This window comes from Durio zibethinus, chromosome 24, assembly GCF_047325235.1.
Source record: "Durio zibethinus cultivar Kanyao isolate XHJ-2024 chromosome 24, ASM4732523v1, whole genome shotgun sequence".
Lineage (NCBI taxonomy): Eukaryota > Viridiplantae > Streptophyta > Magnoliopsida > Malvales > Malvaceae > Durio > Durio zibethinus.
The window spans coordinates 17173363-17245451 of NC_143185.1; the positions used below are offsets into that span (position 1 = coordinate 17173363).

General features: G+C 31.0%; 4 protein-coding genes across 15 annotated transcripts; 1 reads left to right on the forward strand and 3 right to left on the reverse strand.

The window, feature by feature from the left end:
* Positions 1-16397: 16397 nt before the first annotated feature.
* LOC111316975 (F-box protein FBW2-like) lies at positions 16398-19268 on the forward strand. Of its 5 annotated transcripts, XM_089753670.1 has the most exons (5): positions 16451-16600; positions 16695-16770; positions 17108-17146; positions 17566-17891; positions 18397-19268. In XM_089753670.1, the coding sequence occupies exons 4-5, from the start codon at positions 17584-17586 to the stop codon at positions 19049-19051; spliced, it is 963 nt and encodes a 320-aa protein (XP_089609796.1). In that variant the 5' UTR covers positions 16451-16600; positions 16695-16770; positions 17108-17146; positions 17566-17583; the 3' UTR covers positions 19052-19268. The 5 variants fall into 5 exon arrangements, with proteins under 5 accessions (XP_022774988.2, XP_089609796.1, XP_089609797.1 ...); XM_022919253.2 differs by lacking the exon at positions 17108-17146 and having other exon boundaries at positions 16398-16600; XM_089753671.1 differs by lacking the exon at positions 17108-17146 and having other exon boundaries at positions 16460-16600; positions 17563-17891.
* A 519-nt stretch (positions 19269-19787) lies between these two features.
* Positions 19788-27640, reverse strand: LOC111316976 (uncharacterized). 7 transcript variants are annotated; one of them, XM_089753678.1, is made up of 14 exons: positions 27066-27623; positions 26337-26449; positions 25021-25124; positions 24009-24477; positions 23438-23639; positions 23160-23195; positions 22934-23034; positions 22597-22698; positions 22097-22168; positions 21921-22006; positions 21747-21828; positions 20521-21651; positions 20178-20426; positions 19788-20093 (listed from the first exon to the last, which is right to left on the reverse strand). In XM_089753678.1, the coding sequence occupies exons 2-4, from the start codon at positions 26419-26421 to the stop codon at positions 24175-24177; spliced, it is 492 nt and encodes a 163-aa protein (XP_089609804.1). In that variant the 5' UTR covers positions 26422-26449; positions 27066-27623; the 3' UTR covers positions 19788-20093; positions 20178-20426; positions 20521-21651; positions 21747-21828; positions 21921-22006; positions 22097-22168; positions 22597-22698; positions 22934-23034; positions 23160-23195; positions 23438-23639; positions 24009-24174. The 7 variants fall into 7 exon arrangements, with proteins under 7 accessions (XP_089609804.1, XP_089609802.1, XP_089609801.1 ...); XM_089753676.1 differs by having other exon boundaries at positions 20243-20426; positions 20521-21648; positions 22597-22693; positions 27066-27599; XM_089753675.1 differs by lacking the exon at positions 23160-23195 and having other exon boundaries at positions 20243-20426; positions 20521-21663; positions 22934-22981; positions 23438-23644; positions 27066-27640.
* A 3364-nt stretch (positions 27641-31004) lies between these two features.
* On the reverse strand, positions 31005-35666 carry LOC111316979 (polyadenylate-binding protein 2). The gene is made up of 6 exons (XM_022919258.2): positions 35455-35666; positions 35281-35383; positions 34796-34866; positions 31651-31842; positions 31379-31506; positions 31005-31263 (listed from the first exon to the last, which is right to left on the reverse strand). Exons 1-6 carry the CDS (start codon positions 35575-35577, stop codon positions 31215-31217), a joined length of 666 nt encoding a protein of 221 aa, XP_022774993.1. The 5' UTR covers positions 35578-35666; the 3' UTR covers positions 31005-31214.
* Positions 35667-37802: 2136 nt separating this feature from the next.
* Positions 37803-42593, reverse strand: LOC111316978 (ABC transporter G family member 1-like). Of its 2 annotated transcripts, XM_089753680.1 has the most exons (8): positions 42387-42593; positions 42064-42309; positions 40248-40327; positions 39479-39943; positions 39294-39380; positions 39091-39213; positions 38706-38987; positions 37803-38607 (listed from the first exon to the last, which is right to left on the reverse strand). In XM_089753680.1, the coding sequence occupies exons 1-8, from the start codon at positions 42397-42399 to the stop codon at positions 37957-37959; spliced, it is 1947 nt and encodes a 648-aa protein (XP_089609806.1). In that variant the 5' UTR covers positions 42400-42593; the 3' UTR covers positions 37803-37956. The 2 variants fall into 2 exon arrangements, with proteins under 2 accessions (XP_089609806.1, XP_022774991.2); XM_022919256.2 differs by having other exon boundaries at positions 42064-42593.
* Positions 42594-72089: the final 29496 nt, after the last annotated feature.

The following is a 72089-nucleotide window of genomic DNA, read 5'->3' on the forward strand; positions in this document are numbered from 1 at the left end:
AGGCCATTTATAATGTACTGTACATAAGTTTACGGTTCATGAAAATTTGGGTTAAAATTTTTTAGGGTTGATTTGGGAGCCACCAAGCCCAATTGGTGGCTCCCATCGAATGGGAAGATGCATTTTATGATTGGATTCATCCAGCTATAAACATTCAATAATAAAACATGCTTTTTATGGAAACCATCCAATCAAACTGCAGTTAATCAAAGGTTGTTTTGAGTGTATTTTAAGTCCTAGTAACTATAACAATAAAGAGTTTCCTTTTGATGTTGAAAGAAAACTAAAAATTATCCATAAAAAAAAAAAAAAAACTATAATAGGAGTAGTATTTTGAGGATGAAAAGGAAAAGCTGATGATCAATGTGCAACTGCTGGTTGCTGGGCTGTCCGCAGCTGCAGAAGACTTGTCATACGGAGGTACGTATAAAAGTCGATGGTACAAAGTGGTTCACATGTATTCAGATGATCAGATAGATTCAACCGCCTTGATTTCCCCGATGCCAAGCCATTTTTTATTTTCGTGTGTGTGTGCCTGGCGTGTTGGGCTTTAATTCTTTGAACAAAATTTGCCTTTATTCATTTTCACTCTAATTGTTACTTTTTTCCGAATTATTTAGTACTTTTCTATGAGGGATATTTACTGATTAAAAGAGTATAGTGATCTTTTTTTTTTTTATTAGAAGCTTTCAACAAACAATCAAAAATAATTTTAACTTTTGTATCGACTTGATATATCAAGTCGGTCTAACACACTCAGTACCATATTAGTTCGGTACTGTTTTTATTGTCCCCTAATGATTCTCTATCGCTCATCTATATATATAAAGGTCTAGGCACCTTTAAGAGAGGTTCATCTTACCCTTAATCCTATTTATTACTTTACTTTCGACCTCACTTGTTTTGACTTACACGTCTGTGTGCAAACGCAAGAAACTCTCCCTACATTTACCTCTAACCGTCATTCTCTTTTATTTTTTCAAGAATACCCTTGAGATCGAAGCTCAACACAAATATTTGGTAAACCAAGTAAGAGCCTTCCCATTCCTTAGCCGAGTATGAAACAATGCCACTAAGGAAGAGAACCTTAGAGGAAGGAGAGACAACCATCCTAGCTAGAACAGAAACACATAATAGTCAACACTTAGAATGACTTGTTCCACTGCAGACAGGCTTGACCATGGAATAATTTCCAACCTTAATCGAGCAAATACAGGCCTTTAAACAGATATTGCAGACCATAATCCTACCACAAGTTTTGAAAGTGCCTGACGTAATCACCCATGGTCGAAAGGCTGTGATAAGACAATCAAGCTGTGAAGAGATGGAAGCCTTTTTAGCCTCTAGAGAAGAGAAGCATAACACTCTAATTCGCCATTACCTAAGCCACAACTTGACACATGCCACAACCCAAAAATCCAAATAAACAAAGCCTGAACCCTAACCAAATAAAGACCTAAAAGTTCGAATGTAGGCCATAAAGAAAGAACTAAAAACAAAAGCAGTGGCATTCGATGATGAGCTTAAGTTCCTAGAAATCTCATCCTTTACTAAAGAAATCAATAGAACCATGCATCCTAAAGGATTTAAAATGCCAACCATGAAAACCTACATGGTACTTCTGATCCCTTTGATCATTTAGAGCTTTATAGGACTAATATGATGATATAGAGTGCAGATGAAGCTCTAATGTGCAAAAGCCTAGCTACCACTTTAAAGGGAGCAGCTCAATCCTAGTACAGTAATCTAGAATCGAAGTCAATTACAACGTTCAAAAAGTTTAGGTATTTTTTTTTGTCTTGATTTATGAGTAGTTAAAGAGCGAAAAAAATAACTCTAAGTCTGATGTCGATCCATCAAGGTCGTAATGAACCATTGAAGAGCTATGTCACGTATTTTAATGTAAAAACTCTACTAGTTAAAGACTTGGAGCAAATGGTCATTATAACCGTCATGACAAGTGGACTCAATGACAAAGAGTACCACTTGAAGTTAACCTTATCTTTAGAACCACTTAAAACTTTGATCGACGTCCTATTGATAGCTGAAAAATATATAACTGTTGAAGTTACAATGAGAAACAACCAAGGTGAGAAAGGCTCATCCCTCTTCTTCGGTCTTAAAAAAGGTAAAGATTTTTTAGATTCTCTTTCAATAAAAAGATGACATAGGGCTAAAAGCCCCAATGAAGAAAGGAACTATATTGTACTAAATACCTCTCGAGAGAGGATTCTGATACAAATTGAAAGAAATTCTCACCTTAAATGGTTGAAACTATTAAGACAGAACACAAAGAGGGATTCGACCAAAAGATATGCCTTTCATAGATACATAGGCCACAATATCAAAGATTGGGTTGACCTAAAAAATAAGATCAAAGCTCTGATAAAAAGAGGTCAGTTGAGGAGATTTATAGAACAGTAAAGAAAAGGCTAACCTAGAACAAACTACAGATAAAACTGAAGAGAGCTCACTTAAGGTGAAGAAGAAATACCAAAAAATGAAAGAAAAAAAGTTTGAAGAGATGAGTTGAGATAAGAAAATGTTTGAATAGAAAACAACAGGTTGATCATAGTGGTGATTAATATGATCACCAGAGATAGCTTAACCTTGACCAAGAGAAAGTTCAATCTAGGCATGATCATGACTGTAGGCACCTCGATAATGAGAAAAAAAGACTTAAAAGATGAACCGATCTCATTAACTCAGAAGACTTGAAAAGATCCAACATGCACATAATGATGCTCTAGTTATCATAGTCATAGTGTACAACTATATAATAAAAAAAATTTGTTTGATAATGGAAGCTTAATCTACGTCATGTATTATAGCACTATGAAAAAAATGAGAATCGGTGAATATTAGTTATAGTCGATTACCACAACACTAGTGGGATTTAAAAATGAATAGGTACCAATAAAAGAACCATAAAGCTATTGATTTCATTGGGGATAGAACCAAAGACTATCACCTCGATCATAGAATTTATGGTTAGCGATGTCTCATCATTTACAACATGATTTTGAATCGACCTAACCAATCTGTTATATAGCTTCTAGGCTCAGCTCATTATCTGAAAGTAAAATTTTTAACACCTAACGAGGTTGGAGATATCAAGGAAGATCAATTCGTGGTATGATTGTGTTATGTCGTAACAATAAAAAAAAAGACTAAGAAGCAAACTAGCAGTTCAATCAAGACCAAACACATTGAGAAAGGGCAAACAATAAAGCCAATAAGAAGCAGAAAACCACAAACAAAAACATAAAATGTAAGATTGACCTGATAGAAGTGTGCCTTTAAGTTACACCGAGCTCTTAAGCTCCAACAAAAAAAATTTTTTGTTTTATTTTTTGAATTTTTGAAAATAACTCTAAAGATGACCAAGCTCTTAAGCTAGCATAAACAATTACATGTCATTTGGATTGAGCTAATACATCGATCAAAATACACTATAAAATGAAAAATACATACCAATTTCACTACATATATATTCAGTAAGTTATCAATAACATACTAATCATCACGTTGGGATCTATTTTTGTAGAAAATGATCCTGACCTAATCAAACAAAAAAAGATAATTGATCAAATACCAGACTCAGATGAAAATTGACCTGAGTTGATCAAAGATCTTGTAGCAATTTTGTTTTAGGACAGCTTCTCTGGAAAACATATGCAAATTGGAATCAAACTTCAACAAAAATGTTAGTAATTCAACTTCTAAGAGATAATGTTGACCTGCTTTCCTAGACATCATCTAATATACTTAGAATTGATACCAAAATAATGGTCTATGGGCTACATACTAACCCTGAGATAAAACCAATTTGGCAAAAAAAGAAAATCTTTACCCCAAAAAGATAAAAAACCATTGAGAATGAGGTTTATAGATTACTGTAAGTAGGCTTTATTAAGAAGGTCTATTTTTCTGAATAGATAGGCAGCGTGGTCATTATTAAAAAACAAAGTGAAAAATGAAAGATGTGTGTCGACTTTACTGATGTGAATAAGGCATGCCCAAAAGATAGCTTTCTTCTTCTTAGCATAGATCGATTGATGAATAATAGTGTCAAGCATGGCCTATTCCGCTTTATGGATACTTATTCTAGTTACAACCAAATCAAAATGCTAAAGGATGATGAGAAAAAATAACCTTTATTATCAAAAAAGGCTTTTACTATTCTAAGGTGATGCCCTTCAGATTAAAAAATGCAAGGATGACTTATCAAAGGCTAGTAAACAAGGTGTTTAAAAACCATATCGTCGCCAACATGAAAGTATATATGGATGACATGATAGTCAAAGACAAGAGCTTAACTAAGCACTTAGAAGACCTTAAAAAGACCTTCAACACTTTGAAAAAGTATAATACAAGGCTTGACCCAAGCAAATGTGCTTTTAGGGTCATGTTGAGTAAGTTCTTTGGTTACATGATCAATTAAAAGAGATAGAGACAAACCCAGAAAAGGTTTAGTCTATTTTAAATATGAAGGCACTAACATCGATAAAAAAATACAAAGGTTAATTAGAAGAATAGCTATCATGAGTCGATTTATGTCTAGGTCAACAAAATGATGTATACCATTTTTTAAAATTTTTAAAAATACTTTTGACTTCAGATGGATCTTTTAGTGTCAAAAAGCTTTGAAGAGCTTAAGAAGTTATTATCCTCTCCACCTATCCTGTCTAAACTAAGACTTGGTGAAATCTTGTACATAGACATGGCTATCATAGATCGGGTCATCAATTCGATCTTGGTCTAAAAAGAAAAAGAAAAGTAAAGACTGGTCTATTTTATGAGTAAAATATTGATAGGGCCATAAATTAACTACAGTGGTATAGAACAATTAGCTTATACGGTTGTCATTTCGGTCAGAAAACTCAAGCCATATTTCTAAGCCCATGTGATCCATTTATTGACTAATCAACCACTGAGAAAATTCTTACATAAGCTAGAAATGTCATGAAAGTTAATCAAATAAGTAGTAAAGCTTAGTGAATTTGACTTGCACATCCTACTTAGGTAGGCTTTGAAATCTCAAGAGTTAGCAGACTTTGTTGTAAAGCTCACTTGATATATATTGAAAAATAACCTAAAAAAAAAAAATCTCCGATAAAAAAAATTGAAAGCTTTATATTAGCGGATTGGTTATTAACCATAATGGAAAAACAGCCTTATTCTAATCAACCTGAAAGTTTTGCAATATCCATATGGCTTGATATTTAAGTTCAAGGTATCTAATAGTGAGGCGGAATATAAGATATTAATAACTGGTGTAAGGTTGACAGTCGAGCTAAATATTCAACATATAATTACGTATAACGAGTCTTAACTAGTGGTCAACCAAATAAATGAGGAGTTTAGAGCTCGTAAAAAAGAAATTTAAAAATATCTAGATAAAGAGCTAGCCCTGATGGCTTGTTTCTAAAAGGCTAACATAAAGAAAATGCTGAGGTCAAAAAATTCACTAGTAGACTCTTTATTTAAGTTGGTTTCCAAAATATAACAGAAAGTTCAAACCAAGTCTTGGTAGAAGAGCTAGCACATAAAAACACCAAAGATAAACTCAAAAGATAGATCATAAAAAAAACCCAGATGACATTGATTAAGGTATATCTGACCATGGAAACACTATTCAAAAATAGAATTTGAGCTAAAGTATTGATAAAGAAAGCTCTTCGATACACGATGATTAAGGAAAAGTTATACGAAAGATCTTTTAGCCTATTTTATCTAAAATGTGTTGATGAAAAAAAAACAGACTACGTCTTATGAGAAATCCATTGGAACCACCTCAGACTTTGGGCATTAGACTACAAAATGCTTAGGCAAGGCTATTATTGGCCCACCATTAGAAAGGATGCGATTGAGCTAGTTAAGAGATGTAATAAGTGTAAAAAATTTACTCATGTGCAACATCTCCCCTCGATTGAGCTCACTCTATCATCAACCCATGACCATTTATTCAGTGGAGAATGGATGTTCTTGAATCGTTTATCCTGCTCATAGGTTAAAAGAGATTTATCTTAGTAGCAGTAGACTATTTCATTAAATGAGTTAAAATCAAGGCCTTAACTACTACCATAAAGAACTAAGTGGAGAAAATTTGTGTGAAAAAATATAGTCTATAAATTTAGCTTACCTCAATCCATAATAACAGACAATGACAAAAAATTTGAAAACCTGAACTTCAAGGAATAGTGTTTGAACCTTCACATTGACTAAAGATTCACATTGACTAAAGATTCACATTGGTTGCCCACCATCAGTCCAATGGATAGGTCGAAGCAATGAACAAGATAATATTGAAAACCTTGAAGAAAAGATTAGATGTAGTAAAAGGGAAATGGGTCGATGAACTATCAAGAGTGTTATGAGCTCTAAAGATGATCACCAAAGTACCAACAAGCGAAATTTCATTCCATCTAGCATTTGAAACAAAGGTTATGGTACCCGTTGAGATTGGCCTTTTGAGCTTAAGAATCGAATTAGGTTTAGAAAAAAGAAATGAAAAAATATTAAATGCCGATTTAGACGTTATTGAAGAGCGAAAAAATATAGTCTTGACATAGATAGCAGCTTACCAGTAAAAGGTATTAGTTATTATAACAAAAAGGCTTAACATAAACATATTGGGAAAGATAACCTGGTGTTAGAAAAATTGAAGCTTTAAGAATAAATGATCAAGGTGATAAATTAGCCTCAACCTGAGAAAAACCATTTATAGTTAAAAAGATCATCCATGATGTGACTTACAAACTATAAGATATAAATAGTAATGTCATCCCAAGGACATAAAATGTGGATAACTTAAAGGTCTATTATCAATAGCTTGGACTAAATTGAGCCCACACTTGTATTTTGTACTTGAATAAAGAAATCAAATTATGCTCACACTAAAGTCATACTCTAATTGATATAACAAAATCCGACGTAAAACTTGGATGGATTTTAAAGTTAATTTAATTCGAGTGACCAAGTAAATCGAGCTCCACTTAATCAACCTCAGCCAAATCAAACACTGAGCTCAAACTTATGCAAATAAAGAAAAAAATTATTGTGATTAACCAAGCTTAAACTTATGGATAAGAAAAAATTATAATAGAAAAATCGAGTTAAAACTTAAGTTAAACTGAACAAAAATTTATATCTAATTTTCTATTGCCAAAGTTGTTGAAGTTGTTAACAAATAATTTGTCAGCAGATCATTACTATCTAAGGTTATCACAAAAACCAACCTTATACATTAGTAATTTTAAACAAAAAATTTTACAAAAGTTACAAAAGTTAAAAAGGAAAAAAAATCTTGTATCAGTAGCATTAGCAGTAGTGGCACCCTCATAACATGAGCAATAGTAACGACCTCAGTCTCTTCAGTTTTCCCCACCTTAAGCTTGAAACCTAGAGTTGCATCGAGTTGGGCATCCATGGCTTCTTCATCATTTTTTTTTTCCTTTTATTTTTCTTTTTTTTCTCAATTCAATTTGGAAAAGGCCTTGATATGATATTATTGATATCAATATCATAAAAGTCAAGGTTGAGGTCAAAAATTTTAAAATGTACATTATCCTCGGCCAATTGAAAGGTATCGAGTACTTTTTTTTTGAAGAATTTCACCTTTAGCTGGAGGAATTCACTAGAAGCTTTAAACTTTTTAATATTTTTTTCTTTAGATCTTTTCATTCTCTCACATTGGCTTCTAAATCAAACCTCAATCTCATTATCTTGGCTTGAACATCATTGAGCTTGAGCTCGACTTGCTTCTTAATAAAATAAATCGAGGTTTTCTCAATCAGGATAGCCTTTAACTTTGTTGTTAACTCGTCATTTTTATTCTTCTACTTGACCTCCTTGTTATAGGATGCATTGAGGCTGGACTTGACATTGCCCAAAGTGTTCGAGCTCTTTTTATACTCTTCAATTAGGATAGCTACATCTTTTTTGGCCTTGAAGAGGTAGACCATAGCGAGGTAGGCATAGTGGAAGGCATGGTTGGTGTTGTCTAGGGGTTGAGGTGGAAGCTTTTGTTAGACTGCATGAAATGAACTTAGACTTTAAGTACAATGAAGAACAAAAAAAAATTAAGCTGAAGTTAGATAGCACTTACCAAGGGAAGGACCATGACTTTGCAAAACCTTCTTGCAACGTCGAGGTTCTTGATGAGGTCATCGATAAAAACAAACTCTAACCTTGTAGAGATTTTCTTTGAGTTAGACCTTAACACCTTGGCTTCTGAATTTTCTAAGATGAAGGATAAGACTTCAGCCTTTGGTTTTTTGGCAAGAAAAGGTACTTTTGCTGAAAAGAGGTCTCGGCTAGCTATAAACTTCATTTTTCAGGCTACTGGAGAGCACTGAGCTAAAGGGTTGATGACTTTGTCCCTTTTACGGGATAGGGCCCTAAGCTGAATCTTTATGTGCCCTTTTTGGGCCTAGGTACATGCTAGTATAGGCGAAGTCAAAGTCTTTGTTAGCAAATATCTCTGCAAGATTGGGCTTAAAGTTATATAAAAATCAAGTTAAAATAAAATCCTATGAGGTTACCTCATACCTATCTCAGTATTTCATCCTATTTATTACTTCTAGGGAGGTCAGCTCATGGATATCAATGACAAGCACTCCCTTATAGGTATATTCTAGTATTTTATTTTGATATGATAGATCCAAAATGAAAAGAGCTATTAGTGCATCCACAAAGACATCGAGCCCATTTATTATCTCTCACATCTTAACCTTGATGGTGGGCCAAAGGAATGGCGGTCTTGACCTTTGGCTCACCATCTTTATTTAATTTTTGTTTCTTGAGACAATCAAATAATAGCTTTTAATTTTTTATTGAACTCAAAAAATCGGTAAATAATTTTTTATTGGATCGAGTTATTATGTGGTACTACCTATTATCATTAGGATACTTTTTGAGAAAAAAATTTTTAAATAAAAAGAGAGTGAAAAGAATGTTTAGATGTTGACAAAGAATAATGAAATGTACTATGTACCATATAGAGTTAGGAGTGAGCTGAATGATAGCTAAATTGTAAGAATTAAAAATTGAAACAAATATAAAATAAGGTGGGAAGCTCAGACCAACCATGAATAAATCCCAATATATATACAATTGATGTGACTACAATCTATCAGTGATCTGATCTGAGAAATTTGACATTAATATGTTATACCCTTTTTTGGGAAAAAAAAGTTATCACCAAAGCGCGAATGTGATGAGCTGAATACATATTAGGATAGTCTTCAAGATTAGTCTTGCCTTTTAGTTCTTTTATCACATCCTTGAAGATCATACTGATGGCATAAAAAGTATATACAAGAACACTGGCCAATTTATCCTACTCCATAGGATCCCCTTCTTCACCATCATTTTATCCAACTGTGGTGTTCCCTTCCTCTTGTTCTTTCTCAAAACCCTCCTCATTGTCAGAATCTTCACCGTTAGAAAACTTTGACTCTTGAGTAAGAACAGGATTATGAGGTTGAACTATGGTCGAAAGTAATGCAATTTTATGACCTTTAGGAGAAGAAGTAATCTTAACAAGAATTGACCGAGGTAGAATAAAAGTAACAATGGGAGCATCAATTGGTGAAAAAGCAAAAGTAAAAAAAAATTGATGAGACTGAACCCTATAAGGGGGAATAGCAAAAGATGAAAAAAAGTTGACCATAGAAGATGGATCGACCTAAGAGATGGGAAAAAATAGATTCTATAAGTTAAAATCTATCTGAACATATAGTTCCTCTTTATTCAAGACCCATTCTTCTCTTACCTGAACATTGTCCTTGTTTTGCTACTACCTTTCTTTAGACATCAGAGTGAACCAAAAGGCCATCCTCTGACAATCACGACCTTCGATGACTGGTGACATCAGGTCATCGTCATCTTGCTCGAGCTGGCTCTCTTATGTTCTACCTTGAAACTCCTAACCTCTCAAAATTTAAACTAGAAGACATAGTTGAAATTACATACAAAAAAAAAATAGAGAAAAGAACAACTTTAAGGTTGGAAAGCTTTAAAATCGAAAAGTTTAGATCAGACTAAGAGCAAAGAAAGCAAAAAAATAAAAAATAAAAGCTCCAACAACCCTTTATATAGATGCATTACAAATCGAATAAATGGCACATACCACGCCACTTGTCAGAATGAAAATGGGAAGACATTTTTGTCTTTTATTTTTTAAAATTTTTAGCTCAAACTACCTCTCTTTTCATTTAATATTGTCAGACCGATCAAATTGGATGAACCTTAAGCCAGACTAACCAAACCAGACATCTTCCTTAGATAGACTGAACACCTGATTCATCATCAAAGTTCAAAGTAAAGACTTAAATCCAAACTCTTGAACACAAGCCTCACATCAACCAGATGAACTCCAACACTAATCTTAGATCATCCCAAACAATTAACATCTTATGACCTTCAAGCTGGTTATGCACTCAACCCAAGACATATACACAAAATTTGACCCTCATAAGGTCAAACCCCGATTTAAGGTTAATTGTCCCCTAATATCGACCCCTCTATGATGTTAGCTTCAAAGAATCAGTTTCATGCCATCCCTTTTTATCTATCTACCTTACATAAAGTGTGTCGAACCTATACTCAGCAGTTTGATACTCAAATTACTTAATGAAGGGAAATAATATTAGGGGCATTTAAAGGTTAAAAAGGTATAGTGGTCTTTTTTTCCTATTAGAAGCTTTTAGTAGACAACCAAGAGTAATTTTGATATTTGCACCGACTTGACAGATACACCTAGTGCCACATCAGCTTAGTATTATTCTTATTGTCCTCTAATGGTCACTTATTGCTTATCTATAAATATGAAGGTCTAGAAACCCTTAAAAGAGGTTCATCTTACCCATAATCATTTTTATTACATTTTTTTTATCTCACTTGTTCTAACTTGTGCATCGGAGTGCAAGTGCAGGAAACACTTCTTGCCTTTGTCTTTAACCGCCCTTCTTTTATGTTTTTTTCAACAACACCTTTGAGATCGGAGCTCGGCACAAATATTTTCCTTCGAACAATTGATCAGATTTTGGTTTAACTACTAATATACTGTGAATGTAATAATATTAAAATATTGAATTTAAAATTGAAATTCCCAAATTTCTTAAAAAAAAATAAAATTGGTTAAGCTTAGTGCGGCTACTTTTTTTTTTTTTTTGTGAAAATTTTAAATTTACAATAAATTTTTTTTCTTGATTTATTGAAGTTATGATATGAATTTATCAATCCTTGTATGTAATTCAGATCATATTAAGCCCCAACCAATTTAAAAATAAATAAAATACACATAAATTTAAAAGTAGGTTAACCAATTTATGACATTATGGAACTAAGATGTGGCCTTAATGATTCACTGGTCCTGTTAAGAGGTACTGACTTGCAGGACTCTTGGCAATCATGTTATATACATATGAATTATCCATCTCAAAAGTATTAAAGGAAGAATATGAATAAATGCTGGGCTAGGGTGTTACAAATTTTTGGCATGGTGGTCCTTAATCAAAACATCATTACATCTATCAAACATGGTGTCCAAAATTGCAAATTTGACAGAGCAGATGGCACATGCTTTGTGGGAAGAAACGTTGTTGCTTTCATGGATGTACGTAAAATTAAAAGAATTTGAAGATGCAGTGGCAGTTTGTACTAGCTTTGTTCCTATAGGTGTCACGGGTCCATACTTCAACCCAAAAGACATCCTTATGAAATGGAGGAAGACCCTTAATTTATTTTAAGTTCAAGACCATCTTATTTTTCAGTCATATAAAATTCGTGACAATTTTTTCTATTTAATTGTATAACGCTCTCGTTGTATTGACTTTTCTATCTTTAAAGAAGAATGATTCACTTTGATAAGAGTTTTATAAAAGTTCACATTAATAAAATACATTTTCGAGAGACAAAGTCATTTCTATTCTAATTTAGACCTTAATAGTAACTCAATTCTATATTATTCAGAATTGAGGATGGGATATTCATATGTGTCTAATAAAAGTTTTATTTAATTCTTTTAAATTTTTTTAAATATTCAAAAAATTAAATTTTCATATTCATATTTATTACGAATTTGTGTGAAAAACGTGTAATTAAAAAAAAAAAAAGAATCAAAGTACCATAAATCCCATTTATATGAATATTTTAGAGTTTAAAATCATTGTTTAGTATAATGATCTAATATTAATAAGAGAATCAAAGCTTGAAATGTCATGTTTATACCTTTTCACACGTTTGGTCACCTTAGGGAACAGGATCTAAATTTAGCATAACCTTTAGCTTTTTTGAATAATCTCTTTTAAAAAAAAATTATTTAAGGCATTTTTAAAGTAAAAACATTTTAAATAATTTTCAATAATTTTTTATTGATGATATTTTATAAATAAAAATAATAATCAAATAAAATATTTATCTTTTTTTACTGCTAAAGATATCATATGATGTTTGGATATTTATTATTAATTAAAATTAATAAAAAGTTGCTATTATATATATTAAAAAAATTATGATAATTATTTAAAAATTAATATATGTAGATTTTTCTTTAACTAAACGAGCGAATGTAAATACAAAATATTTTAAAAATAAAAAAAAATTTCGAGTATCATATTTTCTCAAAGATCATATATTTTTTTTAAATTTAAAATTTCTGGAACCAACCGTTTTTTAATATATTGTTTTAGTAATAAGAGATGTACAAAGATTCTATGCATTATGAGTTATATGTTGATAATGTAATTTTTTTATAATTTTATAAATGAAGTTAAAAAACTATATATTTTATAGATTTTTAAATATATTCTAAGAAATAAATGTGACTCAGTAATTCACTAAAAACAACACTGACATTTGACGAAATAATTCCTAGGTATTATTTCCTACTTGATTTTGATATGCTAACCACCTAGCATGTTGTCCTACAACTGAGGTGTTTGAAATCTTGGGATATTTGATAACTGTTTTTATTGGTGGTATTTGTTTGTTTTTTCATATCACAATTCAAAGTCCTGCAGATTGTACCAGAGCAGCAATCATTCCTATCCTTCTCCCCCCCCCCCCCCCCCCCCCCTTTTCCCTTAATTTTTACCTTTTTTTTCCTCCAATTTTACTGTCTTATTCCTTGGCAAAATAAAAAAATATATTGAAAAACTTCTGTGGCATTGACTTGCTTATTCATGGTTTCTCCTAATGGCTATTTCCTTCCTCCCCACCATGTGTTATGATCACTCCAACATGTCTTTAACAGGAGAAACACCGGAGTTTGCTTTAGTGCCAAGCCTGTTAACCATGGAACGCAGAGGAATGATACTTTCTCAATTCTTATTACTATCAGTCTGCCAGGCCCCAACTAGCAGTACAGTTGAAATTGGGAGAGGTGTACCAAAGATTCCAAACCATTAACAACCAAACGAAGGCAGAGCCTCCTCCTTAGGCCACCCACCTTTGAATTTCAACCAAGCTATCTGACTCAGACCTTGTTGCCTCCCATCTCTACTCTTTCCCAACAAACAATCACTTATCTTTTCTCTTTTGCCCCAAACAGCCACCTTAACTCTGGAAGATTTTTTTTCATAAAACATCCTTTGATTATAGGCTTAATTATAAAAAAAGTTTTTTTTTTTTTTACTAAAATCAAATTATTATTTAAATCTTTATCATTTTATTATAATTAATTGAATTTATAAAATTTTATTTTTATTCAATCTAATCTTTAGTTTGACCAAAATTAGTTAACACTATTACAATCATGTTATTTACGTAACTAAAATTTGTCTAATCAAATATTTAATTAAATAAAAATAAATATTTGAAGAATCAAATCAAATAAAATTAATGTTCGAAAACTCAATTTATTATAACAAAATAATTATAATTTAAATGATAATTTAATTTTAATTTAGGAGTTTTTATATTTAAACTTTAATTATACATTGGGAGCAATATAACTTATATTTTGGACTGAAATTGTATCCCGTTTATTAATTGAGTATGATTTGGCGATTGAATATGTTTAGTAGGTAAAATATAGGGAGATGAAAACATATGTAACTATAGTTATTAGAATTGAATCGGACATTAAATCGTTTAAAGTTTTGAATTATCAAATTAATGGTTTAATCATTGAATTAATCGAATTAATGTCAACTCAATTAAAATATTAAAAAATATATAAATATTTTAAAATTTTAAAATTTAAATTTTTAACACAAGTTAAAATTTAATAATTCAATCATAAAATTATAAATTTTAAGGTATGTCATAAACTACAAATTTTAAAATATAAAATTCATAGAACAATTAATTATTAGTTATAAATAAAGTTACTTAACATTTTATTAAAATCATATTTTATACTTTAATAGTTAGAAATAATACTTATATTTTAATAAATATAATAAATAATAACTAATAAATAATAATAATTATTTATATTTATTAAAATATAAATATTATTTATTAATATATAATATTTAATCTAAAAGAAATATTTATATATAAAATTAATAAAAAGGAAATATTTATATTTATATTTATATAAAAATTAGTAAAAAGGACATTAAAATCATTTTTATATTTTTATATGAATGTATATTTTTTAATTAATTTTGCATTATAGATTTTTTATTCATTATTATCTATCATAGTCAAATAATTAATCATTTTTATTAACTTTTTATTTTTTTTATTAATTTTAGATATTATTAATTTTATAATTATTTTTAATTATGGTATCAATTAATATAATTGTTTGTTAGATGATCTTTTCATGAAAATTACTTATTTTTACACATGAATAAGTTTCTTTACAATGTCATTATCCATATGTCTCAAAATATGACAACATATCATTAATATAAAGATATAAGGTTTTTGATAGCAGAAAATAAGAGTTGAAATGTTTATTTAGATAAAATAGTAGTATAAAAGTTTAATTAGATTATTTTAAATACTTGAAAGGTTTCGACAAATTAAATATATAAATATATACTTGAAAGGTTTTTTTTTTTTATATTTTACCTAAACTTTTTAGTTAGTATTGAACTAGTTTGTTTAAAAAAAAAAAAGATGTAATTTATTGATTTATAAATGTAAATTATCGGTTTACAACGGTTTTAAAGCGATTTAATTCAAAATTGGTCTAATTATAAAATCGAACCAATTTCAGCATCGATTCACTAGTTCAACCAATTGGACCAATGATCCAATCTAATTTTGATTATGATATTTTAAAAAAATAATATAATTTTAATATAATTTAATAACAATCATAAAATTTTAAATGACCTTAAATTTTTTAAAAACTTAAATTTGTCCTATAATAATTTTAACAAAATCAACCATATAAAATGAAAACTTATATTTATAAGTCCAAAAACAAGCTAATAATAAGGCAAAGCCAATGGTATTTCAGTTTAACTTATTTTCATTGCCAAAATCCACCTTACCCTTCACTGCTTTTTAAATTTCAGATAAGATGATAAGAATCAAATTATTTGTTTGGTTGCCATTCTTTGATGACAGAATAAGAGGACTATATCAATATAAAGAAGTCTAAAACAATACTATAATATACCAAAATCAAATTTTGTTTTGTAAACGTCGTAAAAATAAAAAAGAGATATATACAATATGAGATTGAAAAATTATATAATTTTAAAATTATGTTTTCCTTTACTAAATAGTTCAACTACTATAAAAAAAAAACTTTTAGATTATATTCGGTACCATTTTCAAAATTATCATGATAATTTAATTACTATAATAATAAAATCATCAAGATAATTTGATTATTGATGATCTTAATTTATTATATTTGATAAAATATTATAAATTACTAATGATTTTAAATTATTATATTGTATAAAAAAATAAATTATAAAATATTAAAAATCTAAAATAACCTTATAAAAAGAAAGTAAAAAATTTAATACTTATTAAATTAATAATTTATAAAATAATTAAATATTATTTTATAAAAAATTATAAAATATAAATCAATTTTGATGAAAAATAATTTCTAAAAAAATTATTAAATAATTTCATTATTTTTATAATCAATAAACATTTATTCAATTATAATGAAATTTAAAAAAAAAAATATCGATAGAAAAATAAATTTATGAAAATTTTTACTAATTAATTTTTTAAGACAATATTAATTATATTTTTTATCAAGATAAATTAATCAAAAAATTATTTTTTATAATGATAAAATTTTTTCATCCTTAAATTAAGAATCATATTGTCCCTCAAGGATGATTTTATCATCCCTATCATTTAAAATCACTACCATTTAAAATTTTTAAATAATTATGTAATTACTTAATTCAGATTACCGTGCTAATACCATTTAAGAGAAAATAGAAGAATAGATAAAGACTGAAAATTATTCACATTTCCCTACAAAAATATCAGTTCTCTACAGCAAAGCGAAGTGGTGAGCATCGTCCCACCAACAGTGGAGTCGAGATTGTTAACATCCCACTCCACCACCCCCAAACTGTTACCCAATCCCAAAACCCCAAAAGAAAACCCATATTTTTTCATTCAATTATTAACTTCTCTCTCTCCGCTTTCTCTTTTGGTTTGCTTCTTTTATCTTTCCTTATTCTTTCTGTAGTCTTCTACTGCCACTTTAGTTCCTCTCTCTCTCACTCTCTCTCTCTCTGTTCTTTCAGCCTTCTCTCTCTTTTTAACCTTTGTTTCTGGCGGATAAACCGGGGTCTTTGCAGATCCAGGAAAACCCAACTTCTGGTAAAATCTTTTTATTCTTATCCTTCTTTCTCTCTCTTTTTCTTTCTATCTGTAAAGTGTAAACTGGTACATTTGTTCATTTTTTCTTTGTCAGTTCTGCTTTTTCTTGTAAAAGAAAATTGTGTACTGTATTACTGCATTGACTTCTTTAGTCATGTTGATTAGGATAAAATGATGTGAATGTTCCTGTTTCTTCTTTCTGATCAATATTTCTAACCATAAGACCTCTTGGTTTGTTGGCTAAAATTTCTGCCTTTTCGTTAATTTGTCTTTGTTTTTGTTGCATAATTGATTTCTTTTAGCTGTTTCTTGATCTGGGTATGGTTTATTTTCACAGTTATTTGATCAATGTGCTTGGAATAGAAAATTTTTAAAGGTATGTGGATTTGGGTTTCTAGATACTTGAAAAGACTATAGCTTGTGATCTTCTGGCAAAGTATTTGTTATTGGGTCTTCATTTTCTTTCATCTTTTTCTTCAACGCTTGCTTCTCTTAATAGGAAATTCAGATTTTATTTTGATTGTTAAAGCCCTGTTCTTATTGTTCAAAAAAGTTTTTTTCCCCTTTGTTAGTAGTATTTGGCACTTGCATTTGCTAATTATTGAGGCCCCATTTCCGTTGGATTCTCATTTGCTACATGAATCTTTATTTTCTTTCTACGAGAATATCTTGGTTGATTGTCAATTAGCTTCTGTTCTCTTTTATTTTAGAACTCATATATTTTCAGTTATTTGTTTATAGAATCATTTTTATCCCTTATTGCTTGCAACTTCATATTTGGTTATGCTTTAGCAGGAAAGGAAGCAGGATTAGATGGAAGAGGATGACGATTTCAGACGTTGGGATGAATTGATTCCAGATGCCCTTGGGCTGATTTTCAAGAATCTTTCACTCCAGGAAAAACTTACTGTTATCCCAAGGGTCTGCAAATCATGGCAAAGAGCGGTTACAGGTCCTTATTGCTGGCAGGACATTGACATCGAACATTGGAGCCAACAATGCCGGCCTGAGACCCTTGATCGCATGCTTCAAATGCTGATAACTAGAAGCTCAGGTTCACTCCGCAAGCTCTGTGTTACTGGTCTCCCTACTGACCGGAGCTTTTCATTCATTGCAGATAAGTAAGGACATAACATGTTGCCATCATGTCTCTCAGTTGCATTTTCTGTTATATCCCTTTGGAATGAAAGTTACCACATCTGCAATTTATGACTGGAACAGAAAAAACTATATGTTTCTATATGTAGTGTATTCTTCATGAATTATTTAATGAGTTAAACTAATTTTGATTACTCACTTTCAGTTTAACAGGTTAAATGGAAAAGGCTGGCATTGGGTATATATTGGTGCTGAAATATTAGCTTAGGCAACTAATACTAAACAGAAAACTAGTACTTAGTTGGTTGAAGCTACTTGTAATTTTCATTTTCCTGTGATTTTACTGTAGTTTTGTGTTTTGAATATCTTACTGATAGAGTAGGGAACAATAACCAACTTAATCATAAAGAATCTGAAGAGGATTATAAGATCAGTGGTGACAGTCTGTTTTATTTTATGACTTCATTGTGGATATCATAAATCGGATTATTGCTACTGTCATTTACTCTTGTTTCCACCTACATCTAGTGCCAAATCTCTTCAGACTTTACGGCTGCCAAGAAGTGAAATAAGTGATTCAGTAGTGGAACAGGTTGCTGGGAGGCTCTCTTCGGTAACTTTCTTGGATGTTAGTTACTGCAGGAACATCAGAGCTTCTGCCCTTGAGGCAATTGGCAAGCACTGTAAGTTACTAATGGGGTTGAGGAGAACAATGCACCCATTAGAGGTAATTGACAAGCTGTCTCAAGATGACGAGGCCCTTGCCATTGCTACCACAATGCCAAAGCTCAAGCAACTTGAGGTGGCATACCTGCTTGTTAGCACAGAAGGTGTGCTCAAGATACTTGAAAACTGCCCTGAGCTTGAATTATTGGATGTGCGAGGATGTTGGAATGTGAAGCTAGATGAAAATTTTGTCAAGAAATTCTCACGACTGAAGGTGGTTGGACCTCATGTTGTGGATTGTTTTGGGATGAAGGGCTGGGATGATTGTTCAAATTATTCAGGTTCATCTGGTTACTTGGCCTGGGACTTTGTTGCTGGAGATGTTGGTATCGATTACGATGATGAGATATCAGATGGGGATTGGGAAGACGACCAAAGCATGGAAGATGTGGAAATGAGGTTCTACGACACTTTTGATTTGGATAATGCTGCGTTTGATTGGCCCCTCTCCCCCTGAGGTTTGTCCATAGCTTTTCGTAATTGGGTTGACAAGCTCAGTCAATGTTCACCATCACTGTTAGACCAAGTGCGGTGAGTACCTCTTTGCTACCACTTTGCTATGTACAAACATTTGTGTTTCTAAAGTAGTATATAAGCAAGTTATTTCTGTGAGTGTTTGTAATAAAACTTGTAATCTGCAGCAAAAAATATATTTCCCTAGTAATTGCGATAAATATCTCATAGCGTTTCCATCTTGCTATACTGTCCCTACAATAATTATACAATTCGAAGTGGGATTGCAAAGATAGTCCAAACTTCCATGGAATATCAAAGAAATTGATCAGATTGTGACAGAAAGGAGGATTGCCCTTTTTATTTTTTTGACTTTTGTCGATGCTTTACGTCTATAATCAACAAAGTCTACCAAAAGGTCAATTGAGGATTGGAATTGTCTGTTAAGCTTTTCCAATGCTTCATCATTAAGCCAAAGCTGTGTCCCCTGGTCCCTAGCGAAAGGAAGAAAGTAATTCCCTATATGCTCTTTGTAATCCATCCTTAAATAGGGTAATGATTTATCAAAAAAATCATTTTGAAGCATCCGATTCAAAGGCAGCTGCAATGCTCAAGAAACAAGCATATCTCCGTCTGAATGACAAATTGATGATAGTGGAATTCCATGTGGACAGAGTTATCGGATGAGGTCAATTCTTTCACTAATCAGCACATGTGAAGCATGGCTGCAGAGCAAGATCTAAATAAATCTTCTCATTCTTTGAAAAAACGATGGGAAGACAAACTAAAAGTGAAACAAAACTGTTAGTTATCAACTAGTAATTTCAGCAGCTGGATCGAGAGATCTTGTCACCACTCAAGGTGGTATACTCCATAATCCAGAAGAATGCTTAAAAAAAAAACTGTGAACACTGGTACAATTGATTTAGATCAATCAAAAAAAAAAAAAGATCAAGTACGTTATTAAATTCTAAGTTGATTTCGTATTTAGAGGGTTGGATCAATATACAATCACAGGTGGAATAGTCCATGTTCCAAGTGGGTACCTGAAAATTCCAGAGATAATATAAGTGCATCTGGGAAAAAGAAGGCGAACTTTCAAATTGAACATTTAAATATTGGCAAATTACTTTATTTATTGGCTTCTTCACATCTTCTCAGCTGAGGATCCAAAGTTTTAAATAAATTGTCATACCTTCAGCATCTGTTTTGTATTTTGCCTGAAGGAATAATTTCAGCACTCAAATTCAAACATTAAAGCCGATTGAATTTCCTTCCAAGAGTGATGTCATACATGCTAACCAGCATAGTTGGGGCTGTTGAAGGTCTTTATATTTTGACAAGCATGCTCAAGATATTGAAATTATTAGTATGTCATCCTGCAAGGAAGCCACAAAATTGTAAAACAAATTGGATAAATTAAATGGAACTATGTAGTCAGAACAAAGAAAAACCATCAAAGAACAAAAGTACCTCATAGTAAAACCTGGAGCATCATTATATCATCTGGGACTTGGAGTTGAGTAAAATTGAGACGATGCTTGCAGCATATTATTATGAAAATGAATGACAACATCAGTTACCCGAACAACATAAAAGAGAATGAAAAAAGAAAAAGAGAACAAAAGCAGTTGAGCATTGATTATATTAGAGCACTTGTCCAGGCTCCATTTGGAGTAAACACGCACAGAAGTGGACTTGTACACTTTTGCCAGCACTCATGCAGATGCCTCTTGAATGGCCTAAAGTATGCTACTGCTAATGTACATTCCTATAGGGTTTTATACCCGTTTCTTTGAATAAAAATTTCATGATCCAAAATGGAAATCTTCTATACCGTTGAAACCACTTAAATTATAGGTAAAATCAGAAAACCGAAAGGAAAAACACTAACAGATCATCTGATATTTCTACTAGGAACTCAGAGACTGACAGGAATTCCATATGCAAGTCATTAATATTTACAACTACTTCAAAGAAAATACATTTAGTCTCATGTAACATATATTACCAGAAATGAATTATAGAACATTATCTATCATGTCAAAGACTTTAAAGGTTATGGAGACATTTTAATATCATGATGTACCATATGAATGCAGACTGCACAACATTTCTAAGGTGCTTCAGAATACCTGCTTGTTATTTAAAGATTAAAACTATGAAGTCATTGTTATCAACACTACATCAGGAAAATTACCATACAAAAGAAACTCGAATACAAGAATCATTGTATGTGCTATCATAAAACTTGATGACAACCAATTAATCATTACAACAAAACCAATATAGTAAATCATGACATCAAAGACTTGTGACTTTGTCAAATCTGGAAGAATAACATAGCGCTTTAGACATGTCATTTTCCCTCCCCTTTTTACCCAACATGGACATCTTAGAAATAGGAATGGTGCACAAAACCAAAAGAGGCAGGTAACACAAACATGCAAAAGAAGCAAATGAATAAACAGGCTACTAGCAGATTACCTCTTCTCCCCTTAATTGATATAGAAGAAGATTCAGCTATGATAGTCAAAGGACTTCTCAATTCATCTTCCATGGAGATCGGGAAAAAGCAAACATTTATCCCTAAACATTTCTCTGCTGCATGATTTTCTTCTTATTTGGTTAGACGTAATAATAAACTATAAACATAATTAATTTAAGCAAAGCAGTGAGGATAAAGATGATGTAAGTACCTCCATTTTGCACATTAGTGCACAATATAGCTTTTTTTTTGAGAGCCCAGTACTAGTCTCCAAACCCAAATTCTTTCTGATCCTAAATCCATTGCACAAAGACAAATTAACCAAGTCCCCCCTCCCCCTCTTTTTCCTTAAAGGAAATAATAACAATATAGTAAAAAGCGTTACCCCTCCCCGGCATTCAAGTACACTTAAAGGTGGTTTGAATGGATCCTTTTCTAACAAATTCGCCAATGTTTCTGCCCAACCCTTACCTGCATCACAGAAAGAATTTCATTGGCAAATGGAAGTTGGAAATTAGGAGATTAACCTCTGAACTAGTTCTTAAGAGATCACAGTATTACCTTCTCAAATCCTTTTGCTAGAGCAGTAACTCCTGTTAGCATATACAGTCTCTTCTCATTCAAATCATCTCACTGCAAAAACAAAAACTATGGTTGCTGAAGAAAGGAAGACAAGCAGCCATGGTATCAGACTATTCAAATTTGATTGCTTTTGCAACCCTACATATTATGTTTCCAACAGTTCAGAGATTAATTCACCGCTTACTTCTAGAATGTCCTTTACAATGGAAGTTAAACAAATTTACTTCGCAAGTACACAATGGAAGGAATGGAAGCCAAGGCAAGGCTCATTCCTTCTTGGACAGAAAATTCATATGTCCTAGTGGAAGTATACAAGGGAAAGAAAATTCATCCAACTCCAACATCAACCTCCCAATGCCATTGCTTTGAAAGCCACACAACTAGCTGCGATAACTTAATCGCAATTTATGCAATATCCTTGCTTTAATATAAAGACTACTTATAAAAATGAAAATATTTCTTCAAATATTGATTATTACCTGATAAATATAGCTTTCAGTGAACGAAAGGGCAGGGAAATATTCGAATATCACAAGCGGGCCATTTATGTCCTTCCCATGAAAGATAAAATAAGATCTGCACTGCAAACACAATCATAACATCACCTGTCGGAAGTTGGAACCATTCAATATAACAAGTTTGTCTGAGAGAATATGTAAAATTTTCCCACCATCATCATTAATATTATTAATACATCCAGCGAACATTAACGCCTATAATACAAAAGATAGTGATTTAGAACTGTATAACTTGACACCACTCATAATTTTTTTTTTCTTTTTCAGAGCTTACGAAATCCTCAAGTGTAGAATTTACCCGTTCCATCGCATGGAGTCCCATCATTGCTACCTCCTCATGGTTTACCTGCAACGAAAGGCAATCCGTCTTATCAGGCGGATTATTAATCTCTTCAGAATCTGTAAAATAAAAAATTTCAAAACATAAAGACATGAATTTTACAAACCAACCAAATTTTCTTTTTTGAAATAAAAAACGAAAAAGGAAAAACAAGTTGACCCCTTTCATCAGTTTCCAAACTAACCCATTGTGATGCTTCTTCCTGAATGGTAACCGAATTCTACAAATTTGTAAAACAATTAACCAAAAAAGGGAAAAAAAGGAAATTAATCACTAGTGAGAAATGGGAAAAGCTTAACTTTTGGTATATATTCAGAAATTAAACTGAATTTGGAGTAAAGATTTAGTTCGTCGGGTGGTTGTAACTGGAAAATCGTATTAATAAGTTTTCAGAAAAATTTAGTTAAAATGAGATGAAAAGGGAAAAGGAAAAAAAAAGGATAAGAACAGAATAGAGATTACTTAGAGAAGGATGAGATTGGCGACGAAGCGATTGGAGTCGATGGTTGACGAAGAAAGAAAGTTATGCGATTGCATGAATGCAAGAGTACTTTGGAGTTGTTCTAGCTTCCTCAGTTCTTCCGTTGCTTCTTTTCTTCTTTCTCTGCTCTGCGTTTCTTCTGCAAATTTTTTATACTTCTTGCAATGCAGCAGCGATAGCATTCTGATCTGGCATTCTCAAGAGTCAAGGCCCTTTTTTTTTTATTATTGGCTTTAAGCAACATAAGTAAAGTTATAAATTATTTCAAGTAAAAGATGAAAACAGAAATTCTTCAAATACCAAAAAGAAAAATGGGGCAAAAAGAAAAGGTATGCACTTTGCATTGCAGGTGAGTGGTGCATGGTGAGTATAAAGCCTGACAACGAGATGTACAGATATAAACTATTTTTCAATATTTTATAGTAAAATTTGAGAAAATACAACAATATAAAAAAGAGAAAGAGAAAAATGTTTGGTATGATTAGCAAAATACCATACATATGCAAGCTAAACACACAAAAAAGAAAAAAAAAAAAAAGCCACTTCTTTCACCTTGGTATGTTACTATGCTCAACTAGAAATAAGCATGTCTCCCATTTTATTTCTTGTTTAATCCCTTTCTAGCTCTTCTTCCATCTTCAATTGTAGCTGGGCTGCATGCAGGGGTCAAGAAACAAGAACATTTTCAGGCAGAAAATGTTGATGCCCAAGCACAGCTCTAGTGGCATCTGTGGGAGTCCAAGTGCCTTGTATACTGAAGGATCGGACAAACTGTTATCATGCTGTTAATTACATTCGCCGCGACAAACTCTGCTGCATTCAAAACCTTATGCACTGTCATTGCCAGATCCCTTGCTTGTACCAAAAGGTTGAGTCTTATGGACTTCAATTGTTTTGCCTCCTCAGTCGATTTGCAAGCTTCAACTGTATCTTTCTCTTGAATAGGTTCCCGCTTGTCTTCAAACAACTTTGTCGACTTCCCAATTGCAAGGATTAACTCGAGTTGTGTTTGCTGTTGCTCCTACAGAGTACATCATTGGAATATTAGAAGTTAAATTACTTTTAACAGAGCAATAATATTCCCAACGGCAAACCATGTGCTTAGTTAACCATTAATCACATGTTGAGAATCCAAAAGCCACAGGCATGTATTGTTATTACTTAGTCCTAGTTCCTCGGAATACTAGCGAAGACAACAACAAGGTTTCTGTTGGTACCATGATTCTGGAACAACATGCACGGAACCCAGTTTTCTTGGCTAAGAATCACAGCTCATGTACTTTCTGTTGGTTTAAGAGGGACTTAAGGCTTTGCTAAATCCTAGCAAAACTTTTTAAAGAGTTCAAAACTACCCTAAAAAGACAGAATAAGAGTTTGACCAGTATTATTTAATCTTTCAAAACCCTTTGGATCAACACAGAATATAAGATTGTAACTAATAAAAACCATGTTGAATCTCCTTAAAGCCCCATTATGGAACTCCTATATCAACCAAGCATTATTACTAATGAGTTCAGAAAATTAAAGAATCCACTGATGTAATCAAACAATGCTAAAATGTTACCTGCATTGCCAGCAAAACTTTCTGAATTTCACCAAGCTCCTTTTCCAGGATCTCTTTTTGCCCTGCTAATGCTTTAGTAGCCTCAGAATTCTTTTGAGACAAAGCTGTAGTCTTCAGACACAGTAAAATGGTTAGAAAGTTATAAATATAAAAATTACAATAAAGTAGTAAATATAATTTGTTATCAACAGTTCGTCTTCCCATTTACTCAGTCAGTAGCAAGGGTGCTTAAGATCTTAACTATTATCGCATTGGAGTAACAGCTAACAATAGTTTATTCATCTATATCAAGTCAAAACTGAGTTACATAGACCAAGGGTCCATTTGAGATTGATTGGTAAGATTAAATACGGTAGTAGAGATAAGATTTGTTATTGTAACAAAAAAGATTAAAATCAATGATGAAAATTTATGTTTGAATGTAAATATAGCAGTTACGATGAGATGAGATGAATTGTAAAAAGAAAAAAATGACTTATTAAATTAAAAATTATATGTAATAAAATTTTAAATTATTTAATTTTTATAAAATTAATAAATTATTAAAATTTTATTAAATTATTTTTATATCAAATAATAATATATTAATAAATAATTAAAAAAATAATAATATATTAATTAAAGAATTTTTTTATTATATTAAATTAACAAAATTATTTTTTAAAAATTTAATAAAATTTTTTAAAATTTTTAAATAAAAATTTTAAATTTAAATTAAAATATTAAGATATTTTTGTCTTTATAATATAATTGAAAGGATAAAAATGTAAAAAAAATAAAAAAGAGAAAACGATGCGTTTCTTGACTTCACCTAAAAACTCTAGTGAAAAGAAGCTATATTTGCGTGGTGCGATGAGATCAAAAAAATATTTCCGCGCGATTTACACAGTTTTTGATGCAAAATGAGTGCGTTATTGTAATAATGAAATTAGAATTAAAGATAAGATATATATTTGAATATAAATATAATAATAATAATAGATTAAATTATAATAAAAAATAATTATTAAAAATATTTGATTAAAATTTATGTATAATAAAAAATTTAAATTATTTAATATTTATAAAAATTCACAAATAATTAAAAATTATTAAATTATTTAATATCAAATAATAATTTTATTAATAAATAATTAAAAATTAATAAAAATAATAAGATATCAAATAATATATTTTATCATATTAAAATTGTTTCACATTTTAAAAAAAATATCAAAATAAAATAGGAAAAAACTAAATTGTAAGGATATTTAAATATTTATAATATAAATTAAGGGGTAAAAAAAAAACAAAAAGAATGGCCTACCAAAACCCACCTTTGTAATAATCTGTTGCGGTATAGCATCCAAATGGATGCTCAGTGCCGATTGGCATAACTTTTCCTGGTAACCGCGCCTCCATTAGGGTTGTTTATCAATCCAAATGCACCCTAGAGATGACACAATTAAATAGAACATTTTCCCTTTGTAACATGGATGCACACTTTGCACTCAACAATACGAAAAGGCTTTTGGACACACACAAAGACACCCCCCTTATTGAATAACAATTTTTTTTCGAAATCAACGTTGATTTGAGTAACAAAAAATTTAATTCTCTTTAAATAAAATTTTGATTTTAAATTAAAAAAAAAAAAAAAAAAACTCTATAGAGCTTACATTTTTTATGAAATCTGACTCATAAAAAATTATGGGATATGCCACTTTCCATATAACTGGACCACTCTAGGGATATTCCAACATTGACAAGTTACTTCAGTGCCTGTTTTCATAACTGCATCTTTCTTTCTTTAACAGTCACCACAACTTATGCCTAAATTTATGGGCTAGTAAGCAAGCTATTGAGAGAAATTACTAAACAGCAGCTTAATTAAATTAAAATGGTTATTGTATGGCTTCTGATATCGGCTTGGCAATTCATAGTTTATTGAACATTCAATTCAACTTTTCTGGATGAGTTGCCATTTTTCTGTCTCAAAGAAAATCCGAGATACTAATGATTGGTAAGTTCTAGTAAAGAAGCTACTGAGAAACATTCTCTCCCACCTGACTAATTTAGAAATTTTGTCAATAAAGCGGACATTTAGCTCAAAACCAAAATGCATCCGCCACTGCCGCCTCCTAATCCACGCGCCGATCGCAACCGCACCCACCATTCCGACAACTCCGCATTTCCATCTGAAAACAACATAAACGACCGAAACAACAGCCGAAGAAAAAATTCACAAAAATTCAGCGATTCAGAGAAGAGAATCTAAATTGAAATCATTAAAATTAGGGTTTTGTTCTAGTGAGGTGGCAACTGAAGAATCTGTTTCGTAGGCTTAGAGAAAGGAATGGGAAAAAGAGTGCGGGGTTTTGAAATTGAGAAAATTTCGGGTCTGGAAATGCAAAACTAAGGAATTCGAGAGGCGGCAGCTGAGATAGTATCGGAGGAAATGAATTAGGGTTTTTGATATAAGGGTTAAGCAAGGAGGTGAAGGGGTGAAGAGACTTTGTAACGGAATTGACATTGTCGTTTCCGAAGTTAAAAAATGTGTTGGTCCTTGCTTCTGTTAGGGTTTGAGGTGGATTTGAATTGAAAGGGAAGACATTGTTAGAGGTTTTTTTTTCTTTTTTTCGTGATAGAGAAGAAAGACGGCCATGAATTCAACAGTTTGGCGCAGGTGGGCCTATACGTGCATGTTAGCGTGGCAAAGTTTAAATGAGGTTAAACTGCGCCAAGGAGGGCTATGGCCATGTGTAAACTTTACATATTTTATTTTTTATGTACGTCTTAATAAAACAATAACAATAAATTATGTCTTATATTTCACAACTTTAAAGTTAATTATATAAAAAACCAAAAATAAAATTATTTTAAATCTTATATCCAAAAACTCTAGATCAACCTTATAAAAAATTAAAAAAATGAATCATGTCTTTTGTATAATTTTTATATTAAAACAACATTTTCATCAATTTTTTTTAACTCTCATATAAATTTTTATTCTTTGCATCAATATCTTCTATCATCTATCTCTAGAAGTTTTGGTAGTTCTTAAATTCAAAAGTTCATTTATTTTAATTGGTGCATAGATAAGCTTACGATTTATATTTCTAAACCCTCTCAAACGAACTCTTTCATTTTTTTCTCAATTTAGACTTATTAAAGGTATTTTTAGGTCTAAAAAGCATTTTGGTCATCTCTATCATTAAAGATTGTCAACAGACAACCAGAGATATTTTTTATTTTTAAGCTAATATGATATATAAGATAATACATCAACTCAGCTATGTCATCATTTTATCTTACAAATCCCTCACCTTTCACCTGTAAATGGAGCTATCCAGATACTATCAATCCAATCACATTTTTTTTATCATTTTAGATTTACTCAATTTAAAGCTTGAAACTCCAATACATGCTTTCATAAATCTAATTTCACATTAAGATCATCGTTAGTTTCAACAACTAAAATTATATTATCGACAAATAACATACCCCATAAGACTCTATTTTAAATATGTCCAGTGAGTTCATCCATAACTAATGCAAAAATAAATAAATAAATAAACTTAGTGCTAAACATTGATGCAATCCTGAAGTAATGGAAAAGCTATCAATCAAGCCCCTAAACATTCTTACATTTGTTACAACTCTTTTATATATATTTTCAACCATGTTGATGTATTTTAGAGGAACTTATTTTTTGATTAAGGCCCACTAAAGCACCTCTTGAGGAGCTTTATTGTATGTTTTTTCTAAATCAATAAATATCATATATAAATATTTCTTTCTTGCTTAAAAACCCTTTAACAAAAGTTTCAGTAGGTGAATGTTACTTTTGATAAAAATATAATGCAAACAATAATAATTAATGAACTTAAAATTAAATATAAACAACAATAAATTATAAGGAGATAAGGATAAAGAAATCAAATACAATTATTTATAGAGGTTTAGTACTTCTCCACAAGGCACCTATGTCCTTTCTTCTTGGTTGTCCACACCAAGGCTTCAATCCACTATTCTTGAATTGAAAATTATAACCTATCTTTTTCTTTCTAAAGCTTAAGATAGAAACCTCTACCTTTTGTAGTATTATACCAAATCTCACTACAAAGCTCTCAAGATGATACCTCACCTCTTGTTCTCTTTCACCCTTGTATATCAAAGGTAATTTTGCAAACAATAAAACAACCTCTCTAAGGTTAAGTGTTTGCTAAGTTTAAGTACAAGAAAATGATGAATAAACAAAAAAAATAATTTGGATACAATAAATACAAACATATAGACTTTGAAGCTCTAAAAACTCTTGATTATTTAAGAGAATGAAAATATGGCTTGTTGGCTCTTGCTCTCTTGATTCATGAATTCTCTTAGTGTGTTGGAGTGCCCAATTTATAGAGAAATTGAAGAAGTAGTCGTTGAGGAAGCTTGAGAAATGAAAGTAGCCGTTGAATGCATGAAAAAAATTATGGTTTGTGTGATTCCGCCCAGACCCGATTGATTTAATTTGAGAATAATTAAAGCAAATAAAGCTATAAGACTTAATGAAATCTAGATTGAAGTTTAGAAGCAATTAGGTAAAACAGGGATAGGATGTTAATGACTTTTTTAACAAAATTTGGCATACTTAGAAGATATTAAAAGAATGGAGGATAAGTATTTTAGTGTTTTTATACAATAATAATAGTTATATACAAAATTGTTCAAACTATTGAGAATAATACTTATGAGTCACTATAAAATTTTGAGAAATAAAAATTGAATGTAGGGTGTAACATAAGATCATTGTTTTTTAAAATTAATTCAGGTTTATGTCACAATACTCCATAATAGAGGAAATTCACTATTAGCCTTGAATTTATCTTTATTTTGAAATGATAAAATATTAAAGATAAATAAACTTGATCAAAATTTAAAAAAAAATTTATTTAATACATGTTTGTAAGTTTTATATTTTAGTACTAAATAAATGATTTGATTTTCAAAGTTTAAACAAACCTTTCTTGGTTTCATATTTCTCAAACCAAATTTATCTTTAAAGATTATTTATTTGAGCTTAAATGAAAGTCCAATTGTTGTTTTTAAAGTGAATTTATTTATTTTAGATTTAATACAATTTTGATAATATTGGTTTTGAGAAAAAGATTAACTTAAGAAAGTTGTTTTATAAGAACAAAATTTTTCAATATTGAAATTATTTTATTTTTTTGTATTAATTCATAAAATTTTAATATTTGAATTTTATATGGTTGAAAAGCTCTTTAAGTCTACTTTCTAATGAATTAAACAAAATCCAAATCCAAATTTAAAAAAAAAAATTTTGAATTTTTACTAGACACTCTGCAATTGTCAAAAAAATTGCATAATAAGTAACTTTGAAAATTCATTATAATTCATATTCAATAAATTAGGTGATAAATTTTATATGGATAAAAAACCCTTTAAGTTTAGTTTTTAAATCTTCAAACAGTTTATGATTTTAATTTATATAACTCAAGATATGATCAAATTAATAAGTAAAATACAAAATATGAGATAACCACTTAACCATTGATAAAATCAATCCTCTCATGAAAAAAATCAATCGAATCATGTTTTTTAAGCACTATTCTTTTGTCACCCTCTTTTATTCATCTCAAATCATTAAAATCTCTACTCTTTTTATCTCTTAATAATTTTGAACACTTTTTTTCCTTATCTCTTATCTTTAGTTTTCTATATAATTCTTCATGGATATTAACCTTTGAGTCTCAAATAACTTTTTTGACTAATTTTTTTTGTTGTCTTAATAAAAATAAAAAAAAGTAAAAGTAAAAATCAATTTCAAGTAATTAAGGGTTTTTTTTTATACAAAAAGCATTTTTTTTTAAAAAAAAAGTCATATGCTAAAGATTAAAAAAATTACAAAAACCTAAACTTAAACTTCAAATAAATATCAACTTTTAAAGATGATTGCAGATTTAAGTTTCATATTCGAAAAGTGCACGGTACTATAATCATAAATTGTCCAAATTATTAAGCTAGAAAGTTTGATACTTTTAGCAATGTCATTCAGTTGATAGTAGATGATACAAATTGCATATGGCAAATAGAAATTGTCTGTTTATAACCTCTGAACAGACTGGCATAATGCATTGACATTATACTTCCTGGATGAAACCATTCAAACTTATTAAATATGTTATCACAAGCTCAATCGTCTTCTAGTAGTAAGGCATGTATCGCATAGGCCTCCTGAATCTAGGAACCTTCCTGCAATTGAGTTTGTGAAGAGGGGAAGGGGGTGAACATAGTAAGAAAAATGAAAGAATGCAATGTGTGAAACGAGGAAGAGAGTCAGTCCATGCACCAGAAGAAACATACATACCCGTATCCATAAGGAGAGTAGAAATAAGGTGGTACATAGGGTCTCCTGAACCGCTGGCCCATATAAGGATTGAAACGCCTTGGACGGTACTGCTTCATCCCAGGAACATTAGTCCTTTTAGGCAAAACCTGAATATCACAAGGAATACCCAAAATTTGGCAGAAATATGTTACCGATACAACTAAAAAGCCTTCATTATCAGGATCTCCAGACTTATTTTTTACTAACAAAAGACTCAAGTTTCTTAATATTTATTAAAGAAAACACGTTACCTTCAATTGGCGGCCATGTAATTCAGATTCATTCAGCACAAGTGCCTCTTGAACAGCTTCTGCTTCCAGGAACTCCACATAAGCAAAGCCTTTTGGTTGGCCAAACTTGTCAGTAAGGATAGTCACTCTGTTTACAGTGCCACAAGATTGAAAATGCTGCTGCACTTCTTCAGGTGTGCATGCATAATCAACCTGCAGGACAAAATTCGACCAAAGGTTTTCAAAGAGAAATGCGAGTCAGACAGTAACAAAGGAAAGCTAGACCATTCATGCTTTGGTTTTCATGATGTTTTCACCTTATCCCTTGTGCAGCTACACAGGATGAGAACACATTAAAAACAACATTGTTGACACATTTTCTTTGGGGTCTAGGAAGTGTCAAATTTAGTAAAAGCATGGTATCATGTTCAATTAGCAGTACATTGACACATTTTATGTGCGGTATAGGTAATGCCACCATTCCACTCCTATTTACTCAAACTCATTTAAGATGTCTAATGAACTCCACAAACCAAGCCCAAAACAGCCACTTTTCAAACCACAGTTTGACAAATTTTCCATGTGAAATATCTGGAGAGCAACTCAACATATTTCCAACTTGCTATCATGATGAATATAATTGTGTATATAATACACATCACCTACCTACAAATGCCAATTGCTCAATATCTAACCCATGCATTATTTATATCACATAGCTTTTCTATCATATTGTCAATGACCTTAAAGCAGTAAAAACATGAAGACAGTAGCGAACTTCAAAATAAAAGGGTAAATAAAATAAAATAGGTCTTTGGAAACATGGTACTGAGGAAAAGCAGAGTTTGATCACAACCTTACATGGGGATAACCACCAAAATACAAGAAAGAGAACATTAAGGGAAAGAATCTGCAGATTAATGAAAACCAAACATATTTATCAAAAAGTAAATAACTGGAAAAGAGTTTCCTTCAACCGTTATATACATTATGGAATGTCTAGGATCCCACCAGCAGAAGAAAAGCATTGTAAGAGTCAATTATCAATGAAAATAAAAAAAGAGAATACATGCAGACACTTCTTAAAAGAAAGGAAAAATATATTTTATTAAAAGTATAAAAAAAGATTAAAAAGAAAAAAAAATCAAAGCAACAACTAATGGAGCTAATTATTACAAGAAATCACAAAAAATTTATTTCCAAAAATAACAGGCAAACAAGATTTAAGGCTACAAAGAAGCGAACAAATGCCTCTCACCGCATCAGCCAAAATGACCACAAATTTGTGAGGCTCCAAACTCCCATGACCACCACCTCTGCCAACAGCAACGAGGTTCTTGGTTCTTGCAAGTTAGATAGCAAAAGTTGACTTGTCTTTGCTCTTCAAAATAAGTAAATTAAATCCCTTGCAAGTAGAAGTTGAAGCATGTTAGGTCACATGCTCTTTCATCCATCCAGTCCAAACAAGCCCAGTTACACCTTTCAGGTACACATATCTAACGCTTTCACCCCCTACTTTTCCTAAATAATTCTTTTTTCATATAAACTAACAAAAATTTCCCTCATTGATTTTTTTTTTCTTTGAAAAATTTTACATTTTTTTTCTCCGCATTTTTTCTCGTTCAACGTGTTCTTCCATTACTTTTCTTTTTGTTCTTTTTCTCCATGAAAATAATTGAATTTTTCTCCTCATTTTTCTCACTTTTTTTTCTCTTATTTCCATTTTGAAATTTAGCATATACAAATCATGTTCACTTTCTTTAAGTACAAGGCTATCTAAAACCAAAATAGCTTTTGGCCCACCCTCAAAAACATTGTAAATATTCCAGCGATACACACAGGGAACTCGAGGAAAATTAACAACCCTGCGATCATAGTAAGACATATAGGTCAAACCATGATTCTATAGCGGAGATGTACCCACATCCAATCCAAAGTCAACAAGAAATTAATAGACAATTAATTTTAAGCCATTTAGTTAAGCCCCAGACAAAGCAAGCCCTAGAAAAAGTATAGGCAGAGAGAAATAAAATGAATAAGTCATGATTAACTGTTACTATAGGCAGCTGCGAAAACATAACAAGGAGAAAAATAGGAGACAAAAGGTCTTGAATAAAAGATAGCTCATATTTATACATATTTGGTTACGGGAAAAAGGGTATTAGTACTTCAAGAATTTGAAACAGACAGCTACTTCATCCTATGGATAACTCAAAAGGGAAACAAAAAGGACACCACAGTTAAAAGGTTAAAAATTTAGGAAAAACCAGTGGTTAAATTAAAAAAGGGATAATTCAAGATTTTTAAGAGAAGGGTGAAGACTATTAATAGAGGAGAGGAGAAGTCCCCTCAACTGATGATAACTGTGAGGTGGCATGCCCAATTATGTGGGACAAATGCTTCCTAATTGCAACAGCTCATGTAGGACGAGTACAGTGGTGTATCCATTACCCATATTTTGTTTTCACAGCTAAAGAGAACACTTTTCAAAGAAAATGTTAGTGCATCAGGTCATGCATGGATCTTTATATGGATTTTTGTTCTACTTTTCTCCTTTGGGTTTTTCACAAAAATAAATCTTAGAATCTGGGAGTTTTAGCTGTCCCAGCATCTTCCCTAAGCCCTTGGAATTTCTTCCACAATCAGAAGGAAATAATTCTAAAACACAAATCATTCCAATTGGTATAATTCATATGAATGATAACAGATCCTGAAAATCTCAAGCAGAATAACCATGTATTGAATGATGTCTCAAGTTTTTTATATGTCAGTATTCAATGCAAGCATATACCCAACAAAAGAACACGGTGATGCAATTCAGATAAGAATGCATGGATCTATGTCTCAATTTGGAGGAGAAACTTATACGCAACAAAAGAAAGCAATGATTCATTTCAGGACACACATACTCAATGTCAACAGTAGGTTGGGAAAACATAATAAGGATAAGGAAAACATATCAGCAAATACATCTATGTTAAAAATTAATCCCTATATTTAAACGAGTAAGATAACCAAAAAGATAATAAGATAGTAACACTCAACTTATTTTTAAGAAATATCAAAGATGTTAATATGGAAGAACAGTATCGGCATAAAGATGCTATTTTAAAAGGACAACATGTTACAAATTTTAAGGGAAAAAAAAAGATATTCTCGTTCTTACATTGCCAACAAAAACTGATCGTGAATCTGCTTCCTCTTTGCTTGCCTGATTAGCTGCTATGCTAGAAGGATCTGTGTGCAATATTTCAATTAAAACTTGAAAAAAGGGATTTTCTTTTTTTACTTTTCATAAATTTTAAACTTAGGTTGAGATTAGAAAAATTGGCTCTAAAATTTAAACATAGATCAGAACCTTCAAATGTAGATACAATTAACAAATATCCATATTAAAACTCTTGGTTAGAAATCTCCACTAAAATCTATAAAAAAACTAATACATTAATTCAGTAGAAAAAATTGAAATAAAACTCTAATTTTCAATTTAAAGAAACAACATTGGAGTTTCCGCTTGGGTAAAATCAACCAAATTCAACAAAAATAACAAAATCTGGAGAACTAAAACCTAAACCCTAACGTCACACCTTTAAAATAAAATGCAAATCACATAAAAATTCAATAAGAAACTAAAAAGAGAAAAGAAAAGACCTTGAACAGCACCCATTTCCTTCTCGACCTTGGCCTGCATTTCACGGAGAGCCGCCGCTTCATCTTCCATTTCCTTCAATCGTTTCTTCATCTCATCCAATTCCTACCACGATCAAACAACAACAACAATAATTAAAGGAAATTCTTCAGTTAGGGTTTTTTTTTATAATTTACCTTGACGGCGTCGTCATCGGCGGCGGACATGTCGACGTCGGCGTTGTGAGGGTCCAAGTCGCCTTCCATCTCTCCTTCGTCGGGTATTTCTCCTCCGTACACCTCATGCTCTTCTTCCTCCATTTTCTTTTCCTTTGTTTTGTTCGCGTTTTCCTTTTTCCTCTCTCTCTCTCTCCGTTCGCGTATGCTTCTGGAAAATTTCTCCCAATTCTGCTTTCTTGTTTCAGTGAATGACTTTTATTGGAGAAAGGATTTAGCTCATGCGATCAAAGCCGTACAATGAAGGAAGATCTATGGTGGTCCCAGGTTTATCCAAAATCTCCAAACGGTGTCGTTGTTGCTGAGATTTCTTGGGTTTGACCATCTTCAATTCTACTGGGTTGGATATTTTCTTTGGCAAGCCCACCGCTCAGATTAAAAAATAAATAGTTTTATTTATTTAAATAAGTATTAAAAGGAAAAAAATCTATATATTTTATAAAAAATAATAAATAAAAAAAACTGAACGTACAGTTTTAAAATATAGAAAAACAATGAAAACAATTATAGATAATTAGATTGATAAAATTTTAGATTTAAAAAAAATATATAATCTTTGAAATCATATGATATTTGAAATTTTTTATTTTCAAGATATTTCATATTTAGATTTATTTTTTTAGTTAAAATTTTTTTTTATATTTTAATTTTTGAATAATTATTATAATCTCTTTGATGTATATTTCAATTTTAAAACATGGTGTAATCCTAGTCACAACCACCTTGTTCATTTAAATTTTTTTGCTTTGAAATATTTGGAACTTGAAAGGAATACTTTTAAAGGTGTTTTTTTTAACAAAAACGTTTTAAATTTTTTTTTTCATTCATTTGGTTTTTGATTGAAAAAAAATTTTAAGACGTTTTTAAACAAAAACTCTTTAAAAAAGGTTTTTTTTTTCTCATTCATTTGAAACTTAAAAGAAAATATTTTTAAGGCATTTTTCAATAAAAATGCTTTAAATAATTTTATTATATTTTTTAAAGAAAATTATTTAATCATGGTTTTAAGGTGACTAAAAACTCTTTAAATAATTTTGTTCATTTTTTTTAGGAGATCATTTAAGACATTTTTAAACTCAAACGCGTTAAATGATTCTAAAAAACCTTAAATGGTTATCGTTTAAAGTGTCTCTTTAACTTAATATTTATTTGAATAATGATTTATTTAAAGTATTTTTCATGCTAAACGACATTAATTACAATATATAAAAAAATTTTAACAGTAGAAATTTACAATTGACTTACAGTTGCTTTTAGGCATACTTTTTAAAATGATAATAATTATTTTATATTTTTTTATTTAAGTTAAATTTAGAAATAATATAACTTTTTCTTTTGGATTCTTATAATACCATAAAGAGATATGAGTTTTTTATTTTGAGATTTTGGATATTGTTAAAAATTTGTTATTTTTTCTTAGAATGAAATTATTTTGAATCAAATATTAGAATCAAATATCTATCAACAAAATTTTAAAAAAAAATTTATGAATTCTCTCAAACCAATCACAACTTTATATCAATTTAATCAAAAGTGGTTAAGTGGTTGTAAATTATATTTTTAAGAAAATAAAGGATTAATATATCTTTATTAATTCTTTTTGTTATTACATGCAAAAGCTTTTTTGTAAATTCAGTATCTGATTTGATGTCAACTCATGGCATCAAACTCGGTAAAAAATTTATGAGAGGTTCTAAATACATTTCCATTTTTTCCCCAGCATTTTATGTTTTTTTTTTCAAAATTTTTAGATGAAATTATTTATTCAATTTTTTCATTTTAATTATAAAGTTTTTGGATATATATTTTTGGTAAGTTATATAATTGTTTGAATTTTTATATCTGTTAAATTAAAAAAAATTACATTTAGATTTTGAAAAAAAGAGTTGAGAAAAAATATCTTACATAAAATTTTGACCTTTGATATACAAATCTAAAAAATTTTAAAAGTTTTTGAATATATAAATCTTAAAACTTTCAAGAGCTTTTGAATTTTTTTGATTTGTAAATTTAAATATACAAAATTGGAAACTTTTAAAAATTTTCAAATTTACAAATCCAAAAACTTTTAAAGATTTTTGAATTTACAAATTCAAAAACTAAAAAATAGTAGAGATGTGAAGAGAAAAAAAATAATAAAATAACTTTATTTAAAAATGATTTTTAAAAAATTGTGAAAAAAAATGTGTTTAGAATCACGTAAAAGTTTAGCCTTGGATTTAAATTTAAAAAAAAAATCAGTAGACATGTCCACTAATATTTTATTTTGTAGTTGAGAGAGTGGCTTTATTTTGGCTTTGATAGCTATATTTCCTCTCAGTCATATTTTATTTGTTTATATTTGATAATGCGATATGCTTTTATTTTCCATTTCACAGTAGGAGAGTAAAGTTCTATTCAACTACAAATGTAACTAGCAAACCTAGACTAAAAAACAAAATACATCACAGTTCACAGCATTTCTTATTCTGATATCTGACTTACTTGCTTGGGAGGAGCCGCCATATAAGCTTTAATAACAGGCTTAACCTTTTCAACAGTCTTAATAATTCCCCAAAACATGAGACGATATATAACCACCATGCCAAACAAGATGGCAATGTCAATCCATTTAGAGTAGCCCATCTCTACTTGCCAAAAGTTTCTCAATATTTCATCACCAGTAATGGTGGGAGGTCCTCCTGCTTGGTTGTTGGAGAAAGTTAATCCTTCAAATTCGTTCTTGTAGAATCCTTGGTTTGCGTACTTGTGAAATGCAATGTAGTACATGGGGTACCTCCAAAATGGTTTCGGAAGGTCATCTGGCAACCGGAAGAAGCCTCCATTTAACATCATCACCCCCTGAATACCGGCTCCCGTAATGATTCCCATGAGAAAATCTGGCACAATGCTTGCAACAGTCATCATTAAGCTCTCAACCAGCATCATGCAGGTGAAGAGCAATATCACGAAGTAGGCAAAGTGATCAAAACTCCTTTGAAGTCTAACCAGGTAATAGGCTAGTGCTCCAGGGATTAAAGAGATCATAAACAAGTAGGGGATGGATGAAAAGGTGTTTCCGAGGACAAATGCTCCAACCCCATAATGTCCATTCAATCTTTCCCGTTCAAAGATCTGATTTTGATGAGAGAGGGAACAAAAATGTCAACACCAATGGACTATGTAGATGTCATGTCCAAATCAGTGCAGATACTGAAAAACAAAAGTAATACCTTCATGTCCTCAACAAAAGAAGGGAATCCACCTATTGCCATGAATGTCAAGAATGCTGCAACAAACATGAGCATGGATCCTCTAGCCTGAATTGAGCCAAAAGTGAAGCCAATATCATAGAAGATAGTCCCAACACAGAAACATAATGCAATGTAAATCGCAAGGCGAAGCCAGTAATAGCCTAAATCACGATACATATTAATGAAAGATCTCTTTGTAAGAACAATGCTTTGGGTAATGAAGCTTGCTTGGCTTCCCTTCTTCTCTAGAGGTCCTCCTTTCTGCAAACCAAAAAAAAAAATCTTACAAGTTAGAACAAATGGCTTTCTGGAGTGGGATGTTTTGGTCGGTTAAAATCTCTCTTGAAGTTTCGAGCAAGCATACCTGTTGGGATATCATGAGTACATGCTGCTCAACTTGCTTGCATATCTCTGATGACTTGTATGACTTGAGGAGTGCATCGATGATTTTCTCTGTGTTAATGCTACCATTTCCTTGTTCTATGTCCTAATCAATATCAATAAGCAATTTTATATCAACTGCATGGTTAATCCTTTCAGAGAAAAAGAGCAGAAAACGATACTTACTTCGTCAAAGTCTTTGTTGATAGTTCTAAGATAGTGATCTGATGGGTTCCTCAAAGCTGGACATGGGAAGCCATTTGTAGCAAAAAACTAGAAAAAAAAGTTTTAATTTGGGAAAAATCATCAGTTGCTCGTAATTATTGTGTCAATTTGAGTGGAGATGCATCTTGGACAGAAATTATATATACCTTCTCCGCCATTGAAACAGGACCAAAATAGACTGTTTTTCCAGAGGAGAGAAGGCAGAGATTATGGAAGAGCTCAAAAACTTCACTGCTAGGCTGATGAATGGATGCAATTACAGTCCTTCCATCTTTGCGAGCTAGCTTAACAATCCGGCTCATGACATGGTATGATGCTGCGCTGTCTAGTCCACTGGTGGGCTCATCAAGGAAGAGAAGCTTTGGCCGTGTTAGGATCTCCATACAAATGCTAACTCTCCTCTTTTGTCCACCACTAAGTCCTTTCCTGCTCCACCCTCCAATTCTTATATCCATGGAATCTTGCAACCCCATTTCTCTGATTGTCATCTCAGCTCTTTCCTTCTTTTCTGATCTTGATATGGAATCAGGCAATTGAAGCTGTGCTGAGTAGTAAACAGCTTCCCATACAGTAAGTGTTGTCATTAGAGTATCATCTTGAGTCACATAAGCCTAAATCAGAAACAATCAGAAAAACCCAATGGTTAGTAAGAGATTATCAAAAGTAAAATGCGAATTTCTTACATTTTTTGTACTTTATGCTCAATTTCTAGACATATAACTTGTTTAACACGGTTCATGACTAACAGTGGACAGTAGTTTTCTAAGGCATTTGCTTTGAAGATGTTCACAAATTAAAATCCTTTCTTGTTGGTTGATTTGATTATCTACATTTTTTTCTGTTTCAAAATTGAAAGCACTTGGAATGAAGGCAGAATAAAGACGGGGTTTGTATTATTGGAATTTTCCTCTTTACCGAAGTTCCAAAAGCTAGTGTTTCCTTGCGGCCATTGATTAGGATCTCCCCTGTTTGTTGTGTACCCGAACTTAGCCTTCCTGCAATTCAATAGATAAACCTTCTACTTAAAATTAACAAAAAATTTAATATTTAACGGATGTCAGATAAACTATATTAACAGACCACCATCACCACAGGAAATTCAATATTTAACTGATATGGGATAAACTACGTTAATAAGTTTTGATGAAGTGTATACACGAAAAAGCTCCCTTAACAAACATGGAAGGGTATACGACCAGATCCCATCAGGTATAGATGTAACTTTTGTTAGAAAAAAATAAATAAAAAAATAATAAAAAAGAATTTTAACTTAGAGGCATAAAAAATATTTTCTTAAAGGTAATTATGCATTTAAGATATAATAAAATTTCAAACTCTCCAATTAGAAGTAGTGAAAATAGTTATACTGAAAAATTTATTTATAATAAATGAACAGACATAAATTTTTATTTAGATGGTTATAAACTTTTATATAATCATGACTTTTATAAATAATAATTTATTTATATTTAAATAGTTATGACCATTTATCATATAATAATTATTTGTAGTCAAACATAAATATTTAAAATATGAATAAAATTAATACAAAAATTAATTTTATTCATCAATAATTAAATCTTTCTATCCAATGTGGGATGCACCATATTCTAAACTACTAATAATCTCTCACTAGTTTAGAATATTGGTGTTTAATTTTTACTTTTCACACAAATAAATATTATTAATACAAAAAGATATATCTCGATTTAAACCTTCAATTAACGTATATATCTTAAATTTTCATTTGATTAACTCAAAAATATGAGACAGGAATAACATAATAGGACTTGAACTCTTCATATCATATTGAATATTCAATCTAAAATCAATTGAAAATAGATAAAACGACTCAACTCGGATATAAAATCACAAAAAATTTAATATTTAATATATGTGTAATAACACCACTTTAACATATAAAATCATAACAAAAAAATTATTATATAAATTATAATAAAAAGATGCTGTTTTTAGACCAAGTATAATGAAATTATTTAAAAGTTTCTTAACAAAAGAATTATTATATAAATTATAATAAAAAGATGCTGTTTTTAGACCAAGTATAATGAAATTATTTAAAAGTTTCTTACGATAAACGTAGCATCATATTATTTGTAAACAATGGATTTATGATTAATTAAAAAATTAAACACGATGTCAGCAATTAGTAGAATAATTTAAAACTTGGTGAGGTCAGTGTTAAATGTGAAGCCATTTCGTCAATCACAAGTCTTCGTTGTTCCTATAATTGACTAGAGCAATGCCCAAGACCCAGTCAGAATTCACACTGACTATTAGCTATGCACAAAGGTTAGCTTCATCTAAAAATAGAAAAGAATTAGAATAATCCAGAAATTGCAATTTGGATGCTGATATGCCAATCGTTAGGAGAAAAACTACTTTTTTTTTTGGGTTGATTCAGGAACATTTCTATCTTTTTTTTTTATCTCATAAAGTCAAAACCCGAATTTTAGTGCAATTATTTCAAACTTGAATTAAAAAAAGCTTGAACTGAAATAAGTGGAATCTCTACTTGCATGCCACATATGACATCCAATATCTTAGGAATCTCCTATAGTTTTATCTCAAAAAGTCAAAACCCTGACGATATCTTGTGTCTTCATTCAGAAGTTGTGAAAAACTAGTCGCAGTGATGAACATTTCAATCAAAGAAACTGCTTTTGGAAAATGGAAATTAAAAAAACAGGCAAATATGTAAAGATATTACCTGCCAATGTATCAAGGAGGGTGGACTTGCCACAACCTGAAGGTCCCAAGATGGCTAGAACCTTGCCAGGCTCAGCACACCCTGTAAGCCCCTGTAAGATCTCCCTGGTTCCCTTTTTCCCACCAGAAACAGTCACCCAAAGATCAGTCCATGTCAAGAAAATGCCATCTGCTTTTGGTGTAAAATCAACTATGCAACCAGCTGTTGGTTCCATCTCAATCCTGATAGAGGGTACTTCATGAATACCTGAATAAGGAGGTGGATTATTGCTCCTTGCAAAGCCAATGCTAAATGGGAAATTCGTTTCCATATTGTTAGAGGACCTGTAGTAAGCATCTTCTTCAGAAACTATGCTTTGAACCTCCAAGCCATCATCAGCTCGTTCAGGCTCTTTTTGAGGTGATCTTGCCGGGCTTGGCGTCCATCTTGGGACATTAACAGAGGAATCCATGCTGAATCCTCAAAAAAGTTAATTGATGGGATGAGATGAGATTGAGAGAAGCTGTTGCGGATCTTTATGAATGATCATTGATGGATATGGCGGAGAATCAGGACAATTTATACACTCGGCCACGATAGATGGAAACGTCATATATAATTAAAAAATTTTACTGTAAATTTTTCACTTGGGCTCGCAAAAACAAAAATATAGGCTGCTGCCATACTTGTCAAAGGTTCTTATTTGGTAGCATTGCTATCATGATTACGTTATTGTCAAGATAATGCAAACTTAATTTCTAAACATTACGATTAAAATAAAAAAGTATACATGTTCATTTCAGGCCTATGCAATTTTACATCCATAAGTTGCGCCCCTTTTTTTCTTCCCTTAATAATAATCTATATTTTTCAACTTGGGTTTCCTTCAAATTTTACCAACTTGTTAAAAATAGGATATGTAACATTGCAATTTTTGCATTCCTTACATTAACGTCGGTTGCTTTGGTTTTAAATCTCTCTTAATAGCATAGCATCTTGTATTTTTTAAATATTTTTAATTATCAAAATTGTTAAGATTTAAATTTTTATCGCTAAAACTATAAACCTAATACTCTATTATCATATCACAAGACATTTGGCAAAAATATCCATATGATTTTATAAAGTAGCTCAATTTTAATTAAAAAAAAGGTTTTATTCTTTCCAAATTTTGATTTATAATTTATTAATTAATTTTTTTTATTTTCAAAAATTAAAATATTTATGCATATACTGACAGTAAATATTTTTATAAAAAATATATACAAAAATAAAAATTTTAAAATTTAAATTAATTAAATATCACATAAAAATATATATGCATAAATTAGTTGAATTACTACTTGAATATTTATGGACAATATAAATCCATAAAATGGCCTAGACCTTTCGAATTAACTCCCTTATGTACCTGAAGAGGCTCAAATTCCAACACGCTTAAAAAGCAAACCTCAGTTGGCTTAAATGGGCAAATACACACTTGGCGGCTATCTGACTATCGTATTCTTCCAAAAGTCTACTTTCCGCTAAAGCGTGGAATCTTTAGTTGGCTTTTCAAATTAAATTATCCAAAGTATAATTTAGGAAAGATTTTTTTTTTTCTACTATTTTTGAATAAAATTTTATTATAAATGTTAAATGACTTCATGTGCATTAATAAAAAAAACTTTGAAATTAAAGAAAGTAGATTTAAAAAATTAATACAAAGAAAAATAAACATTATACTTTAATAGTAACCATCCAATTAAACCACTTTTAACCAAGATATATACCCTTTATTATAAATGCTATGTATGTCTAAAAGCCTAAAGCAAACAGTAGCTAATTAGTAGTATTACAAATTATATATTTGTGTAATTTTTTATTTGAAATTATTAAATTTTAATAATTAAAATTAAAATTTTAATATTTTATTAATAAATCATAAAACCATTGACATAATTATGTAGTTACGATAATAGGACTTTGTTTCACTTGCTTAAGTAAAAAGGATCTTATCTAGATATGTGTTTTATAAAAAAAAAAAATTGCAATATAAGAATAAAAGAAGGAATTGAATATATTATAATTTAAAATTTAAATTTATTAGATGATATCATAAAAATAATTATATAAATTAATTAAATTAAATTTTAAATTGAGATGCCCGTATTTTCCGACGTCACGTAAAATCAAATACTTTAATTGGGGTGGGGTTGGGGGAGAGTTACTTGACTCATTTTAGAATAACAGTAGTTAGTGTGTCAATTACTCCCCTCCCGTGTTGGTCAGCTTCCCTTAATTTTGCAAACATTATTAATAATTTATTCGGAAGTTAATGCTTGCAATGGACCATCGGCGGCTAATGCTTTGCAGAAGCTAAAGCTAATTAATGTGAACAATTAATTGAAGTTGAAATCGATAGCCAGCTGTCAAACTGAAAATTATTTTCTCGACGAAGTCTGTCACAATTCAAATACGTATGTTTCTTTGCGAAGTTTAATTAAATGCAAAAATTAAACAATTGAAAGTTCCTTGTCGAAGAACAATACAGGAGTTTCTCTCAAAGGATTGAAAATTACGACCGTTTCCTAATAATTCCATAGGGAAGTAAATCTGTAAATGTTTAAGGGTTCGCTTTTTCATATGCAAGAGTTGCTCCACTCGATCCTCAACCTTGATGTGCTTTGCAATTTTGATTCAATCGTTTTGCTCTTCCAATGGTTTAATACTTTGATAATAATCAGGATAAAGGTGAATTTTGTCATTATTTTATAGATCAATATTAAATTTTGTTATTATACTTTACTTTTATTTAATTTTGTTATTATACTTTTAATTTTATTTATAGATATCAAATTTTATCTGAATTTTTTAAGTTGGGCCTTAATTTTACCGAGTTGCCTTAAATTTATTGAGTTTTGTCGGGTTGGATTATGCACGTTAAAATTTTTATCTGAGATTACTGTCATAATGTATAAATTCGTAAACTTACCGTTAGATATGGTTAAAAGAGTTGCCACTAATTTTTTTTTTTTTGGTGTGATTGGCTACCTGAAGTATATTCTAACCTGCGAAAACAGATATTAGGTTCGAGAGTCAATTATGCTTGGAGAAGGTTATAGCACCCCCACAACATCCATCCATAAGATGACACTAGTTTGATTTCGAATTATTCATGCTTTGATCATTTTTATGATTTTATCAATTAATTTAATATTAAAAATTAATCCTAAAATTATCCAAATAGTTTGGTAGCAATCTAGGGTAATTCTCTCACCTCAAGAGTATTAATAGAGATTAATGTCCCACTTTAAAGAGGCTCCACCATCGGATTTATTAATTTTTATTTCAAAAAAATTACTAAAAGCCTTCTAATAGTTTGATAGAGCTCACTTCAAAGCAATATTCTAATAATTTAGAGGATAAAAATTATTATGGTTATTTGAAAATATATTTCTTTATTTTTTATTGAAAAGATATTTTTTTTGTCTATCTTCATTTTCTTTTAAAATTATTTTTTTACTTCATTTTCATCCATTTTTTTTACCTCATCTTTTTTATTTTCACTCTTTTGGAAATAAAAGTGGCAAAAATAATTTTTTTTCTTTTTTTTTAAAGAATAAAACTAGAAAATAATAAAAAATAGATTAAAAATAAAATAAAATAAAATTAAAATTAAAATTAAAATTAAAATTAAAATAAAAAAAGGAAAACCTGCAATCGAGTTAGGTCAGAGCGCGAGTCAACACGCAGGTCACCAGGTCTGCGCTCAGATCTTACCTTATTCAAAACGACATTGTTCAGTAGCGGTATAAAAGCTAACCCTCAACATTTTTCCTTAAAAACCATCGAGCTCTTCTCTCTCTTCCCTCTATTTTCTCTACTTTCTCTCTAAAAATGCCCACCAAAAACTTCAATCGGGTACTGGAATCCCATAAAAAAAAACTAGAAAAATTCCAAAAAAATCCACAAAAATTCCTAAGCCGTTGTAAACCTTCTCTGAACCTCCTACAACTTTAAATTTACCTCTAGAAACCTAAAATCCCACCAAAACTTCAAATCAAATCCAAAATTTCAATTTTCAAATCTTAGAAACCCTTATTGCCAAAATTCTCCTAATAATTTCCTTCTTAATTTTTCCTTATGTTTTTATGTGTTTTTCGTATCCTTGTTCTGTAGAATTGGTCCAATTTATAGGTAGCCTTAGGAACAATTTTAAGAAATCGATAGAATCAATCCCAGGCTTGAACCTTGGGATTGCATTCTATCCAGCGTGATTTTTGGTTGCAAAATTTTCGTTGTTGATATGATGGTGTGTTTGACCCTATTTTCTCACCCCCGTGCAGATTTAAGCAAAAAAAGAAATGAAGAACAAAAAAGAAAAAGAAAAGAAGAAAAAAAATGAAAATAGAAATATAATAATAATAATAATAATAATAATAATAATAATAATAATAATAATAAGAAAAGAAACACAGAAAAAGAAAAATAAAAAAAGTGATAATAATAATAATAATAATAATAATAATAATAATAATAAAAGAAACACAGAAAAAGAAAAAAAAAAGAAAATTGATAATAATAATAATAATAATAATAATAATAATAATATTAATAATAATAATAATAATAATAATAATAATAATTTATAAAAACTATTCCATTGGACTTGAGCATGGAAGTGCCTAATTTGACCTAGAAACAATGGGCCTAATCGAGCTCGGACATCAATGGGCCTAATTAGGTCTAGACATCGATGGGCCTAATTGAGCTTGGATGTCAACAGGCTTAATCGGGCTTGGACATCAATGGGCCTAATAGGACTCGAACATAAATTGATGTCTATAGCTACCTCTTTTTGCATATCTTTGTTAGACAAAAATGATGCAAAGACTCAGACACCTTTAGTAGAGAAACCATATTTCATTATCCTGAATATTTATCTTCACTATACATTTTAGTGAAGAAATCATCCTTTATTAACTTGGATACACATATTTGGTAAAGAAGCTATTTTTCATTAACCTGAAGGTGCATCTTTGGCAAAGAAACCATCTTTCATTAGCCTGGAGGCACATTTTTGGCAAAAAAACTATTTTTCATCCACTTGGAAGCACATCCTTAGCAAAGAAGCCATCTCTCAAAGAGAGCCATGAAAGTCATTTTTGTTTTGTTTTTGTTTTTGTTTTTGTTTTTGTTTTGTTTTTTTTAGGAGGCATTCATCCTTTGCCTTTATCTTCGTTGATTCTTCAAGACAACACACAACTTCTTATGACTTTGTTCAATTATTAATCATTATCCCAGTTTTAGCATGTGGGATGCAAGTTATGCATTTTTTCTATTTATGAATAGGTACAAAGAGAAAAGACAAATATATTGGCAATGTATAAAACTAAGAGAGAACAATAAGACAACTTTAATTTATTTGGATAAGCAATAAATTACAAAGAGGCTATTCAGGAATAACTATTTGGGGTAGCAATGCCCCAAGACAAATGATTAGATAACCATGACAACAAATCTTGGATCTCTTTTAAAAACTCAATCGAGATATGATGTCCCGACACCTTAAAGTTCTTTGAAATTCACTATCCTTGATATGTCTTTCAAGTGAGGCCATACTCTATTCAAGTTGCCTTTCAAGGTTTCAACCTGAACCTCTTTTTTTGGATCCAAGTCGCTCTTTCAGGTTTTCAACTTGATTCCCTTTTTTTTTTTATTTTTTTTGTGTTAAGCAAAATACTTCTTCACTATATCAGAATTAACAGGATCGAAAAGTTCATCTCAATCCACTTCTAACAGAATTAGTGCTCCTCTTGAAAAGGCTCTTTTTACAATATACAATTATTCCTAAGTCGGGGTCCATTTCCCTCTATCATCATACTGACTTGAAAGAATTCTTTTCAATACCAACTCTCATTATCGGAATTAACGAGGTCTAACTTTTTTATCATGAGCTCTTATCATCCTCTTTTGGTACAATTGGCCATGGCAAAGTGTCGTCAATCTCTTCTCTTCAATAAAGTTCAATTGCTCATAGCATTCATGAATCCATTCAGCTTCTTCTAATCCAACTTCCTTTATGACCCTTAGCGATGGGATTTTTACTTTTACTGGCAATACAACTTCCATCCCATAAACCAAAAAAAAAAGAATTGCCCCAGTAGAAGTGCGTACAGAAGTTTGATATGCATGTAGTGCAAAAGGCAATTTTTTGTGCTAGTCATTGTATGTTTCAGTCATCTTCTCCAAAATTCTTTTGATGTTTTTATTTGCAACTTTCACTATCCCATTCATTTTTAGGCGGTATGGAGCTAAATTGTGATGTTTGATCTTGAATTGAGCACACACTTCTTGCATCATCTTGCTATTTAAATTCTTAGCATTATCTGAGATGATTCTTTTTGGGAGCCCATATCTGTAAATTATTTCTCTTTTGATGAATTTGCAAACCACCAATCTCGTCACGGTTGTGAAGGAGGCAGCTTTGACCCATTTAATGAAGTAATCAATCATAACAAAAATGAATCTATTCTCGTTTGAGGCCTTTGGTGTGATGGGCCTAATGACATCTATCCCCCACATAAAAAATGACCAAGGTGGCGCTATGATATGTAAGGCATTGGGCAAAACATTAATTTTATCAGCAGAAATCTAGCATTTGTGACATTTTGACCATAATCAATGCAATCTTTTTTCATTATCAACCAGTAATATCCAACTTGCATGACCTGTCTTGCCATTATATGTTCATTTGCATATGCTACACATACACCATTGTGCACCTCCAAATAAGATATGTAAAATGGCCTATAAGGAAAACTCAGTTGGCTTAAATGGGCAATACATGCTTGTCGGCTATCTGACTATCGTATTCTTCCAAAAGTCTACTTTCCGCTATAGTGTGGAATCTTTAGTTGGCTTTTCAAATTAAATCATCCAAAGTATAATTTAGGTAAGATTTTTTTTTCTTTTTTCTACTATTTTGGATAAAATTTTGTTATAAATGTTAAATGACTTCATGTGCATTGATAAAAAAAACTTTGAAATTAAAGAAAGTAGATTTAAAAAATTAATACAAAGAAAAATAAACATTATATTTTAATAGTAACCATCCAATTAAACCACTTTTAACCAAGATATATAGCCTTTATTATAAATGCTGTGTCTGTCTAAAAGCCTAAAGCAAACAATAGCTAATTAGTAGTATTACAAATTATATATTTGTGTAATTTTTTATTTGAAATTATTAAATTTTAATAATTAAAATTAAAATTTTAATATTTTATTAATAAATCATAAAACCATTGACATAATTAAGTTGTTACAATAATAGGACTTTGTTTCACTTGCTTAAGTAAAAAGGATCTTATCTAGATATTTGTTTTATAAAAAAAAATTGCAATATAAGAATAAAAGAAGGAATTGAATATATTATAATTTAAAATTTAAATTTATTAGATGATATCATAAAAATAATTATATAAATTAATTAAATTAAATTTTAAATTGAGATGCCGGTATTTTTCGACGTCACGTAAAATCAAATACTTTAATTGGGGTGGGGTGGGGTGGGGTTGGGGGAGAGTTACTTGACTCATTTTAGAATAACAGTAGTTAGTGTGTCAATTACTCCCCTCCCGTGTTGGTCAGCTTCCTTAATTTTTCAAACATTATTAATAATTTGGTCGGAAGTTAATGCTTGCAATGGACCATCGGCGGCTAATGCTTTGCAGAAGCTAAAGCTAATTAATGTGAACAATTAATTGAAGTTGAAATCGATAGCCAGCCGTCAAACTGAAAATTATTTTCTCGACGAAGTCTGTCACAATTCAAATACGTATGTTTCTTTGCGAAGTTTAATTAAATGCAAAAATTAAACAATTGAAAGTTCCTTGTCGAAGAACAATACAGGAGTTTCTCTCAAAGGATTGAAAATTACGACCATTTCCTAATAATTCTATAGGGAAGTAAATCTGTAAATGTTTAAGGGTTCGCTTTTTCATATACAAGAGTTGCTCCACTCGATCCTCAACCTTGATGTGCTTTGCAATTTTGATTCAATCGATTGCTCTTTCAATGGTTTAATACTTTGATAATAATAAGGATAAAGGTGAATTTTGTCATTATGTTATAGATCAATATTAAAATTTGCTATTATACTTTACTTTTATTTAATTTTGTTATTATACTTTTAATTTTATTTATAGATATTGAATTTTATCTGAATTTTCTAAGTTGGGCTTCAATTTTACCGAGTTGCCTTAAATTTATCAAGTTTTGTCAGATTCGATTATGTAGATTAAAATTTTTATCTGAGGTTACTGTCATATCATATAAATTCGTGGACCTATCACTATACATGATTGAAAGAGTCATTATTAATTTTTTTTTGTGTGATTGGCTACCTAAAGTATATTCTGATATGCAAAAGCAAATATTAGGTTCGAGAGTCGATCACGCTTGGAAAATGTTGTAGCTCCCTCAAAACACCTATCTATAGGATGACACTAGTTTGATTTCGAATTATCCAAGCTTTGATCATGTTTATGGTTTTACCAAATAATTTAATATTAAAAATTAACTATAAAAATTGTCTCAATAGTTTGGTAACAATCTAGGGTAATTCTCTAACCTCAAGAGTATTCATAGATATTAGTATCCCACTTTGAAGAGGCTCCGTCGTCGAATTTATTAATTTTTATTCTAAAAAAATTAGTAAAAGCCTCCCAATAGTTTGGTAAGGCTCACTTCAAAGCAATCATCTAATAGTTTAGAGGATCAAAATTATTATGTTTATTTGAAAATATATTTCTTTATTTTTTATTGAAAAGATTTTTTTGTCAATTTTCGTTTTCTTTTAAAATTATTTTTTTACTTCATTTTCATTCATTTTTTTTACCTCTACTTTTTTATTTTCGCTCCTTTGGAAATAAAAGTGGCAAAAATAAAATTTTTTTCTTTTTTTTTTAAAGAATAAAACCAAAAAATAATTAAAAAAATAGATTAAAAAATAAAATAAAATAGAAATAAAAAAATTAAAATAAAATGAAAAAAAAAAAACCTGCAATCGGGTCGGGTCATAACGCGGATCCTGCCTTATTCAAAATGATGTCATTTAGTAGCGATGTAAAAGCTAACCTGAAGCATTTTTCCTCAGAACCCATCGAGCTCTTCTCTCTCTACCCTCTATTTCCTCTGCCTTCTCTCTAGAAATACCCACGAAAAACTTCAACCAGGGATCGAAATCCCACCGGTTCTGAAAAAGTTAACAAAAAATTCAACCGAAAAATTGGTGGCCTGTCGGTTTATGGGAATTTGGCTAGATTTTAGAAATATTGTCAGAATCTCACTGGAATCTTGTCGAAAACTTCAAACGGCCACCGAAAAATTCATTGAAAACTTCATGTTTTTCCCCAAAACACAAAAAAACCTAGAAAAATTCCAAAACAATTCTTAAAAAATCCATAAAAATTCCTAAACCGTTGTAAACCTTCTCTGAACCTCTTACAACTTTAAATTTACCTCCAAAAACCTAAAATCCTAATAGAACTTCAAATCAAATCCAAAATTTTAATTTCCAAATCCCAGAAACCCTTACTGCCAAAATTCTCCCAATAATTTTCTCTCTAATTTTCCCTTGTGTTTCTGTGTGTTTTTCATATCCTTGTTCTGTAGAATTGGTCCAATTTATAGGTAGGCCTAGGAACAATTTTAGGAATGGACAGAATCAATCATAGGCTTGAACCCTGGGATTGCATTTTGTTCAGCGTGATTTTTTAGTCCAAAATTTTCATTGTTGATATGATACTGTGTTTGACTTGTTTTCTCGTCCCCGAGCAAATTTGAGCAGAAAAAGAAAGAAAGAACAAAAAAGAAGAAGAACAAAAAAAAAATAGAAATATAATAATAATAATAATAATAATAATAATAATAATAATAATAATAATAATAATAATAATAATAAAAGAAACACAAAAAAAAAAAAAAGAAAGTGATAATAGTAATAATAATAATATAATAACAATAATAATAATAATTTATAAAAACTATTCCATTGGACTTGAGCATGGAATTGCCTAATTTGACCTAGACATCAATGAGCCTAATTGGGTCCAGACATCGACGGGCCTAATCGAGCTTAGACGTCAACGGGCCTAATCGGTCTTGGACATCAACGGGCCTAATAGGACCCGAACATAAATGGGTGTCTATAGCTGTCTATCTTTGCATATCTTTGTTAGACAAAAATGATGCAAAGACTCAGAGACCCACTCTGTTCAATTCAAATCATTGAGTAAAACTGACTGGGGATGAACCTCGAATCAAAAGTAAAATGAACTGGCTTGAGTAGAGGTTGAATGATTGGGACAATGCTGTGAGTCAAAAAATGATCTGACTGGAGCCAAGATCAAATGACTGGGACAATGTCGTGAGTTTGAAGAATATCTGACCGGAGCCAAGATCAAATGACTGGACTGATGTTGTGAGTCTGAAGATGATCTAACATGAGTCGAGATCAAATAACTGGGATAATGCTGCAAGTTAAAAGGTGATCAAGATCGAGTTGAGGTCATAAATAAATGAGTGGATTGACGTCGCGAGTCTGAAGATGATCTGACCTGAGTCGAGATCAAATGACTGGGACGATGCTGCAAGTCGAAAGGTGACCAAGAGCGAGTCGAGGTCGTAAATAAATAACTGGAATAATGTCATGAGTCTGAAGATGATTTGACCTAAGTCAAGATCAAATGACTAGGATAATGCTGCAAGATAAAATAAAATGACCAGGATCGAGTCAAGGTAAAAAATAAATGATCGAATTGATGTCATGAGTCTGAAGATGATCTGATCTGAGTCAAGATCAAATGATTGGGACAATACCGTTAGCCAAAATAAAGAGACCAGTATCGAGTCGAGGTCAAAAATAAATAATCGTATGAAACCACAGATGATAAGACATGGTTCAAATTGAGCCCAGATCAGATGAATGGATAATGCAAGTGCATGTCTTATGCAAATAAAACATCAATTATGGTACTAAGGCTTCTGCATTCTCATTTCTGTACACCTTTAGTAGAGAAACCATATTTCATTATCCAAAATATTTATCTTCACTGTACATTTTAGTGAAAAAATCATCCTTTATTAACCTAGATACACATATTTGGCAAAGAAGCTATTTTTCATCAACTTGGAGGCGCATCTTTGGCAAAGAAACCATCTTTCATTAGCTTGAAGGCACATCTTTGGCAAAGAAACTATTTTTCATCCACCTGGAAGCACATCCTTGGCAAAGAAACCATCTCTCAATGAGAGCCATGGAAGTCATTTTTGTTTTGTTTTTGTTTTTATTTTTATTTTTATTTTTATTTTTATTTTGTTTTTTTTTAGTAGGCATTCATCCTTTGCCTTTATTTTCTTTGATTCTTCAAGGCAACACACAACTTCTTATGACTTTATTCAATTATTAATCATTATCCCAGTTTCAGCGTGTAGGATGCAAGTTATGCATTTCTTCAATTCATAAATAGGTATAAAAAAAAAGGCAAATATATTGGCAATGTATAAAACTAGGAGAGAACAATAAGACAACTTTCATTTATTTAGATAAGCAATAAATTACAAAGAGGCTATTCAAGAGCAACTATTTGGGGTAGCAATGCCCCAAGACAAATGATTAGATAACCATGACAACAAATCTTGAATCTTTTTCAAAAACTCAATCGAGATATGATGTCCCGACACTTCAAAGTTCTTTGAAATTCACTATCCCTGGTATGTCTTCCAAGTGAGGCCATACTCTATTCAAGTTGCCTTTCAAGGTTTCAACCCAAACCTCTTCTTTTGGATCCAAGTCACCCTTTTCAGGTTTTAAACTGGATTCCCTCTTTTTTTGTGTTAAGCAAAATACTTCTTCACTACATCAGAATTAACAAGACCAAAAAGTTCATCTCCGTCCATTCTGACAGAATTAATGCTCCTCTTGAAAAGGCTTTTTTTACAACATACGATCCTTCCCAATTTCCCATAAACCAAAGAAAAAAAAATTACTCCAGTAGAGGTGTATACAAAAGTTCGATATGCATGTAGAGTAAAAGGTAATTTTTTGTGCCAGTCATTGTATGTTTCAGTTATCTTTTCTAAAATCTTTTTGATGTTCTTATTTGTAACTTCCACTATCCATTCATTTTTAGGCGGTATGGAGCTGAATTGTGATGTTTGATCTTGAATTAAGCGCACACTTCTTGCATCATCTTGCTATTTAAATTCTTAGCATTATCTGAGATGATTCTTTATGGAAGCCCATATCTGTAAATTATTTCTCTTTTGATGAATTTGCAAACCACTGATATCATCATGGTTATGAAAAAGGCAGCTTTGACCCATTTAGTGAAGTAATCAATCATCACAAAAATGAATCTATTCTCGTTTGAGGCCTTTGGTGTGATAGGCCCAATGACATCTCATCCCCACATAGAAAATAACCAAGGTGATGCTATGACATGTAAAGCTCTGGGCGAAGCATGAATCTTGTTAGCATAAATCTAGCATTTGTGACATTTTTGAGCATAGTCAATGCAATCTTTTTCTAGTGTCAACCAGTAATATCCAGCTCGCATGACCTGCCTTGCTATCATATGCCCATTTGCATATGCTCCACATACACCATTGTGCACCTCCAACTAGGATATATAACATTGCAATTTTTGCATTCCTTACATTAACGTCGGTTGCTTTGGTTTTAAATCTCTCTTAATAGCATAGCATTTTGTATTTTTAAAATTTTTTTAATTATCAAAATTGTTAAAATTTAAATTTTTATCGCTAAAACTAAAAAACTAATACTCTATTATCATATCACAAGACTTTTTTGCAAAAATATCCATATGATTTTATAGAGTAGCTCAATTTTAATTAAAAAAAGGTTTTATTCTTTTCAATTTTTGATTTATAATTTATTAATTAATTCTTTTTCATTTTCAAAAATTAAAATATTTATGCATATACTGACAATAAATATTTTTATAAAAAATATATACAAAAATAAAAATTTTAAAATTTAAATTAATTAAATATCACATAAAAATATATGCATAAATTAGTTGAATTACTACTTGAATTTTGATGGACAATATAAATCCATAAAATGGCTATACCTTTCGAATTAACTCCCTTCTGGTCTGAACTTGAAGAGGCTCAAATTCCAACACGCTTAAAAAAGAAAACTCAGTTGGCTTAAATGGGCAAATACATACTTGTCGGCTATCTAACTATTGTATTCTTTCAAAAGTCTACTTTTCACTACAGTGTGGAATCTTTAGTTGGCTTTTCAAATTAAATTATACAAAGTATAATTTAGGTAAGATTTTTTTTTCTTTTTTCTATTATTTTTGAATAAAATTTTGTTATAAATGTTAAATGACTTCATGTGCATTAATAAAAAAAACTTTGAAATTAAAGAAAGTAGATTTAAAAAATTAATACAAAGAAAAATAAACATTATATTTTAATAGTAACCATCCAATTAAACAACTTTTAACCAAGATATATAGCCTTTATTATAAATGCTATTGTCGTATTAGTTTTGTATCTGTCCGATGAATTTAGATACGAAATAAAAATAACGAAAAATGAAGTCGTCACCAATTTCTTTTGACTAGGTGCGATTGGTCACCTATTAAAATTTATCATTTTGATTAAATATTAAAATTCATTAAAAAGATAATTTTATGGTTTGTGAAACAGTCTAAATTCGAGAATCGGTTATGCGTGGAGAAAACAGTATGTAACTCTCGAATATGTGTTATCTTTAAAGAAACCTTCTCACCTAGAGATTTTGTAAAGCATCACTACTCGAAATACTTTTAGAATCCCATCATTGGATAAAATTTCCTTTTTTCTTATTTTTTATTACTATTGCTTTATCATTTATTTTTCAATAAATTAGTTAATTTTATTTATTATTAATATAAAAAGAAAATTTTTATTATATTGAAAACTTTTTATAAATACTCTAATATACTAGTAGTATTTAAAAAAATCTTCTCACTTAAAGATTTCATAGGTATCACTACTTGGAGTACCTTTGAATCTTATCATCGGATAAAAATTTCCTTTTCTTACATTTTTTTTATTAATTTATTAGATTTATTCTAAAATTAACAAAATTATCAAGAAAAAAAACTTTATTATATATTTTATCATATCTTTTTGTTTATTTCAACAAAAATCTATTCTAATAGATATAAACATTTTAATATGTATGAATATTAATAGTAAAATTTAAAATAATATATAAAATTTTTTTTTACCTGAACCGGACTGGTCAATGGTCCGATCAGCGTTGGTCTGGGGGGTTCGATCTGTTTGGTGGTTCAACGCCAGTCTGATCCAGTTTGGGCGATTCGTTGTTCAGAGTTGATCTGGTTCAATATGGGCCGGTTCAACTAGATCAGTCAAGGGTTAAAGGGTGAGTTGGGTCGGATGCAGGGATCCCAGGTCAAGTTGTGAGTCGAAGCGCGGATCCTTTGGGGTTAAAATGATGTCGTTTTGCTTGTTGCCCAAATGACGTCATTTTGAGGGCCTATTTAAAGGGTCGATCATTTATTTTTTTCAGTTTTCTTCTTCTTCTTTATCTTTTTTCCTCTCAGGCTCTTTCCTTCTCTCTCTAGAATCTAGAATTCGACGACTACTCCACCGCATCGGCCGTATCGGTGGTCGTTGCCTGTCGATCATCGAAAAAATCTAGAATCTCTTAGAATCTTCTATTCACCTCTTAAACACGAATTCGAGCTTAATTTCATAAAAAAGGCCTTGAACTGCCTAAATTTAACCTAGAATATTTGACTAAAGGGTTTTTTTTGGTTTTTTATTTTGTAGACTGGCACTATGGTTCCTGTTCCAAGGATTGTTTGTTTTTTTTGTGTTTGATTTTTTTTCACAGGAAACTTTTTTTTGAATCTAGCAGTGTGTGCCTTTTGATATGTTTTTTTATTTTTTGGCAGAGTTTTTTGGCTTTTTTTTACAGGGTTTTTGGGCTTTTCTTTTGCAGGTGTTTTTGTAGCTCTATTTATAGAGTAAAAGGAAGATCAAAATCTTAGATTTTTTAGAAATTTGATTGCCTATGATTAGGACGGCCACTGGCTGTCAGAACGCATGTCAGTGGCTGTCAAAGCGACTGGTAGTTATAAGTGGTTGTCAAAGCCGTTGGTAGTGCGATTGTCGACGGTTGACAAAAAAGTTACCAAAACGAGGAAAAAAATAAAAAAGAAAAAAGAAGAAAAAAATGAAAAAAAAATTAATTAATTAATAAAATGATATTTACAGTTGTCTCTCTTTACCTATTTCTGAGAATTGAATATAAGGCAAAGACAAACAGACAACTATTTTATCTGGAAAGAAGAAAAAGCTAGTCTAATTAGAGACTCAATGTTTCATTTGATTTTTTTGAAAATTTAAAAGGGCTCATCTAAGCTGAAGCTCAACAACTTTAAAAATCATTTTGAAAGAGCTCTTCTAAGTAAAGGCTCAACAACTTTAAAAATGTATCTTGAGAAAAAGCTTTTCTAAGTAGATGCTCAATGACTTTAAAAATCTTATCTTGAAAAAGCTCATCTCAGCAGAAGCTCAAGAACTTTAAAAAAATTCATCTTGAAAAAGCTCCTCTAAGCAGATGCTCAACAACTTTAAAATTTATCTTGTAAAAGCCTCTCTAAGCAGAAGCTCAACAACTTTAAAAATCTCATTTTAAAAAAGCTCCTTTAAGCAGAGGCTTAACAATTTTAAATTTCATCTTGAAAAGGCTCTTTTCAGCAGAGGCTCAACAACTTTAAAGAAATTCTCATCTTGAAAAAGCTCTTTTAAGCAAAAGCTCAACAACTTTAAAAAATTCAGCTGTTCTCAAAACTGAGTTCTCATCTTTGAACAAGTAAATTTTTCTTGTTTGAAATCTTTTGTTTGATCATTGTCTTCATCCGAATATCAAAATCTTGTTTTTCATTAGGAAATAAAAAGTTTTTGTCCTTATTATAATTGCTCATCGATGCATGTACTGAGTGCTCTAAATACAATGTATGTAATGCAATTAAAATTATTCATTATAGTAAGAAGGTTCTCAAAATCTTTCACTTTTTGCTTCTTTTATCTGAATTCTCAACAATTGCCATATGACCAATTCATTCTTAACATCTAACCATTATATTCTTCCTTAACAATACTTTTTTTCTTCAAAAGTATGCAACATCAATGTTTTGTCATTTTTTTCTCATCCTTTTTTATCTATTTTTGTCAACTTTTGAAAAGTAATGCTGAGATCTTTTGTGTTTATTTTTTTTTTATCATTTTAAGTTCAAAACCAATAAAATGCAATCACATATTTCTCTCATTCATTTATAAGGTGAACAAAAATATCAAATAAGAACAAATGAATGGATAGGCGTTATTTCCAAAAGAAAGATAACATGTTTCATTAAACTTATAATAAGTGCATGGTAACAAAAGTGTTTAAGTCGAAACAAAGGTACCCAAGTAATGATCACAAGATAATCACGAACAAAATATTCCCAGATTCTATTTTTAAAACTAAATCAGATGATTTCTTTGATTCTTTAGAGTTTTTTAAACTACACTTAACCCGATGTTGTGGGATATTTTCTTAATGATGCTTTTCTTTCATATCTAAGCCACTTTTTTCAAGTTTTCAACTTAGATGAGTCATCATTTTTTTTTCTCTTTTTCTTCAAGCAAAATATTTTTTTACGGCATTTGAATTTATTGGAGTAGGTAAATCACCTCCATCCATTTTTGCCAAAATCAGTACCCCACCGAAAAAGGCCTTTTTCATCATGTATGGGCCCTCCAATTTGGTGTCTATTTTTCTTGATTGTCATGTTGATTTGGAAGGATCCCTTTCAGCACCAAGTCACCTTCTCTAAAGTGATGGAGATGGATTTTCTTGTCATGTGCTCTCATCATCCTCTTTTGATATAATTGACTATGACATAATGCTGTAAGTCTTTTCTCTTTAATGAGGTTCAACTATTCGTAACAATTTTGAACCCATTCCGCTTCCTCTAACTCTACCTCCATCAGGACTCTTAATGAGGAAATTTTTACTTCAACTGACAGCACAGCTTTTATTCCATATACCCAAGAGAACGGGGTAGCCCTAGTAGATATTCGGACTGATGTTCTATAAGCATGCAAGGCAAAAGGTAACTTTTCATGCCAATCTTTATAAGTATCAGTCATTTTCTCTAGGATTCTTTTGATATTCTTGTTCGTAGCCTCCACTGCCTCATTCATTTTTTGAGGATACGATATAGAATTATGATGAAGATCTTGAACTGAGTGCACACTTCATTCATCATTTTGCTATTCAAATTTTTGGCATTATAAAAAATAATTGCCTCAAAAAGCCCATATCTGCATATTATCTTTTTTTATGAATTTGCATACCATGGATCGGGTCAAACTAGTATACGATGCAGCTTCTACCTATTTTGTGAAGTAATTAATCATTACAAAGATGAATCTATGTCCATTCAAAGCTTTTGGAGTGATGGGACCAATGACATCCATGCTCTACATAGAAAATGGCCATTAAGGAGCCAGAACGTGTAATGCTGATGGTGGAGTGTGAATCTTGTCAGCATAAATCTGACACTTATGACATCTCTTAGCATAATCAGTATAGTCATCCTCTATTGTCAACCAATAATAGCCAGCTTTCATGATTTGTTTAGCCATCATATGATCATTTGCATGTTCCCCACAGACTCTATCATGTATTTCTTTAATAATCCTCTTTGCTTCAGTTGCATTTACACATCTTAAGAGTACTGATCTCGAACTTTTTTGTAGAGGACATCTTCATCTAGGAAAAAACTCATAGCCAACCTTCTGATAATCCTTTTATCATTTTTTGTCACATGTTTCGGGTATTGCTGACTCTTAATATATTGTATAATGTCATGATACCATGGCCTCCCATCAACTTCTTTTTTGACATCTGAGCAATATGTTGGTACATATTTCACATCCAACTTAATGGGTTGGATCTCAATATTTGCATCTATTCTGATCATTATAGCTAGAGTAGCCAGTGCATCAGTAATTTGGTTTTTCTTTCTGGGTAGATGCTTAAACTAAATTTCTTCAAATTGCTTGACCAACTCAGAGATGTATTTATGGTATCGAATCAACTTGAAATCTTTTGTCTCCCATTCACCTCGTAACTGATAAATGACTAGAGCTGAATCTTCAAGCACATCTAACACTTTGATATTTTTTTCAATTGCTACTTGCAGACCTATAACACAAGCCTTGTATTCAGCCACATTATTTATGTAATTAAAATTTAACCGATTGTGATTGGGTAATAGTGCCCATCAAGAGATATCAAAATTACCCCAATACCATAGCCCAAAGCATTAGTAGCTCCATCAAAATACATCATCAAATACTCTTCAACAGGTTTATTTTTTTCAATGGCCATCACATCTTCATAAAGAAAATTTGGTTCATTGGTTCATAATTTTTGACAGTACGATCAGTAAGGAACTCGACTACTGCATTTCTTTTTATAGGCTTTTGAGTCACATAAATGATATCATATTCTGAAAGCATAACTTTTCATCGTGCTATTCTTCTTGTCAATAAAGGTTTCTTAAAGATATACTTAATAAGATTCAGCTTTGCTATGAGCCAAGTAGTGTGATAAAGCATGTATTGTCTAAGCTTTCGAGTTGTCCAGACTAATGCACAACATATCTTTTCTAATAGTGAAATTTGGACTTGTAATAAGTGAATTTCTTGCTCAAGTAGTAGATTACCTTTTCTTTCTTGTTGGTTTCATCTTTTTGCCCTAACACATATCCCATTGAATTTTTGTGCATTGTTACGTATAAAATCAAAGGTTTTCCTGGAATAGGCGACACCAACACAGACGAATTCGATAAGTACTCATTGATTTTGTCAAAAGCTTCTTGGCATTCATCATTCCATTCTCTTGGATCATATTTTCTAAGAAGCTTGAAAATAGGATCGCACTTTTAAGTGAATTGAGAGATGAAGCGAGTAATATAGTTTAATATTCTCATAAAGCCTCGCACCTCTTTCGGGGTATGAGAAGAGGATAAATTCTAAATAGCCTGTATTTTATCTGGATCAACTTCGATTCCTCTTTCACTGACCACAAAGCTTAATAATTTTTTTGATTTAGCACCGAGTGTACATTTAACAAGATTTAACTTTAGCTGAAATTTTCTCATCCTATCAAATAACTTTTTGAAATTGACTACATGATCCTCTCTTTCATGAGATTTTGTTATCATATCATTCACATACACTTCTATCTCTTTATGCATCATGTCATGAAAAAGAGTCACCATTGCTATTTGATAAGTGGCACTAGCATTTTTCAACCTAAAAGGCATGACTTTGTAACAGAATGTCCTCCACATGGTCATAAATGTTGTTTTCTCCATATAATCTCGAGCCATCTTAATCTGATTGTAACTTGAAAAGCCATTCATAAAAGAAAATGTGGAATGCTTAGTAGTATTATCCACTAGGGTATCGATATGGGGCAAAGAATAATTATCCTTAAGACTTGCCTTATTCAGATCTCGATAGTCGACACATATTCTTACTTTTCCATCTTTTTTTGAAACTGACACTGTGTTGGTTATCGATTTAGGATATTTTGCCACCTCTAAAAATCATGCATCAAATTGTTTTTTCACTTCCTCCTTAATTTTTAACAATATCTTTGGCTTCATGTGCCTTAGCTTTTGCTGTATTGGCTTACATTTTGGTTTTAAAGGCAACTTATGTTCTACAATATTAATGCTGAGTCTTGGCATATCTTGGTAAGACTACACAAACACATCCACATATTCTAGGAGCAGCTCTTCTAACTTTTGCCTTTCAGCTAGTAAAAAAGATGTACCAACTTTGACCTCTCTTCTATTTCATCATCCCCCAAATTCACTAATTCGATAATTTTTTGGTGGGGCTCTATTAGCTTATCTTCATGTTCTATTAATTTTAACAAATTAGGAGACAGTGTGTAATTATCTGAATTTTTTTCATTATTAAGTTCATTAACATGAATTAAGTTTTCAAAATTGAATATGAGATTATTGTCATGATTATCCTCATGTTCATTATTTGGGACCCTGCAAAGGGTAAAATGAAGAGAACATAGGCATAAAAAAATGAAATGGCAAGAAAATGATTAAGGCAAAAAAGGGAAATGATTCGAATGAGTGAAAGTGAAACAAATAGAAGAAATATGGATGCATCTTCTAAGCTTTTTATTAAAACGACAAACATAAACAAGTCACAAAAGATCTCCTAATGCTCGTAAAAAGTAATTAGGGATTTAAAGTCCATAATACATTAGTTTTTCAAAATTTTAAAGATAATAAGTAGCTTTATAACTTTCCAATTATCCAGCTCAAAATATGAAGGATAAGGGTACACGAATAGCTCTTCACTTTGACTATTCTTTTTTCCATCATCCACCATTTGAATGGTCAGCTCTAAAAATTCTTCCACGAATCCTGCACTTAGGGCTCCAGGCAAATTTGGGTAAATATATCCTCCCAAACAAAAAGAATCATAGAGGTATGAAATTACCATAGGCTCTGACTCTGGCTTATATCTCTCGAGATTAGCTATTCTCTTATCTTTTTTCTCATTCACCATTTTCATTCTGTCCCTTCTTATTGGCTTATATCCCAAGCTGAATCTATCTCTCTTTTTATATATGACCGATGGCTTCATGATTCTTTACAGATTTTTTCCAAGTTTGGCCTCAGGTCACCATCCCATCTAGTAAGCTATTTGACTACCATTTTAGTTGTCGTAGACAAGTGTGACGAATACAATTTAGATATTTCAACCACATACGTTGCATTGGCAATCTCGAAGGATCTATAAGAGCATTCTAGTGCTTCATCCCTTAATTTCACATAAAGAGTATTTATCGATTGAGTTACCAATAAATTTTTTTCTTCTGCCACACATGTTAACTTTTATTCAATAATGAATTTGACGTTCAGATGTAATGAGAATGGAATAGCACCTGTCATATGGATCCATGACCTACCTAATAAGTAACTGTATGAAGAAGAGATATCTCTAACTTAAAATTTTAAGTTGAAAGTGCATGAGCCAATCTGCAATGGTATTTTTATGTTTCTCAGCACCTCTCTTCAGGTTTCATCAGAGGCTTTCACTATCATATGACTAGACTTCATATAAAATCCATCAATAGGAAGTTTTGCCAGAGTAGTCACATACATAACATTAATGGATGAGCCATTATTGATCAAAACCTTAGCCATTATATGACTTTTACATGTAACAATAATGTGGAGAGCTTTGGTACTTCCACGACCTTCGGAAAGAATTTTTTCATCACTAAAAGAAATATAGTTTGTAATTATTAGATTGCCAATAAGCTGTTCCACATATTCAACAGAAACATTGTGAGACATATATGCTTGATTTAACACCTTCAGTAAAGCATTAAGATGTGACTTTGAATTGAGCAATAATGACAATACCGAAATCCTAGCTGGCATCTTGTTCAGCTGTTCTACCATGCTATATTCATTACGTTTTATTAGCTTTAAGAATTTACAAGCTTCACGCTTAGAGACCGATTTTTGACATTCTTTTTTTGGGGTTACAGCGGGATTACTCTGACTTTTTTTTTCTTTTCCTACATTTACTTTCTCTTTTCTAGCTTTTTCTACAACCTCTAGGGTATAACACATCCCACTTTGAGTCATGCCTCCTATGCTCATTATGTTCGTAGTATTTGGATTGACTAAGACATCATAATCGTACTTTTATAGTACTGTTTTATCATTCTGATATGAAAAAAGACTAGAAACTTTAATTGTCACCACTGGTCAGAAGATGGGCTTTTCTAGCTTTAATGTCAGCTTATCATTATAATAATAGTTATTAGTCTATGCACAAACTTATTTTTTAAATCAATGGTAGACACTTCAGCTTTCATCAACTTTTTTCTTTCTTTAAAAAACTCTATTTGACCCATATCTATCATCTTCTGCACTTTTTAACAAAATTGATCACAATTCTGGATAGAGTGCCCCTAAAGCACCTTTGCGATAGTTACACTTCTCAATTGAACTGACTATTTTAGAGCGATCTTGAAGCTCTATTGATTTTAACATATCTATTTTAACTAAGGTATCAAACACTTTAGCCATTAAAATTTTGACTTCTTCTATCTCTTTCTTCAAATAGCTTGCTTGCCCATCAATTAAAGCATTTATTAATGGTATAGTATGGTTTGGTAGAGGGTTTCCATTAACATTTAGAATTCCTCGTTGGCTGATTTCAAAATTTAACACCCCCTCATTGAATAATGCTCACACTTTATGCTACAAGACAATATAATTTTTAGTAGAATAACCTAGGTTTTCATAATGATAATCACAATGTGCATTAGGATCATACCATTTGAGAAAGGGAGGTTTCAAAGACTCAACAATAATAGGGGTTAGTAAATGTTTCTCGACATGCTGAAGGTATAAATCAATATATATCATAGTAATAGGGTCAAAAGTGATTTTTTCTTGAATAGTTCTTGGGGTTCTCAGACCACTATTAAGATTAGGCCTTCATTCTGGTCTAGTGGGTACAGTGGGACGATTGTAGGTGGGTGTCTAAAAAGATGACTAAAAATGAGATGGATAAGCTAATAGTTGTAGTGACTGGTATGGTTGATATAGATGAGGGATGATGTAACATTGTTTGCGAAAGGGTAATGGGTTTGGTAGACTAGTGTACGGTAGGGCGTGAAACCTCTAAACTGTTGCCCCATATAGTTTATTGCTTAGGCTTCATTCTCTTTCTTTTTGGGAGCTCCAATATCTCTCCTGTATCGAGCTTACCATTATTTATGGTGTTTTCAATTATCTCACTCAATATCACCATATCTGTAAAGTTTTTGGTTATATTACCTATCAACCTTTCATAATATGGTGCTTTCAAAAAATTCATAAATAAGACAATTATCTCTTTCTCAGTAAGAGAAGGTTGTACTTGTACAGTTATATCTCTCCATCTTTATGCATACTCTTTGAAGTTTTTAGTTACTTTATTTTTCATACTCTGTAAAAATAGATGATCTGAAGCTAGATCCATGACATGCTGATATTATGTAAGGAATGCCCTTGTAAGCTCTTACCGAGAATGAATATGAGTCTTATCTAATTGAACATACCATCTAGCTGTAAAACCTATAAGGTTATCTTAAAATATGTGCATTAACAACTTCTTATCACGAGCATGTGCTGTTATCTTTCGATAGTATATGGTGATATAGATTATCGAGCATTTCGTGTCGTCATATTTTTTAAATTCAAGAACCTTAAATTTAAGTAGAATAACCACATCATGGACTAAACAAAGCTCGGTTGCATCTGTGGAACCATAAAAATTCATTCTTTCCACTGCTTTAAGCCTTTCTTCCAATAGCTTCATCTTTTCTTGGGCACTAGTATCTTTCACTTTTTCAGGTATCTTTATCCCTAGCTTTTCTCTTTCTTTGGGATCATCCAAATCAGGAACCAAGATTGGCTCGGTTGATTTTTCTATCATAATAGGATTAACAAAATTTTAGAATTATCTTAAAGTAGGTGTGGATGTCATTCCTGGATAAGGATTGAAATATCCACCGAAAGTAAAAATTTGCACTCTAGTATCCTGAAAAGGTTGGGTCGGTTGTGGCTCAAATCTTGGAGGGTAAACAGGATCCACCATGTCTCGTAATTACTCTTGAAAGCTGGGATTTCCTTTCATTATTTTTTCTTTGTCAAGTTTTTTGAGCATATCCATTATTATACTAAGATCCCCTCTTAATTCTTCTTAAGCTTTCTCGATTCTCTCAAATCGACTAGCTTGTTTTTGTTTCATAATTCTTGTTTGAGTTTTGGTGTTGTATGAATGGCCAATGGGTTTAGTCAAAATTTTGGAAGGGCAAGCTATTCTTGAACCGTTATTACCATAAATTTTTAAAAATTAGAACGCAACGTGTTGAAAAATTTTATTTTTTGAATTTTTTTTTTGAAAAAAACAAAAATGGTGCAAATGATGCATGAATGCGACTGGAAAATATTTACTCTTGGACAAATTTCAGCACTAGAAATTTTCATTGATTTTATACAACTTTGATTACATGGAATTTATCATTCTAGAATTATATCCATAGAAGCGTTTGACTTGCTCATAATGGTCCTTTGGCTGGTCTAGAAAGTTTACTAGGCATTGTCCATATTTTCTTACAGGATTGACTTCTTGTCTTAACACTTCTACCTTTTCAACCATCTTCTATGCCTTTTTTACTGCCTTACAAACTTGACTGGTTACGTGCTCTATGTACTATTACCTTCCTAAACTTTTTACTTTCCATATCATGCAAGCATCTCTTTTTGAATCACATGTAAAGATCTAATCTTTTTCCCTTTTCTGCCACTCATCTATTATTGCTAAAATATGGTTCTTGTGCTCTTACAGTTGTAGCTCCAACCCTTGAATCATCTTATGAAGTGATTCTTTCTCATTTAGTACTTCTAGGTGCTTTCTTCTCTCTTTCGTGATTATAGACTTTAACCTTTTCTTTTCTTTTTGACATTTCATCAATCTTGCTGAAGTCATATTATACAACCCTTTCCAATTCTGGCATTCTTAAGAGATTTTGGTGGCCTCTTTTTGCTTTTTTTGAGCTTTGCCCTTCCATTGGTTCATTTATTCTCGGAGCTCAACCACTTCGCGTTGCCGACTAAAGTAAGACTTGGTGACTTTTTCAGTTTTGAATTAAACTCATAATCTCTTATTTTTTTAGTGCAGATCTTTCAAATCATTGTTGGCCACATCTCATTCTTTTATGATCTTTTTCAATATGCTCTTTTGTATTTTTGCTTCATATTTCAACTATCCCATATTCTCACAAAGTATCAAATTTTCTCTTCTTATTTTTTTTCAGCTTTTAATTTTTTCTTCATAAGTTCAATTTTTGATTATTGCATTTCTTCTGAAAGATTAGCTGATCGATGTGAGCTATCATCAAGAGGGAATATTATATCTCTAGGTTGCTTTACTTTTCAAGTTTGATAATCAGGGGTGACTTTGTCGATGAGAGGCCCTAATCTTATTCTTCATGTTTTCTTTCATGCTTGGATCAACTGTTCTAAGGTTTTTGGTGGATTCGATTCCCCGTAAATGAATTTTGCTTGGGTCGGGCCATGAGTGACAGGAATAAACTGCTTTACACCAATTGCCTAAGCACCATTAACGGAGCATAACTTACAACACCCTATAGCCCCTAATAATGGTATCCACAACTCATTTTCTATATGATACAACAAGGGCACCCGAGGCATCCAAAGTGCAATCCATTCAATTTTATCCCCAGTAAGCCTTCATAAGAATAAACCCACTCTCTCTTGATCTTCAATATCGACCATTGACTTCTACAGAACTTTTTAATTGGTGCCTTATTTTGAAGATATGACTTTGAAAAAGCACTCTTCTTACACTTGAAATGACTTCTGATCCACACATACAATAGCAACACATATCTTATGAATAGTCCCTTTCTATTTTACCAATACAAATTCAATGATCGGATGGTTTCTGCTAAGACTGTTGTACAAGATTAACTGTTTGGGTTTCAATTTGCTCGAAAAAATCCACCACAGTTATCTTAATGTAACCCAAAGTCTTCAAAAATATTACCATGCCATACAATGTTAGAGCAAACATAGCCATGCTTTGGTCATCATTTAAATGCTTCTGAATAAAGTTTCAGAGAAAGTCCCAATGAATGTTAAGATATTCACCTTTAGGCTTCGCGAAGGAATCAATGGTTTCCATTTTAACTCCCATAAGCTTGGCCAACTTTTTATGATAATTTGATTTTGGCTTTCAAGTAAATACTTTATCTGGACACTATAGTTCTATCCTGAGCAAAATTGAATATTCTTTAATAGTTGGTAACAAATCTTCCTAATTAAAAGTGAAACATCTATAGGATTGATCCCAAAATTGTATAGCTGCCTTAATCAACTATTCATCCATCACTATTGGAATGAGAGATGCAATCTGTCCGTATTTTTTGTAAAAGCTTTTTTTTTCTTCATTTAATTGACCCTAAATAGCGGCTAAGTCTTTTAAATCATTCTGCGTAAGATTCAAATGTACTTTCTTGGATAACTCTGACATATAATCGGTAGAAAGGTAATCTTCACTATTTTGTTAGGCTTCTTTTGACCAAACATGTACTTCATTATATGGCTCACATGGAACATTGACAGAAGATGAGCAAATCTATAGTTCTATAGGATCTCCATGAAGACTTCTTTGGAGAAAGCTATCCTAGAGCAAATATCTTCATGCAGAATTGTATGATATGATTATACAAAAGAAAAAAAAGAAAACAAACAAAATTGAGTTAGTGTGAGGATGTGGTTTGAAAAAAAATATTTTTTTATGTTTTGAGATTTTTTGTTTTGTTTTATTTTGTATTAGACATAGGTATTTCCTACAAGAAACTAGACGAGGCTCTACCTAAGGTTGGTTTCCTAGGCTTATTACATGTTGGGTTTGGATTGACACATATCTAAAGGTTTCCAAATTGTTCCTCATTGTCGTCCACATTGGATTACTAAGGCACTCCGATCCTCACCCATTACAGGTTACAAACAAAAAGGGTTCAATTTGAGTGAAAGTATTTCGCTTGTCATTGCGGAGGTTATCACCTCACGAGGGCATAGGTACTCTACTTCCTGCTATAAGGGACGGAGCCCAGGTATAGAGCTCATACATGAGATGTATCATGTTATTGTGTGTGCAAATATATCCTAATTTATTAAGAGTAATATATACAGCAAAATAAAGCATAAGAGGCATAGTAAAAAAATATGTGTAAAATTTTATTTTATTTTTATTTTGATTTTATTTTGTTTTTGCTTTTTCTTATTGAAAATGAAAAATAAAAAACTAAGAAACCGATTAGGATTGTTTAAATCAAAAATTAAGGATAACACGTACTTAATTTTGGCCTGACTCTCAAAAACAAATGACATCCCTAGTGGAGTCGCCAAACTGTCGTAACGGTTTTGTGTTCGTCCGATAAATTTAGATACGAAATAAAAATTACGAAAACGGATTCACCACCAATCTTTTTTGGCTAGGTGCGATTGGCCACCTATTAAAATTTATCCTTTCAATGAAATATTAAAATTTATTAAAAATATAATTTTATGGTCTGCGAAACAGTTTGGATTCGGGAGTTGGTTACGCGTGGAGAAAGATTAGCACCCCCAAAACGCCCGTTTAAAATAGTACCACTTAACTAAGTGTTATATTTTAATTTTGATAGAAAACAGCCTTATTTTCGGAGTTTGAAAAATAATTTTCTTGTTCTTTCATTTGTTGAAATTTTTTTTAGTGCTCAAATTTTATTTGAGAAAAATAAATTAGAACCCTTTTATCGAAATAATTCTTAAAATGTTACAGTACATTAGTAACATTAAAAGAATCTCTTCTCACCTAGAGATTTCTTAGGCATCACTTCTCGAAACACCTTAGAATCCCATCCTTGAAGGCTCAAATTTACTTTTCGTAAAAAAACTATGTCATGCATGCAATGCAGAATGTTATCATGTTGATGCATACATTTTATTCTCTTTTTTAAAAATTTTATTAATAGTTTCATTAATATTTTCATTTAAAAAAAAAAGAAAAGAGGAATTTTTATTATATTGAAGTTTTTCTATAAATATTCTAATATACTAGTAATATTTATAGAAACCTTCTCACCTAAGAATTTCGTAAAGCATCACTACTCGGAATACTTTTAAAATCCTATCATTGGATAAAATTTTTTTTTCTTATTTTTTATTACTATTCCTTTATCATTTTATTTTTCAATAAATTAGTTAATTTTATTTATTATTAATACAAAAAGAAAATTTTTATTATATAGAAAACTTTTTATAAATAATCCAATACACTGTTAGTATTTAAAAAAATATTCTCACATAGAGATTTCATAGGTATCACTACTCGGAGTACCTTTGAATCTCATCGTCAGATAAAAATTTCTTTTCTTACATTTTTTTATTAATTTATAAGATTTATTCTAAAATTAGCAAAATTATCAAGAAAAAAAACTTATTATATATTTTATCATACTTTTTGTTTATTTCAACAAAAATTTCTTCTAACAGATAAAAACATTTTAATATGCATGAAAATTAATAATAAAATTTAAAATAATATATAAAAAAATTTCAAAACAAAATTTTTTTTTCCTGAAATGGATCGGTAAAAGCCAATTTAGGTGGTTCGGTCTGTTCGACAGTTTGGTGTCGGTCTGGTCCGACTAGGCGATTCGACGGTTTAGAGCTTGTCTGGTTCGGCATGGGTCGATTTCGCTGGACCGGTCTGGAGTCAAAGGTGAGTCAGGTCGGATGTGCGGATCTCGGGTTAGGTTACGGGTCAACGTGTGGATCCTCTGAAGTTAAAACAACGTCGTTTTAGAGGCCTATTTAAAGGGTCGATTAGCTGTTTCTTTTCAGTTTCTTTTTTTTTTCTCTCTCTTCCTCTCAAGTTCTCTCCCTCTCTCTTTAGAATCCAGAATCCAGTGACTATTCCATCGCATCGACCGCCATCGGTGGTCGAAAAAATTTAAAATCTCCTAAAATCTTCTCTTCACCCCCTTAACACATGAATCTGAGCTTAGTTTCGTAAAAAGAGGCCTTGAACTGTGTAAATCTGGCCCAAAAGATTCGACCAAAGGGTTTTTTTTTTTTGTTTTTTGTTTTGTAGACTGGCGCTGTGGTTCCCATTCCAGGGATTGTTTGTTTTTTTTTCATGTTTGATTCTTCTTTTTTTCTTTTTACAGGAAACTTTATTTCGAATATGGCAGTGAGTGCCTTTTGATCTATTTTGTATTTTTTGGCAGAGCTTCTGGGCTTTTTTTTTTGCAGGGTTTCTGCACTTCCCTTTTGTATGTGTTTTTGCAACTCTATTTATAGGGCAAAAGGAAAATCAAAATTTCAGATTTTCTAGGATTCTGATTGTCTATGATTAGAATGGTCATTGACTGTTGGAGCGGCTGGCAGAGCCGCTGGCAGTGCGACTGTCAACAGTCGATAATCGACAAAAAAGCTACCAAATGGAGGAAAAAAGAAAAAGAATGGAGGAGAAAAAAAATAAAAAAAATTAATTAATAAAATGGTGTCTAAAGCTATGTTTGTCTAAAAGCCTAAAGCTAATAATAAGTAATTAGTAGTATTACAAATTATATATTTGTGTAATTTTTTATTTGAAATTATTAAATTTTAATAATTAAAATTAAAATTTTAATATTTTATTAATAAATCATAAAACCATTGACATAATTATGTAGTTACGATAATAGGACTTTGTTTCACTTGCTTAAGTAAAAAGGATCTTATCTAGATATGTGTTTTATAAAAAAAAAAAAATTGCAATATAAGAATAAAAGAAGGAATTGAATATATTATAATTTAAAATTTAAATTTATTAGATGATATCATAAAAATAATTATATAAATTAATTAAATTAAATTTTAAATTGAGATGCCCGTATTTTTCGACGTCACGTAAAATCAAATACTTTAATTGGGGTGGGGTTGGGGGAGAGTTACTTGACTCATTTTAGAATAGCAGTAGTTAGTGTGTCAATTACTCCCCTCCCGTGTTGGTCAGCTTCCCTTAATTTTGCAAACATTATTAATAATTTATTCGGAAGTTAATGCTTGCAATGGACCATCGGCGGCTAATGCTTTGCAGAAGCTAAAGCTAATTAATGTGAACAATTAATTGAAGTTGAAATCGATAGCCAGCTGTCAAACTGAAAATTATTTTCTCGACGAAGTCTGTCACAATTCAAATACGTATGTTTCTTTGCGAAGTTTAATTAAATGCAAAAATTAAACAATTGAAAGTTCCTTGTCGAAGAACAATACAGGAGTTTCTCTCAAAGG

Excerpts from the sequence above, each read along its gene's own strand:
- LOC111316979 (XM_022919258.2), bottom strand. The coding sequence starts at position 35,577 with ATGGAGGAAGAAGAGCATGAGGTGTACGGAGGAGAAATACCCGACGAA. Across the intron at positions 35,384-35,454 it reads CCGATGACGACGCCGTCAAG|GAATTGGATGAGATGAAGAA; the intron begins GTAAATTATAAA and ends TGATCGTGGTAG. Across the intron at positions 31,264-31,378 it reads TACTCTCCTTATGGATACGG|GAAGGTTCCTAGATTCAGGA; the intron begins GTATGTATGTTT and ends ACTCAATTGCAG.
- LOC111316976 (XM_089753675.1), bottom strand. The coding sequence starts at position 26,421 with ATGGAGGCGCGGTTACCAGGAAAAGTTATGCCAATCGGCACTGAGCAT. Across the intron at positions 25,125-26,336 it reads CGCAACAGATTATTACAAAG|CTTTGTCTCAAAAGAATTCT; the intron begins GTGGGTTTTGGT and ends TGAAGACTACAG. Across the intron at positions 24,478-25,020 it reads AAGTTTTGCTGGCAATGCAG|GAGCAACAGCAAACACAACT; the intron begins GTAACATTTTAG and ends TGTACTCTGTAG.
- LOC111316978 (XM_022919256.2), bottom strand. The coding sequence starts at position 42,514 with ATGGATTCCTCTGTTAATGTCCCAAGATGGACGCCAAGCCCGGCAAGA. Across the intron at positions 39,381-39,478 it reads CTGTTTCAATGGCGGAGAAG|TTTTTTGCTACAAATGGCTT; the intron begins GTATATATAATT and ends TTTTTTTTCTAG. Across the intron at positions 38,608-38,705 it reads CTTTTGTTGAGGACATGAAG|ATCTTTGAACGGGAAAGATT; the intron begins GTATTACTTTTG and ends CATCAAAATCAG.
- LOC111316975 (XM_022919253.2), top strand. The coding sequence starts at position 17,584 with ATGGAAGAGGATGACGATTTCAGACGTTGGGATGAATTGATTCCAGAT. Across the intron at positions 17,892-18,396 it reads TTTTCATTCATTGCAGATAA|TGCCAAATCTCTTCAGACTT; the intron begins GTAAGGACATAA and ends ACCTACATCTAG.